This window comes from Nicotiana tabacum, chromosome 11, assembly GCF_000715075.1.
Source record: "Nicotiana tabacum cultivar K326 chromosome 11, ASM71507v2, whole genome shotgun sequence".
In the NCBI taxonomy this organism is placed as follows: Eukaryota; Viridiplantae; Streptophyta; class Magnoliopsida; order Solanales; family Solanaceae; genus Nicotiana; species Nicotiana tabacum.
In genome coordinates, this window is record NC_134090.1 from 175,060,325 (window position 1) to 175,132,413 (window position 72,089).

Consider the following 72,089-nt stretch of genomic DNA (forward strand, 5'->3'; position numbering starts at 1 on the left):
GGAAACAGGTTGAACAATTCCCTGAAGTTCAGCTCCCAAGCCTTTTCCTGGCATAAACCCATTACCCAGCATTTCTGAAACCATCATAACCGTTGCGGAAGCTATCCTAGGATGCTGAATGATTTCACCCTCGGGGATCTTGTTTGCCGACACTGCATCAAAAATCTGGTAGACCCAGGGACCTTTGTCATCATTGGTCTCTATGAAGGGTACAATGGCGCCTCCTACGGTGCACGCAGTGTCCTCGCCGTGCAACACGACCTCTTGTCTATCCCACTCGAACTTGACCATCTGATGCAAGGTGGATGGCACTGCTTTGGCTGCATGGATCCACGGTCGTCCCAACAGAAAGTTATAAGATACCGTAGCATCTAATACCTGGAATTTCATGGTAAACTGGACTGGACCGATGGTCAACTCAAGTATAATATCCCCCACGGTGGCTGTTCCATTTCCGTCAAATCCTCGGACGCAAATGCTATTCTTTTGGATTCTTCCGTGGTCGATCTTTAATTGGTTCAGGGTGGATAATGGACAAATATTGGCACTTGAGCCGTTATCCACTAATGCCCGAGTAACTGCCGAATCTTCACATTTGACAGTTAGGTAGAGAGCTTTATTATGCTCCGTGCCCTCCACTGGCAGATCATCATCTGAAAATGTTACCCTGTTCACCTCGAAAATTTTGTTGGCAATCGTTTCCAGGTGATTTACAGAAATCTCATTGGGCACATGAGCTTCATTCAGTATCTTCATCAGGGCCCGACGATGTTCATCCGAATGGATTAATAATGATAGCAGTGAGATCTGGGCCGGTGTTTTCTTCAACTGTTCGACCACGGAGTAATCCTGCACTTTCATCTTCTTTAAGAAATCCTCAGCTTCTTCTTTTGACACAGGTTTCTTTATTGCAGCTGGATTGGGTCTTCTCAACTCCGCCGGAGCAAAACACCGTCCTGATCGAGTCAGTCCCTGCGCCTTACAACTATTCTCCTCCACTTGTTGTCCCTTGTACATCACTACTGCCTTCTCATACTTCCAAGGCACAGCCTTGCTATCAATCACTGGTGTTTGGACTACTGGTTTTATGATGACCGGTTCTCTGCAGACCCCTTTCACAACAACCACGGGTGCAGATGATGCTCCCGTTATTACCAACTTGGCTGGTTCTGGTTTCCTTGTAGCGGCAGATGGATTCTTCCCCAATATCACCACTGGCTTGACATCTTCCCCCTTCAACTGTACCCCTGCTTCCTTATTGATCGATTTTTCTTTCGGAGTGGCACGGATCATCATCACTATCTGTGAGGGTTTCTTCGGCTCCCCTCCTTCGTGCACAAGTTCGATCATGTGGGCTTCAGGGTGCTTTGGCAATGGGTTCTGGTTAATGTTGGGTGCCTCCGGTGCCTGTACCTCGATCTTGTTGGTATCAATAAGATCTTGTATTGCATGTTTCAGCCTCCAACATTTCTCGGTATCATGTCCGGGAGCTCCCGAACAATATTCACATCTTACCGAGTGATCCATATTTTGGGGTAAGGGATTTGGTAATCTAGGCTCAACAGGATTTAATAAACCCAACTGCCTCAATTTGTGGAACAAGGCAATATAAGTTTTCCCCAACTCAGTAAAAGTTCTTTGCCTCTGCAATCTTTCATTTCTGGCGGCCGGATTTCCCCTGAAACCCATCCCTGGAGGGTTCCTGTAGGCTCTTGGTGGTGGATAGGTGTTTTGTGGTGGTGGGTATGTGTTATGTGGAGGTGGGTATGTATTGTGGGGAACCGGCGCGCGCCATTGTGGGCGAACCGGAGGTTGGGTGTATGTCTGGGCTTGATGGACGGTGAAATGTTGTTCTTGTGGTTGGTAGTAGGGTTGTGGAGGGTAATTTGGAATGTGTGGGTAGTTTAGACGATGGGGTCTGGGTTGGTAATGAGGGGAAGGACCTCTAGATCTGGACCAATTGTCGGCCTCTAATGTCGTGACCTCCTCTCTCCTTTTCTTCCCTAGCGCACCTCCCGTGCCGCTCTGAATGGCCTGAGTTGTTGCCTTAATTGCCGAATAACTCAGGATCTTATTGGACTTAAGTCCCTCTTCTATCATACCTCCCATTTTCTAACTTCATTAAATGATTTGCCAACTGACGTCACCAAGTGACCAAAGTAAGTTGGCTCGAGAGTTTGTAAGAAGTAATCCACCATTTCTCCTTCTCTCATTGGGGGATCAACTCTGGCTGCCTGTTCTCTCCATCGGAACCCAAATTCCCGGAAGCTCTCTCCGGGTTTCTTCTCGAGCTTTAGCAATGTGAGACGGTCTGGGACTATCTCAAGGTTGTATTGGAAATGTCCTGCGAAAGCCTGTGCCAAGTCATCCCAGGTGTACCACCTGCTCGGATCTTGTCTTGTATACCACTCTAACGCCGACCCGCTCAAACTCTGGCCAAAGTAAGCTATTAATAGCTCATCTTTGCCCCCTGCTCCCCTCATTTTGCTACAAAAACCTCGTAGATGTGCCATAGGATCACCATGCCCTTCATATAAATCGAACTTGGGCATTTTGAACCCTGCTGGTAATTGAACGTCAGGGAAAGGGCATAAATCCTTGTAAGCCACGCTGACTTGGTTACCTAACCCGTGTATGTTCCTGAAGGATTGCTCCAGGCTTTTAAATTTCCGCATCACCTCGTCCTGATCTGGGCTCTTAGCCGGCTTTTCAATCTCCGCAGGGACCTCAAAGTGGGGATTATAGGTATGTGGCTCGGGTGCTTTGAATGTGAGTTCAGGGGGGTAGTATTGTGTATCGTGAGCCTGAAACAGTGGCTCACTAGATGATCTGTGCAATGGGGCTGGGGGAGGTGCCACAAAGATGGGAACATTTGGTGGAGGAGGGTTTTGAGTGGGTGGTGGAGCTTGGGAATCATAAGCCTCTCTTCCCTGATAATAGTGATGGCTTGGGAAACTTGTTGAAGGACCGGGAGAGGGGTATTCCGGCGTGTGTGTTGGTTGGAGGGTAGGAGTAACGGGTAATTCTTGCCCCTTCTGGGCTCTAGCTAAGGCTATCTGCATTTCATTCATTTCTAGCCTCATTTTTTCCATTTTCTCCAGGGCTTCTTTCAGCATCTGATTGGCCGTTTTTTCTGACTCAACGCTGTTGTCTGACCCAGTCATGCTTTCTGGTATAGGACCTTTTGATCTTGTCTGATAATGGTACGGTGCCAGTACGCTCTAACAACTAACTGATATTGATTGGAAAAACAACAAACTTGTCAGTGTTAGAGTCTTAACAGATATTGTAATTGCACGTTAGGGGGATGCAATGCTCCTAGGCAGTTAATTATTTCTAACATGCTTTTGCTCTGACCGCATGCATCATCCCGGCTTATTTTTGCTCTGACAAATATATATTCTTCCTCTTTTTTTTTCTTTTTAATTACGGTCGAATCCTATAGAGATTGCCTACATATCGTGACCTCGCACGAATCAGACCAAGCGTAGTTCGTGCCATAAGACCAAATATTTTTTTTATTACTCAAAATAATGCTATTACAAGCCATCACAAAAAAAAAACAAAAAATACAGACTTTATATATATATATATATTTTTTTTTGAGAATGTTTGAAGAAAAAAAACATATGGGTAGAGAATGTTTGAAGAAAAAAAAACATATGGGTAGACAACATACTCGAAAAACAAACAAGTGCAAGATTGAACTAGGGATACATTAAAGCTTTGAATTTTGGTGCCCGCGAGGCATCATTCGGCCTTTCCGCGGGCTTGGGGGCCAGGCTTCTTTGCAAGCTTTTTAGTTCCTCCATGATCTGATGGACATAACCCATGATTGAGGCAAATAGGACATCACGAGGCATCTCTTCACATGTTAGGCACTTTGTGGTGATATAGCGCCCTATATCATTGATCCTACCCCTGATTCTATCCCTCTCTATGCACAGCTGTTCTATCCGTTGATTCTTTAGTCCCAATATTCGAGTATTGTCAATGAGCTGCTCTTGGAACCTCTCCATTTGTTCTTCCATCCGGGCTATCGACTCATGGCAGTGTTCTCTATATGTTCTAGCATCCTGGGCTTGTTTGAGGACCCGATTATTGAGAATGGAGTTTATCTCTCTCAATGTCGCAACACTCATTTCGTAGTCCCTTTTTACTTGCCATAGGTGCTCTCTCCGTGATGTTGTAACTGTAGCCCACCTGACCCGCATTCTTGTTATACAAGCCTGGGATCTCTCCAAGTCTTCTCGGCTTTGGCTGACTTGATTTCTCAATTCCGCTATCAACCTTTCATCAGATCGACGTTTCTGTCGGTCGCTATCACTCTTACTGACTTGGTGAATTCGGGCTTTCAGTGCCTGGTTTTCTTTGGCTAATTTGTTCTTCTCACCCTGCTCTGAGGCTACTTGAACGTTGTTTTCAAACATAAGCCTTTCAATTTGTCGCTTCAGCTTCCCGATTTCAACCCGGTAGCCTTCCTCTCTCACTAACCAGCCCCACTGTTCCTGCGAATCATCCGTAAATTGTTGGACTTGAGCTCTTTTGGCAGGCCTCTGACGAATCTGGAACCTTTTCCCGAACCAAACATCGTATTTTGGGTCTACCTCACCCTTAGCCAGCTCTCGAACCATAGTCTTGGGTTCAAGGAATCTACATTCGTGCCACAGCTTTCTAATTTTTCCTTCGGGGAACACGACTCCTGGACTCAACTCAATGGCGTGCTTGCTTAGATCCTCATCAGTGGGAATTACCTGAAATCTTCCTAGTTGGCGTAGTACCCGATGAGGAGCATATGGTTGGATGCTACGAAGTCCCATCAAAAGAACATGACATTCCTCGGCCGCCATGTATATTACCTCAGTATCATTCAACCACCCAAATGCCCATTCAACTTGGTCGGCTGTTGTTGACCTCAATTGTGCAAGCCATGCTTCGACGCCTTCGGGAAATATGACGCCTGTCATTCGTTTCTCAAAGCCGCTAATGCAGTTTCTCTCAGTCAACCCGTGGTTCATGTATCCCACTCGGTGATGGAGGTGTTCTTGCATCCACAGCTGGAGTAACAGATTGCATCCCTGAAAGAACTTGCCTCCTTCTCGGCATATAGTTAAAGCTCGGTAGATTTCAGACAAAATCAAAGGAACCACAGTACTGTCGGTTCTTTTGATTGCAACATCGGCCATCCCTACAAGGCCTATCTCTATTTTTTTATCTTTGCGGGGACAGACCACAACTCCCAGAAATGCTGTGATAAATGCCAAAGTACGTCTTGCTTCCCACTTGATTCTGTTCCCAGTGTGAATTAATCCGAGGTTTGGTTCTTCCAAACCCTGAGGAATTCCGTACCGTTGATACAAGAATTGGAGAGTACAACATCCCTTCGACAAATCATCATTCTGTACCTTCCGACTAATGCTTAGCAAATCCAAGAACGCGTGCGGAGATACTGGTCTTGGTGAAAGTAAATACTGCCCTCTTAGTTTCCCATTCAACCCTGCATATCCGGCGACTTCCTCTAATGTAGGTGAAAGTTCAAAGTCAGCAAAACGAAACACGTTGCGTGTTGGGTCCCAGAACGTTATTAGAGCCTCAATGATATCTGTCCTTGGCTTGATATTCAACAGATAGACAAAACCTCCCAAAACTCTTTCCATTATCTTTATACTATCCTTTCCCATATCATTCCACCACATGTGGAGTTGCGAAGGGACCTCGCTACACACTGAGAATGGTTCATTTTGACTTGTGCTCATCCTGCACATTTATTATAGTGATTAAAGAAGGAAAAACTTTTATTTGACTTAAAAACTATCTATATTCTAAAGAAATATTTTTTGGATTTTAATTTTTTTTTCTTGAAAAAAAAACTTTTAAGGAGAAAGGAAATATTTTTGAACCAATATTCTGAATTTATGAAAGAAATACTACAGAAAAATATTTTTGAATTTTATTTTGAATATCTTTTAAACAAATAATTGGGATTTTGAGATTAAAAGGAAATATATATATTTTTTTTAAAAAAAAAATTTTGAGGTCTAAAAGAAAAACTTTCTAAAGAAGTGAGTAATGTTAAATATTTTTGGATTTTTTTTTTGAATATGGTGAGCCGAAACCAAAGAGGTTTGCCTCTGATCTCACATCCGGTGAGAATCATACCGCGTAATTCAGGCTATAAACTAACTAATTTTTTTTTTTTTTGAAAACAAACAAATTTTCCTTTTTCTTTTATATCAAAAAACTATTTTCCTTTTTCATTTTTTTTTAATAAAGCAAATTAAAATAAAAGACTTATTCCTACACACTTTCTGCTTTCTAGGCAAACCAACAATTCTAAAAGTAAAAATATATATGTTTTTTTTTTTAAAAAAAAAAATTCGGCAGCATTTCGACAGTACTTGGACACTGATTTTTTCTAAATTAATCAAATAACTTTCCACTTGCTATTTTTATTTTATTTTATTTTTTACACTCCCGAGACTCAGAAGCCGGTCAACATGCAAGACCGAGCAAATAAATGCACATAAAACAAATAAGATGCATCAGGATGATCATTTTCATTTTTGGTGCACCTGTCCTAGACAGACCCAACCCCTGTGTTGAGCCTCCAAAGTCAGATGCACGTGATGCAAACAAACGTTCCTACTAGGGATCCGACATGTGGTTTTGTTATACTAGGTTCAGAACCTGGGTGTTTGTTCTAGACCTGGCTTACCCGAGCGGACAGCTCGAGCCGAGGGGGGTAGCGTACCGGGAATACAGAAGCTTCACCGGCTTAGCAACTTGTCCGAACCTCGTTCTAAATTGGGATTTTACACTATACAGAAAAGAAGTCGTACGAAGTACACCCTTCTTCATGATTTAGAAGACTCAGAGAGGAGATGGGTTTCGGCACAGTTTATACATAGTTCATGTAGTATCAAAGCGGTAAAAGCAGCATTTAGCACATTAGGCTCAAACATGTAAAAATCAGATAAAACCAAATATAACAATTTATATGAGCTCGGATTTCTAACCCTGAACCAGAGATTCTGGGCCATATCCCCAGCAGAGTCGCCAGAGCTGTCACACCTCCTTTTTCCGCACCGCGAGGTGCGTAGGGAGTTTTTTCCAATTAAAGGACAGTCGAAACGGGATTGGTTTAATTATTTCAGAGTCGCCACTTGGGAGATTTAGGGTGTCCCAAGTCACCAATTTTAATCCCGAATCGAGGAAAAGAATGACTCTATATTACAGTCTGCGTAGCAGAAATCCGGATAAGGAATTATGTTAACCCGGGAGAAGGTGTTAGGCATTCCCGAGTTCCGTGATTCTAGCACGGTCGCTCAACTGTTATATTCAGCTTATTTATCTGATTTTTAATACAATTATGAACCATGTGCAAATTTTATCTTTTACCGCTTTATTATTATAATTTTTTTTTAGGAATGTGAACATCACTTAAAACATATCTTTGGATTGTGTCACATGAAATGCACCCACAATACGAAACATATTTTATTTGATGTTTTAGGATTTAGATTTGGGTCGCATGAAATGCGCATCCGAGTTTAAGAAGGTAAAATTAATTAAATCGCGCCTAAAGAGTCTAACGCGTCATTATCTTTGGGGAAGGAAGTGAAATTCACTAAACAATCCATCCCAAATTCTAAGTAATTTTTTTTAAATAATAAATGAATAAATGAGATTGGAGAATCCTGTAAATTTGTATTATTTACATCTATTTATTTTTAGCGAAATCCTTTTAAGAATATCCTTTAATGACTACATTTTTATTATTACTAAGTTTTCTATAAATATAAAATCAATATCTACATTCTTGAAAATGACATATTAAATAGAAGAGAAAAACAAATATTAACAGAAAGTAATAAAATTATAATCATAAATACAACATGGAATTATCGAAAAGTAAAACAAAAAAAATAAATTAATTATTCCATAGTTGGATTAAAATTCAAATTGTTAGTAAGACTTAAGCTTATTGAAACTAATTATTTACAAATACTGAAAATTGAAAGAAATAAAAATAAAAACTTGAGTACTAAATCATATTTCTAAAAATTTAAACAATTTAACATTAACTAACTTTGTTTTAATTCATCATGTCCTAATACTTGTTCGCAGACTAATTCATGTTATAACTGAAATTGACTACATGATTCAGATTAACTTATCGTTGACGAAAAACCTTATGAATAAGGAACTTAGTTAATTTTTGCCAAACTGATTCAATAACGCCATTTTTACGTTATTTCTTCTATTTTTTTTTAAACAGTTTTAATTAATAATCAGGCTTAAATATATTTCCTAATAATCTGGTAAAGGCGTTATTTAATATGTCGCTATAATATGCCTAATTATGCCGATGACAGTGATTTACAGAATAATAATACATGAATAACCTAAATACAATACAAAAATTAAATTAAACTAAATTAAAAATTTAACACTCCATTCTTCATTTCAGCTTACAAAATGCCAAAATTACAGTTGTGTACCTGATATTGTCAATATAAGAAGAAGAAAGTCAGCAACGTAATACGTAACACAGCAACAACAACAATAACCAGCAATAACCAGTCAACGAAAATCCCAGTGACAGCTTTGAAAAATTCAAAATAAAATCCAGGAATGCCGAAAATAACGGACAGAAACCAAGGGAAATTTTCAGATTTTTGAAAGGCTAGTTAATCTTCAACCCTTAATTTTTACACCTGTATACCAGAATATTTATCAGGTGTGTACTACTTTCTCTTCTAATTTTCAATTTTTTTTTCTTTGTATGTTTTTCTTTTCTTGAAAGTTTCAATGTTTTTTTTCGGAATAAATGTTCAGCTTTTTTTTCAATCTCTTTTTTTTTCTGTCTCTCCCTTTCTTGTGTCCAGACTTCACATATATATATCCCATCCCTTTAATCAATTAAAATCAATCCCTTTCTCTACCAAACCCATTATCTTCCCACTCATCCCCATTACATTAAATAAATATATCACACCACCCCATTATATTTTGTCCCCCATGCTTTATTTAAAATAATGCAAGATTCCCCTTTAATTTAAATCTTGTCCCCCCTTTATATTAAATAATCATATCACAACCCACCCCATTTCATTTTGTCCCCCATGCTTCAAATAAACAATTACAAATGTACAATTCCTAAACTACCCCTTCCGACCTTACTGAAATTACCAAACTACCCCTGAACGTATTACAAATTTACCAAACTACCCATCAGCTATAACACATCAATTAATCAAACTTAACCAAAATATAGACAATATGATCAATTTCTAACAATGTTCAAACAACAATATGAACACGGATGAACATCATAACAACAATATCACATGAACATGATTTTAACAACATTTCAACAACAAATCACATGAACACAAATTGAACAACCAAGAACAACCAAAATTTGATTGAACAATATTTTTGGCAACAACAAACCTATTTTTCGGATTTAAACAACAACAACAATCAAACAAGTATATTTAGATTCTTAAATTCAATAATATTGAACTTAAAATCAACTCTAACAACATTATAACAAACAATTCTTATATTAAAATTTAAACAAGATTATGAGACTAATTCAAGAAATAATCACAAATGGTAAACAAGAAATCAAACTATACACATTTCGGATTCAAAATCAAACAAACATAATATGAACATGAATGAAAAGATTCAACCATAATAACAAACTTTATTCAAATTTCGAATTGAACTTAAACAAAACAAATAAACATATTCAAATCACTAATCTTCAAATAATCAATTAATCTTTCTTAATTAAATCCAACAAAAAAAATATAACAAAGATACATGATCATGAATGAAATCTATATTAAACAAACAACGGATTCAAGCGATTTAAACTAAATCTAACAATATTAAACCTAAACTAACAATTCCTTTTTTGCAAAAATTAAATTAACATAAAATAAACTGAAAATCAATTAATTAAATTTTCATTTGACTCTGAAAATTAAACCAACCAAACATATAAACAAACTAAAAAAAAATTATTTCAATGATGAACAAACAAAACAAGAATTGAATCATTTATCGATTTTGGATCCGAAAAATACCAAACAAAAATATGGACGATAAATGAGATCCAAAAAACCACTAACCGGAAATGAAACGACGAACAACGACCAACCAACGACGAACTCGGACAGTGATCGACGACATCGACCAAAACTACTTCATGTATGCGAACTCGACTGGACTGAATGATGAAGACGAAATGGAAGCAACTGATGATGAAGAAGCCATAGCCATCGAGGTTTGCGAGCTCGATATGGACTGAAGCAGTAGCATCCGCTACTGCTGGACATCGGAGCTTGAAATGTACGCAGCAGCAGCTCGGACGCGAGGAGGAACAGCGACGACGGTGTGGAGGAGCAGCGGCGAACGTGTGGAGAAGCAGCGGCGACGGTGTGGAGGACAACGAAGCAATGGCTATGGCTATTTGAACTGAAGAAGACGACGTGAGGCAGCAGCTATTGCAGACGCTGAAGCAGAAGCATCGGGTAGTCCATGGTCGAGCTTGAGCTCGTCAATGGAGAAACAACGCTGGGACGATGGACTGTTGTGCCGTTTGTTTGTGTATGTGTGTGTGAGTGTGACGACGTGAGGGGGTGTTCGTGGTGGAGGGTGGTCGACGTTGGTGAGGGCAGCCATGGTTGTGCTTTGGAGTTTTGAGGAAGAAGAAGGAGAAATGGGGGAGGGGCGGATGCTTAGGCAATTTTTTAGGGTTTACTATTTTTTTTTTGTTTTTCTTTGTTTTATTTTTTGAAATGCAAGATAATAGGGTGTTGGGTTATGGACCGGGTTGAACCAGTTCGAAATGGACTGGGTCGTAGGGAAGATTGGGCCATTTTTTGGGCCTGTGGCTTGAAATTGAAGAAAAGGCCCAATTCCGACTTTATTTATATTTTCGCTCTCTTTTCTTCTTTTATTTTTCTAAAACTAAATTATAAAAATACTTAAACTATTATTAAGAACTAAATTAAGTTATAAAAGCGCAAATTAACTCTCAATAACAATTAACGCACAATTAAGTATTAATTAAGCATAAAATTGTATATTTGGACATTAAATGCTAAAAATGCAAACGATGCCTATTTTTGTAATTTTTATTTTTTTGTAAAACAAATTTAATTACTAACAATTGTAGAATTAAATCCTACATGCGAAAGGCGACATATTTTTGTATTTTTTATTAATTTAGCAAATAAACATGCACAAACAAATACAAATAATTATTCAAAATGTCACAAAATATCACAAAAATGGCACACCAAGAAAAATTATTTTATTTTTGAATTTTTTGGGAGTAATTCTCATATAGGGCAAAAATCACGTGCTTACAGTAATGAAAGATGGTCCAAAGTGAATAGACTACAACATATGCAGTTAGTAGCAGAGGTGACTAAGGATGAAATATATCAAGCTTTGAAAGGTATAAGTGATTCAAAAGCTCCAGGTTGTGATGGCTTCAATGCATTGTTCTTTAAAAAAGCTTGGCCAGTGATAGGTGAAGAGGTCACAAATGCAGTGTTAGAGTTCTTTGCAGAATCCAAAATGTGCAAGCCAATTAATGTTACAACAGTTACACACATACCAAAGGTGAAAAGTCCTGCAAGAATCTCTGAGTACATGCCTATTTCGTGCTGCACAATTCTATACAAAATTATATCAAAGGTCTTGACTAGCAGATTAAAGGGTGTCATGGATGATCTAATGGATAAAAGCCAGGGCTTTTGTTCCTGGCAGATTAATTAATGATAACATAATCCTAAGTCATGAGCTAGTTAAAGGATATAATAGAAAAAGGGGTATATCCTAGATGTATGATGAAGATAGACATGAAGAAAGCTTATGATTATGTGGAATGGATCTACTTAGAACAAGTCCTAGTATACTTGCAACTGCCTGAGAAGTTCATACAGTGGATCATGCAATGTACTACCACAATATCCTACTCTATCCTGATTAATGGTGAACCTACAGAATCTTTTAAAGCTAAGAAGGGATTAAGGCAAGGGGACCCCTTGTCACCTTATCTCTTTGTGCTAGCTATAGAGTACCTAACAAGAATACTAAAGACTCTCAGAAAGAACCCAGATTTCAACTACCATCCAAAATGCAGCAAAATGAATATTATCCAATTGATGCAGATGATCTATTGTTGTTTAGTATGGGTGATATTATGTCAGTACAACTGGTATTTCAATGCTTTCAACAGTTTTCAAAAGCATCAGGTTTAATAGCTAACAAAGAGAAAAGCTCTATAATTTTTGGAGGAGTAAGAGAAGAGCAGCAGGAGCAGATACTAGATAGCCTGGGGTTTGTGAAGGGAGAGCTACCAGTGAGGTATATAGGAGTGCCTCTTAGCACTAAGAGGCTATCCTTAATACAATGCCAGCCCTTAATAGAGAAAATGCTAGGAAGGATACAATCTTGGACAACAAAATTTTTGTCCTATGCAGGAAGAATTCAGTTAATCAAAAGTGTCTTGTTCTCTATAGAGATATATTGGTCACAGATATTTCTCCTCTCAAAGAAACTGATCCACATGATTGAGAAAGTTTGCAGAACTTTCCTATGGGCTGGGGGGATTGAAGAGTCTAGGAAAACATTAGTGGCCTGGGAAACTTTGTGCAAGCCTAAGGCAGCTGGTGGATTAAACCTATTGAATGTTGAAGTCTGGAATAAAGCTGTCATTTGTAAGTTGATGTGGAACTTAAGCAAGAAGAAAGATAGGCTATGGGTACAATGGGTGCATGTGTACTACAAGAAGCAGATAGCAGGATGGAGTATTGAGGCAAAACAAGCTTCCTGGATAATTCAGAAGATTTTCAAAGCTAGACAATACTTTGAGGAAGCTGGATACAATGAAACTGAAGTGAAAAAGCTGGAAAGCTTTTCAGTGAAGAATTTCTACACAAAACTGCGAGGAAACTTTGAACGAGTAACGTGGAGGAAACTTATGCAATGTAATCTGGGAGTTCCAAAGTGGAAATTTATTGTATATCTAGCTGTTCAAAGAAAATTAATAACTAAAGATAGACTGAGAGAACTGGGATACGTGGAGGAGGTCACATGTGAACTATGCAACAAAGAAGAGGAGTCTATCGATCACTTGTTCTTTTCATGTTCTTACACTTCACAATTATGGACAGTGCTGTTGCAATGTCAGGGGATTTGCAGAAAGACAATGCGATAGAGTGATGAACTCAACTGGACAATCAAATGCTGCAAAGGAAGAAGCATTAAAACAGAACTATGTCGACTAATACTTGCAGGAGCAGTATATCATGTCTGGCAGGAAAGAAATAACAGAATTTTTAGAGGAATGAAGCAGTCCATACAGGAGCTTGTTCGAGAGATAGTTCAAGCAATACATGGACGAGGAAAATGTGTACAACGACTACAAGCTAGACTAGACGAGATGAATTACTATCCTACTTATAATTATGTGTAATAGGTAGGACGATAATGTAGAGTAAAGAAGGTAGAAGATAGAGCTGGGAGATGTAAACAATTATGATCTTTGTATTCTGTTTGTTTGAAATGAAATGAAATTAATTACCAAAAAAAAAATATAGTTCTTTACCTTTACATTCTAATTTGATTGGTAGTTTTCTTTTGTTTTGGGTAAGAATGAACTGAGTGTAACTGGCCCAACACCATTTATTCTCGTACTGTATTGAAATAAAAGGATTTTATGTTTTCCCATAAATTGTTTATTTCTCTTCGCTTTTCTCTCTTTTCAATTTTTTGATTAGGGTTCATTGTAGGGGTGTTTATCGGACGGATCAGACGGATAATTACGCTCAATAGTTCAGTTTATCGGTTATCGGATTATAAATGTAGTAATCTGCTAGTCATCCAATAAGACAACGTGCAGAGTGGTATCAGATTAATAATTTTCGGGCGCTTATCGGGCGGTTTATCGGCTAAACCGAATAGAAAAATTTTGAACAATCTATACCAAATGGTCAAATGCATAGTTCAAACTATCTCTGTTAGTTGTAGTAGCTTTTCCTGATTAGAAGCCAAAGACGACTGCCAATGACATAGCTACAAACAGACGACAGTTCTATTGAGAATTAAAATTAGGAATTTAGCCATTTAGGTTTTAATAGTACTTTATATATATAGGGGTAAAATTATAAACATAAAAATTCTTAACGGGTTAACGGTTTACTCGATAAGAAAATTGAGTAATCCGCCCCCAAATATAAGCGGTTAATTATAAAATCTCAATCTACTCACCATCCATTACTCCGATAATCCGATACCAATAAGTCAATAAGCTATCGGTTCGGTTCGTTAATGGTTTCAGTTCGATTTTGAACAACCCTAGTTCACTGATCTTTATGTATAACAACAACAATAATAATGATAATAGCAATAGTAATAATCTACTAGGAAGCTGAACACATTATAATTTATAGGAGGGATTGATTTTAATTACCGACTCTTATTTGATGATTATCCTTTTTTTATCTCATATTTGAGACTATAATTTGTAAATCACAAAAATAAAAAAAGAGAATTATCCTATACCATTATATTTCATTGTCTTGTCTACTTAAACACCAACAACAATAGTAAAAAAACATGTTCTTTTCCATTATTTTTTTCTTTTATATAAGCTTGTAAGAAGGTGGTGGAGGAGGGAAAGAACAACAAAATAAATAAAAGGAAAACCAAATAAAAATTTAAGAAAGTTGATGTTTTGATTCAATAATTGAAATTCAGGTTTTACTAGAAATTAATAAAAGCAACATATCATTTTCGGATCCTTGTCGTGGATCCCTTATGATGTTTGACTAGAATACACAATATAAAGGATGTCCATGTGCAATCCTCAAGCTAAGTCCACTCATTTTTCTTTTTTTTTTCTTTTTTTTTTTTGGTTTTCACCTGGTGTCAGGCTAAATTCGGATTTGTAACGGGAAATTCCACATTGGCAGTAAAGCGCTCCTTAATAAAGACGACTTCATATCCAGGGACTCGAACCCGAGACCTCTGATTAAAGATGAAGGAGTACTTATCATTCCACCACAACCTTTGCTGGTACTCATTTTTCATTTACTATACCTTAACTGACGAAGCAAAAAAAAATTAATAAGAAGATTCAAAAAATGTAAAATATGTTCACGGCAGGCTTAGGTTGATGCGAAATAAGCCATTTTCCCATGTTCCTATGATTGAAGGAATAGGCATATTTAGAGTTGTGGTACTTAGAAAGAATAGAATGAGCAGTTAGAAAGACTCAAAGAACTGGTCTAGTAATTAATAAAATGGGTTAGAGCGATATATGAAGTTTCAGGTTCACTTTCCAGCGAAGACAAAAAATACTAGGTGACTTATTCTGTTGCTGGTGGGAGCTGAGAGGTAGCAGATATCTCGTGAAATTAGTCGAGTTGCGTGCAAATTCGCCCAAACACCACAACTTTTAAAACAATGAGTTGTTAGAAAGAGCAGGAATAGTCGATCATTGGCTTATTTTTTTAAGTTTTGGGACTCTAATATCAAAAATTCTTAGTATTTCATCGTAAAAAATGTCAAATTGAAATTTAACTTATTAAAGGGAAAAAGGCGCATAAACAAAAAGTTTACACATCTTACTCAATGTCAGCTGAATATATTTAAATTTTGTAAAAATTATAAAAAAAATAAAAATAAAAAAACCAAAATTAAACTCTAAGTTAGGTGGTTAATGTATATGCTTTTATGCGTACAATGTACGAGAGATAACAATGGGTAGCAATAAATGAAAATGGTCCCATCCATATGTTCTTTTCCTAAACAAGAGCTACGTTTGTCGATGCTATTCACATGACCTGCTTTATATTTCCTTTTTTTTTATACACGACGCCATTTTTTTATCTTTTATATATAAGAAAATTACAGTTAATTTTGATTTATTGTAAAATAGGCGAAGAAATGAATTAATCATTCCACTACACTCGATTCAAGAACTCGAAAATGAACTAATGCCCTGTTCCGATATTTCGATTAAAATTCCCATAAATATTATTTCTGTGACAATAGTATTCCTGCTTATTTTAATGATCATGATACAGAAAAGTGGTTAGACCGACTAATTTGGAAGCTAGCAGTGTTATTCGCAAGCTTAGTACTAATTAATCCTCCACTAAGATAACCTGAAACATTTGCTGGAACGACCTCAACTTAAAGTGAATATATCATCTTACTCCCTCAGTCCTAATTTATTCGCCGTTTTTTTTTTTTTAAATTTCATATTCAATAAAAGTACGAGTAACAATTAACCATCTTGGAGTATTTCATATATTTAGGCAAGGTAGATGTAAGCAAAAGGGCAAGAAAAGAGAGTCCATTACTTAAATAGTCACTCAACTATCCCAAATTATCTCCTAAAATCACGTTTCTTTCGTTTGTAACAACAAAGTCACTGAACTATGCCTATTGTACTGAGAAGGTCACTTAACTAGATTTTCCAAATTTTGGATTGCCAAATACCTATTTACCCTCTAAATTATAAACATTTATCTTCTTTCTTTCTTTTTTTAAAAACTTTTTAATATTATGATTCTTTTCCTTTTTAATTTACATTATGGACTTACTTATAGAATAAATAAATATTATTTATAAATTAAAAAATTAAAAATATTTAAGCATATATAATGCTGGAATAACAAAATAATGAGCATAGTAAAAAAATTAATTTGAATAATTTGTTAGTAATAATAATTTTAGTATTAACAAAAAACATTCAAAAATTTATTTGCACAATTCAGAATGAAAGAAAATAAAGGTTGTAAAATATATATTCTATGCACGTAATATAAAAATAATTATCTAAATAAAAGTATTTTTATAATATACATTATATATTCTTGAAAATTATGCTCAATTATATTATATATATTTCGTGCACAACTTAACATAACATATTTTACCCTATACAGATAGTCCTCCTGCTTTTTGGTGACATAACTTTGTATCGTCGGAAAGTTGGTAGAAACATAATAATAATTAAGCATGATTTTCAAGAATATATAATGTATATTATAAAATACCTTTATTTAAATAATTATTTTTATATTACGTGCATGGAATATATATTTACAACCTTATTCTCTTTAATTCTGAATTATGTAAATAATTTTTTGAATTTTTGTTGTTAATACTAAAAAGTTTTAAAAAAATAAAAAGAAGATAAATATTTATAATTTAGAGGGTAAAATAGGTATTTGGCAATCCAAAATTTGAAAATTCTAGTTGAGTGACCTTTTGAGTGTACTATCAGTGACTTTGTTGTTACAAATGAAAAAAAAATGACTTTAGGATATAATTTGGGATAGTTGAGTGACTATTTGAATAATTGACTCCAAGAAAAGAGGGAGCACAAACTATTATTCTCCACTCATCCACTTGATATATAGTGTACTAGCTATAATTGATAGCAATTGGTACTAATTCCTCTTGTGTACTACTTCTATCATGGTTTACCACTAAGTCCAAAGATAAAAGGACCAACTCAAACTTTACTTCCTGGTCCTAATGTCTATGTCCTTGCCACTATATCATAATTGATGGCAATTGGTACTAATTCATGTGGTTGTAAATAACCAATTGTACCTTATAAAATGTGTAAAAAGATCACTTAACCAAGGTGTTCAACTCACTTTTTTTCAATAAATATTTTGCAAATATGGACTTATGGTCTAATTATTTTATATTCCAACTATATTATGAGTTGTAATGGACATGAGGGGAAAAATTCCCCCTTCCATTCCATTCTTGTTTGTTCACCATACCATTTTCGCACGAGCAGTGGCAGAGCTACCTTTAACCAAGGAGTGTTAATTGATTTACCTTTTTTTTTAGAGAAGTATAGTATATAGTTAGGCGGTTTTTTTTGTGTGTGTATATTGTTATGGATTTTAGAAAATATACAAACAACAAGAAGGTTGAAAAATAGGATTGAAAAAAATGTCTCTAAAATTTTATTAATCATAGGGCTTTAAATAGCCAAATAAATAAAGCACTAGACTCCTCTTACAACTAAATTATTAAACTCTTACTATAATTAAAATTCTAAATCTTCTAGCAGACTCCTACTAAAACTAAACAACTAATTATTCTAGAAAACAGTAGCAGTAACAGATGCAAAATCCAACACTCCTCCTTGCTTTTGTTGCTGCAGTCTAAAGAAGGTTATCCTCAATTCCTTCTTCTGCTATTAGTGCTTGTGCATGAGCATCTTTGAACTTGCACACTTTTGTAACATGACCTTTTTGCTTGCAATTTCCACATAATACATCAGGTCTCCACCAACAAAATTTTTTTAAGTGTGTTTTCTTTTTGCAATAAGGATAATCGACTTTTTCTTTTTGGCGTTTCGCATAAAAAATACCCTTAGTAACTTTATCTTGTCTGAAGGTCCTTCTTTGCTCTTGTGCTTGAAGAGCACTTATTAATTCTGCAACAGAGATGGTAGAGAGATCTTTAGACTCTTCCAGAGAGGAAATTTTGGATTAAAATCTCTCGGGAATTGTCACAAGAATTTTTTCAACTATTCTGTCGTCTTTGAAATCCTCGCCAAGCAACCTGATTTTATTGACAATTAAGGAAAATCGGTCAGAATACTTAGTGATAGTCTCATCATCTTGCATTCTAAGAGATTCAAAATTTCTTTTCAAATTTAAAATCTGATTTTATGTGCCTTGTTCACTTCCTTGATACTCCTGTTTGAGTGTTTCCCAAGCTTCTTTTGATGTTTCACATGCAATGATTTTAGAGAAGATTGAATCTGCAACTGAATTTTGAATTATAGTTTTGGCTTTGTATTTTTTGGTTTTTTCATCTGAATGAGCTTTGATTTGGGCAAGGGTAGGATTTGGAGGAAGTGGTTGTATAAGTGTGTCTTTCATTACAACTTCCCATAGATCATAAGCTTCAAGATAAGATTTCATCTTCACTGACCAAATCTGATAGTTTTCACCAGTGAAAGTTTGTGGGGTATTCAAAGAGAGACCGCTGCTTGCCATTGTTAAAATTTTGGTTAAAAATCGGTATGGGTAAAAATGCGTATGGTTTAAAAGTGGTTGAAATTGGTTGTTTTTCAACGAATTCAGAGATCCGTCAAGATCAATCAATGGAGGCTCTGATACCACTGCTATGGATTTTAGAAAATATACAAATAACAAGAAGGTTGAAAAATAGGATTGAAAAACTATCTCTAAAATTTTATTAATCATAGGGCTTTAAAAGCCAAATAAATAAAGTAGTAGACTCCTCCTACAACTAAATTATTAAACTCTTACTATAATTAAAATTCTAAATCTTCTAGCAGACTCCTCCTAAAACTAAACAACTAATTATTCTAGAAAATAGTAGCAGTAACAGATGCAAAATCCAACATATATTGTATAGTTGAATTCCTAGCTTCTTTAGGTATTTAACTTTGATATTTTGTCTCTCTTTAATAAAATTTTGACGGACTAAAAAATGACAGCCCAGTGCACTAAGCTCCCGGTATGTGAGGGGTCCGGAGAAGTGTCGGACAACAAAGGTCTATCGCACATAACCTTAACCTACATTTCTATAAGATGATGTTTCCACGGCTCAAACTCGTAACCTCCTAGTCATATGACAACAACTTTACCAATTACGCCAAGGCTCCCCTTCAAAATTCTGGCGGACTACAATAGAAAAAAGGATACAAGAAGGGCCTTGGTTCAATGCATTATCGTAAGGATGAACAACAACAACAATAACAAAAACACCACCACCACCAACATATACAGTATGATGCCACAAGTGAGATACAGGGAGGATAGAATGTACGCAGGTCTTACCTTGTGTGAGATAGAAATGCTATTTTCAATAGATCCCAGCTCAAAAAAATATATTTCAAAACAGGTTTGGAGAGTATAAAAGTGAAAATGCTATGATAAAAATACTGGAAAAAAAAGAAGAAAAATATTGGTAAAAAAATCGTAAAATAACCAAAGCAAAAGCAACTACAATGAAAGAAAGAAATGCAATAGAATTCCTTGCATGAGAGGTCCTTTTACATCTATAGGTCCCTGTCCAACTTTATTCATATGTCTCCATCTTTGTTTCCTAGAAAAACTTACTACTTGTTTCCTTAAACATGAAAAAGAATTTAGTCGTACTCAATATTTGTATTAATAAATTGATAAATACATAGCACTGGTCAGTTATGTAAATCTTAATCATTTAACCATTGTTCACTGACATATGTATTCTTACTCTAATTTGTGACTTTTTAAGAGTAATCTATTCGGTCTAATACCGTTATACATTTCTATAATATTCATCATCTATAATAATATTTCCTTATAACGGCTAAAATTTTCTTTGGAACCAATTTTTCATGTTATGTTATAGTATATGTTCTTTTAAATAAATATTTCACTACATCAGCCAAAAAATATCAAAACGAATGAAGCTATCATAGAAAAATTTGATTGTAACTCGTTAATGTTATTGTATTAATCAGTTAATTCAATATATTCTAAGTTTTTCCACGTATATCACTCGTCATAAAATAACTAGTAATACTTGCTAATTTCTTCTGATATGTAAATCATAACATTACGATGCTTACTAAATACATCAAATTTCCCTCATTTTAGGGCATTACGTTGAAGAACCTTATCTATTAAGGGAGTTGTTAGTGGCATAACAATTTGTTCCGTGTGGGGTCGAAGAACACTATAACAAATGCATATTATATATACCCTATGAAACACGTAATTTGACAACATGAACGTGCTTTGGCAGCACCACTATCTATAAATTAGTTATGCTATATGTTTTACTCCATGTACAAAGGTGTCAGGTGTGCGACCAAAATCTCATATTGGTTGTTGAAAAGATTAGAAACTTATAAATTTAGGGGTGTTTATAGTTCGGTTTGGGTCGGTTTTTTAAATATTGGAACCAAACCAAACCATCTAACTCGGTTTTTTATTGATTCGATTTTTGTTTTTTTTTTGTTTTTTCGGTTATTTATCGATTTTTTCTTAAATATGAGACATATACTATCAAATAAATATTCCGGCGACTACATTTTCAACATAACACTATCAAACCAATTGCCCTTTGAGAAATCTATCATTTACCAAGATATATTGATGATAATTGAATCAAATAGTGATGAATAATTGAAGTACTCAATTAAAATTTGATTATTTTTAACATGAAATAGATTTTTGTATTTAGCAAAAGAAAACTACCAATCAAACTAGAATGTGAAGGCAAAGAATTAGATGATGTTAATAGCAAAGATTTAGACTAAAGATACAAGTGACTAATATGTACTATATATATATATATATATATATATATATATATATATATATATATATATATATATATATATATATATATATATATATATGTGTGTGTGTGTGTGTGTGTGTGTGTGTGTGTGTGTGTGTGTGTGTGTGTGTGTGTGTGTGTGTGTGTGTGTGTGTGTGTGTGTGTGTGTGTGTGTTATTAAAACCAAAACCAAACCAAATTTGATCGGTTTTTAAAATTCAGAACCAAACCTAAAAAGTATCGTTTTTTTGGTCGGTTTGGTTCGGTTTACGGTTTGGTTCGATTTTTCGGGTTTTTATAAACACCCCTACCTATAATAAGGTATAAGAATCTCTTAATGATGTCTTTTGAGAAAAATTGTGCGGGCCTGATACAAAGTGGACAATATCACACTATGTTAACTTTGGACTGGTTTAGTCCAACAACTGATATCGAAGCTCAGGTTCGAGGGACGAGTATGGAGATATGGGCAGAGTGATGGTGTGAGGCTCGATTTTTTTACCCTTACGAGATTGGAGACGCGCATACAAGAAGAAGAAGCTAATTGCGGGTTTCGGTTGCCATAAATACTCTAACGATATGAGTGGCACACAGTGAATCTCGAAAATTAACCAGTGAATCGTGATAATGCGCCACATGGAATTTAATTTGAGGGGGAGACTTGTGGATCGTGGTAATGAGCCACATGAAACTTAGTTCGAGGGAGACATTATTAGGTGTGCGTACAAAATCCCATATTGGTAGCTGAAAAGATTGGAAGCCTACATATAAGGTATAAAGATCTCTTAATATTGTGAGATCTTTTGGAGAAAATCGTGCATGTTTGACCCAAAACAGATTATATCACACTATATTAAGAGTATAATGTAGACAGTCTACCTTGATGCAAGTATTAGTGACTAATTTTACAGTTCAGATACATAACCTATAAATCACATGGAAACAACTTAATCGTTACTCCGAGATTTCCCTTCACTTCAGGTTTAGATATTTGAAAGTGGAAAGCAATTTGGTGGCTGTCTATATGCTCAAGGCAAAATTAAATACCTTCATCTGATGACATGTAGTTTTATCTTCAATCAAGTACTATCTACAAAATGAAACAACTTTTTCTTTTATCATGTGAAAATACTATGCTTTCTTAGGATGCTATAGTACAACAATTATAGGAAAGAGCACTAGCATCGTGGATTGGACATACGTGAATAAAGTAATAATGGTGAAGTTAGTACAATGAAAATGACATAACTTTAGTAGAAAAATTAGTAAAAATCTTATTAAGGGTTATCTTTCGAGCTTTTCGTACACAAGTCATCTCACGTTCACGCAGGGTTCGAAAATAACTGTATTTTAAGGGGTGTGATGCAGTCCGCTTACTCTAATGCAAGTATTAATTATAGCTTTTACGGCTCTAACATGTGATATGTAGATCACACGAAAATAATTTTATTGTTGCTCCAAAATTATTTTACCGTTTTATTAATAATGCTAAGTTTTATGTGACAATTATTTCTCCCAACCAAATGTCACTTTAGCGATTGAAATAACAATCCATTGGAAGGTTAGTTAATCGCATCCGCTTTCGTTTGTGCAGTCCTATTTTTTCTCCCTTTTATTTAAAATTTTGTAAGGCTAATTCTCTCACAAATATATGGGTGCCATATATTTTTATTTAATTAAATTTGTTATAATTGTTTGTTAGAAAATTTGTTGCGTTCCCGAAACTTTTTTGAGAAAGGTGTTCCCAACAAACACTTTTCATAAAGTTGTGCATAAAATTTGTTACAAGTCCAATTACTTCGGGGAGACAGCAAAGGACGATAAGAACTTCATTTTTTTATTTTTTTTTGGTTTCTCACTTAGATGCTCCGTATTTATTGAGGTTTCGATTAATTCGAATATTCGCATCGTATGATTCATTAAAAAAGAAACCGCTCCCTAAAAAAATGAATTCGGAGTCTTTTTATTAGAATTTCTGGTTTTAGATGATGTAGAATAATAGATATTAACTCTGTGTAGTAACCTAATTGGTAACACGTTAATAACGTAAATAATTTACTACAACAAAGTTTAATGCACTAATAATGAAAAAGTGAAATTTACTATCAATATATAAGAATTAAATCTTTACCTAAGATAATTTCTTTACACATTAGTATTGTATTTTATAAACATTGAACTTTCTTACCCCTTTTGAACTTCAATTAAAATATTAAGATAGTTGTTGTGTATCATTTCATAATATATCATGTTGTATTGTATTGTATAATTTTAATGTATACAATATTTGGATATATTATATTATTTCTCGTCATTTCATGATGTCATGCACCAACAATATGAAGAATAAACTTGTAATATTATATTTTTTTTAAAAAGAGTAATGTACGGGGTAAAATTATTATATAAAATAATAGAATAAAGGATAAATAAAATTATTTATAATAAGGAAGGACAAGATGAGAAAAAAAATAAGGCAACGATGCGAACATACCAAAACGGTTATTACATAAAGTGACATTCTCATTGTTTCATGATGTCATGCACCAACAATATGAAGAATAAACTTGTAATATTATATTTTAAAAAAGAGTAAGGTACAAAGTACAATTATTATATAAAATAGTAGGATAAAGGATAAAATAAGATTATTTAATAATAAGGAAGGATAAGATAAGAGAAAAAAATAAGGTAACGATGCCACCATACCAAAACGGTTATTACATAAAGTGACATTCTCATTGTTTCATGATGTCATGCACCAACAATATGAAGAATAAACTTGTAATATTATATTTTAAAAAAGAGTAAGGTACAAAGTACAATTATTATATAAAATAGTAGGATAAAGGATAAAATAAGATTATTTAATAATAAGGAAGGATAAGATAAGAGAAAAAAATAAGGTAACGATGCGATCATACCAAAATGGTCGTTACATAAAATGACACTTTTTGTCGTTACGTAACAACAGATTTAACAATACAATACAATAAAATTTATGTAACAATCAAAATAAATATTATATTTAAAATATAATACAGCACAATACAATGGTTGTTTGGTATGAAGTATAAGGCGGGATAAGATGTGAGATTAAATTTATATCGTATTTGGTTGGTGACCTAAATTTATACCATCACCCAAACACGTTATAAATTTAATCTAATACTTAATCTATAATATCCTATTTTATCTCCCATGTGGTATAAATTAGTCTTGGAATTAATATCCCGGGATAATTTAGTTCGTTAAGCTAACGACCAGTAACTAAGTTACAACCATCTCCACACGTGAAATACTAGTTTTTACTTTCAAATTCTTAAATTACTTTTAAACACTCTTTTTCCATTTCAACTCAAAAGACACATGCTTCATTTATACATGACTTGTTCAATTATTTGTTACTATTCACGCGCTTTATTTACCCTACAGTGAAAAAAAAAGAAAAAAGATATAGTCCGTATTTATCACACTACAAAATACAGAGTATACAATCTCCGTTTTAAACGCAAGGAAAATGCCATCTCTTTCCTCTTTTTCTGTTTAATTATTTACTCTACTAAATATTCCTCTCTATATTGCCGGCGATCTTTTTTCCGGTGATTTACACGTTTTCCGATCATTTCTGTCTATTTACAGTTTTCAGTCCTGTCTATTTCCAGCTCTTTTTTTTTTGATTTTATACAGTATTAATGGTTTCTGATTGGGAGAAATGTAGTTGAACTAAAACGGTGTTTTTGGTATGAGCAGTTAGTTATTTTTGCGCTTTTTTTTTTCCATTTAATTGCTGCTAATTTAAGCTGAAACCATATCTTATTTTCACTATTTCTGAGAGGAATTTCGTATAAGGTTGTTTTCTGAATAGTTTAGTTCTTAAAAGAGTGTTTTTGGCGTGCAGTTAGTTATTTTTTGAGCTTTTTTTAAAAAAGAAAAATTATTTTCTGCTAGTTTAAGCTAAAACATAGATTAATTTTCATTATTTCAGAGAGGATTTTCGTATAAGGTTGTTTTGTGAATAGTTTAGTTCTTAAAAGAGTGTTTTTGGCGTCCAGTTAGTTAATTTTTCGGCTGTTTTTGTAATTTATTTGCTGCTATTAAAGCTAAAATATAGTTTAATTTTCACCATTTCAGAGAGGAATTTTGTCTTGGGTTGTTTATCTGATTAATTTTGTCAATGGATGCTCACAATTATCATGGTTCAGTTAGTGGAAAAAAGAGTATGGAGTGGGCTTCGAATGATTGGAAATGGGATGGTGATTTATTTACAGCGGCGCGGCGGAATAATAATTCACTGCCATCAGATTGTTGTAAGAGCAAACAGTTAATGTTTCCTATAGGATCAGAGATTCATCCAGAAGCTAGTAGAATCTCCAATTGTTTTTCATCTGGTTCAGATGAATTACTGACATTAGGAAGTAATGATAAAGGGAGGAAAGAATTGGAGAAAAGGAGGCGGGCGATCGTCATTGAAGATGATGAACTGGATCATGAAGAAGAAGCTGGATCACTTAATTTGAAGCTAGGTGGTCAATTGTATCCTGTGATGGAAGGGGATGAGGAAAAACTGGAAGGGAAGAGTGGTAAGAAGACGAAAATTGTTGGGGTTTCGTCGAATCGTGCAGTTTGTTGTCAAGTGCAGGATTGTCGAGCTGATTTGAGCAATGCTAAAGATTACCATCGGCGACATAAAGTGTGTGATGTGCATTCTAAAGCTGCTAAAGCTTTGGTGGGCAATGTTATGCAGCGATTTTGTCAGCAGTGCAGTAGGTTAGCTTTCTAGTAGAACATTTGCATATTCATGTATATTTAAAAAATAAAATTATTATCTCTAGTTCTGTGAACCATTTAAATATGATAAAATTAGATTCTGTGAAAAGTGAAAACTAGATACATTGGTTTCTATTATCTCTAGTTTTATGAACCAAGGGAGCCTTGGTGCAACGGTAAGAGTTATTGCCGTGTGACTAGGTGGTCACGGGTTCAAGCTGTGGAAACAGGTTCGTGCAGAAATGTAAGATAAGGTTGTGTACAATAGATCCAATGTGGTCCGACCCATCCCGGGACGTGCCCATAGCGGGAGTTTAGTGCACCTGGTTGTACTTTGATCTCTAGTCTTATGTACCAGTTAAAATATTATAAAAGTAGAAGTTTTGGAAACCTGATACATTGGTTTTTCTTATACGTAAGATTAAATAGATAACATTGTCCGTAATTTAGTCACTGTCTCTGTTTTGATGTAATGCCCTAATATAGCTCGTGGAATTGTGTGGTTACCTCATCTAAAAGGTTGAGGTGTTAGATAGGGAACACTTTTATTTAGTTAATTATATCTTCAAGACATCTACATTTTCATACTCTTGGAACATGTAGTCATGGAAAATGGTTATGGTTTGGTGTTATGATTACTTTTGGCAGGTTTCATGTTCTACAAGAGTTTGATGAGGGGAAGCGGAGCTGTCGTAGGCGGTTAGCAGGTCATAACAGGCGAAGAAGAAAAACACATCCAGAAAATGTAGCTAATGGAGCCTCCATGAATGATGAGGGGGGTATTAACTACTTATTAATTAGTCTGCTGAGGATACTGACCAACGTACAATGTAAGTTGTTATCTGTATTCCATGCTTTTCCTGCATGATATCTTTGTTTCTTATGACAGAAGATGTTCGGCCAGTTAATTAGGTAATAGCATTCTCATGACGTAATAGGGTGTGCTTGTAAGTACTTTCGCTGTTATGGTAACTGGTTAGATTGCTATTCTGTAATCAAGAAGTTTAGAAAGAGAAGAATGTGTAGTTATTCTTTGCCTGACATAGTATCAACTTGATGAATACAATGATGTCTATCCCATAAGCAGCATTTCGTCTCTATGAACCGGGAGTTGTAAGATATAACTGATAGTGGGAATTGCTTTTTGGAACAGGAGGGTTGTTTTCCTATACTGTATTTAGTTTGAATGGTTGAAACATCAGGACAGGTTTTTATTACCTAGTTTGGATATTCCGATTTATCCTAAAGGCTACACATGACATAGGGCATTGGGTCAGCGATTAGCAACTAATAACTGATGGACATTAAAATAGATCTCGGTGGTTATTATTGACTGATGCTTCTACTGGAACAGTAGCCATCAATACTTGTGTACTATCCATTGAGGCTGTATTGTTCAAGTAATCTATAGAACTAACCAGAGTAGTTAACTTTTAATCTGTACGGGATTGTACATCAGTTGGAATAATTTATGTAAACTGCAACAATCGGTGGACTCCAGAATTTCCATAAAGATTAAATACATCCGTAGAAGTAGTAGAAATCATGTGAAAGTCCACTAGTTCTATTGTTTTTTTGAGTGATCTTCGAAAGAGTAGCTGCTGAGAGACCGGTAAGTTTTACTTCAACATAACGAACTTTAGGGATATACAACAGAAGGATCTGATGAGTTGAAGCTATCTTGCCTATTAATTCCTTGAACTTGGAAGAAGTTCATATAGATCTTTGATTTTCTTTTGAAATCTTCAACTGCAAGTCGCATTAATTAATGTATATAAACCATCATTAGTCAAATTTGAGGGCGGGGATATCCTGCATCACATACTATTCGCCGTCACTAACGGTGAGGATCCAGCTCTTTAGGACCTAGACTCGAATTTTCGTATCTTTCAAAACATCAAAGGTGCAATCCTGTTACGGGTGGAATTGCGATTTTATTCAGTGGTCGAGTGCGCTGGACGACACAACATTCTCGTTTAATTGGTACCATCAAACAGAGACCAGATTGCTACTAGAGAGAGGAATTCGTCTGGGTAGATTGGTTGAACACAGACCTTCCACTGGCAGGCGATCATGTTTTCTCTCATTTGTATATTCTTAGGACACGTTTGGTTACAAGTATTAGGGAAATAATCCTTGTATAAAGAAAAACTATTATTGTTAGTACCACTATTATTTTGTACCAGAATCATTCTATTGCTTTAGTAATCCATGTATTTAATCCCTGTATTAAAATCTTTGTATTGAGTTATCTGCAAACCCAACTACCCCTTACAGTTTAGACTAGCCTATAAATTGTTATGTGACTCAATTACAAGTCTTCTTTTGTCATGCTTTGACGAAGTGGTAATGTAGCTGCTGAAGAAAAGGAGTACTAAAATTTAGGCTGCTTTGATCCATCTTTTCCATAGTGAAGAAAAGGAGTACTAAAATTATGTGACTCATTCCATGACTGCATCTGGTGAGAGTAATCCAAAACAGAACGAGTTCTAGTTGGATTATCTTCAGAGGACTCTTGCTTCTTTATTGGAAATTAGGCTTTTCAAATAACTGTCTTTTGAAGTACCAAGATTCTGGAGACTTGGAATTTACTCTGAGAGAGAGAGAGAGACACAATTGTATTGCAGGCATGGTTAATTCATTCTCAATTTCTCAATGGCTTCTGATTCAGTTATTTTTGTGGGGTGTTTGGAAATGCATAAATTTTGTTGAGCATTGTTAAAATGTTAAGTGTTAGTGGTAGCATGTTAGAGTTAGAGTATTAGGGTTAATTTTTAAGTTGGATTGCTCGACATTGGACAATATCATATTAATTTTAGATGTCTTGTATTCATTAAATCATCAAGTCATCAATGTGTCTCTTCTATCTCATGTCTCCTCACAAGGTATTCAGACCTTTTAAGTAGCTTCTGTCTTGTGGAATGCGATCTTCTTATATGAGTGGTTATAGTTTCAAATTTTCGACCTACTTTGGAAACTTTAATCATGGCTGAGACCTTCCTTCCTAGAAGAAAGAAAAGGAAAAGATGATTTTGTGCTGAGACTTGATCCAAGTTAACCTTTATTAGGCTTAGAACTGAGAACAAGGGAATTGTTTGATCACTTTCCTCATGGAAAAGTGTCGCATCCTGTGAAAAATTTCTCAGATCACGAGCTACTATGGAGAAATGCTGAATGCAGAGATAAATAATCAAAGAAATAAACAGCACTCATGATACTCCATCAAGAGTTTTGTTATCTTCGTCAAATCCCTTTAAACTCAATATTCGTTTTGGGTATGCTAAATATATTATTAATTTCTGCATAATATATCTCCAATTTAGAAAAACAGTGACGTTGACCTTCCCAACAAGGCTGTTCATTGACATATAGGCTAAAATTATTTGGAGGAGTGTATCTAATGAAACCACCTAAGTATTGAATACTCACCTTTTGATGACTGCGATTGCAAGATTTTGATGTTTTTTTGTTTGAGAACTCATTACCATGTAAATTAAATTAAATCCAGTTCTCTTGGGAGTATATAAACATATCCACGTTGACAGTGTGTTAGAGGGTAAATTAACATATTGTTTTTGATGGAATCTTTTCACTTGATTATGACTGATAATGTCTCTTGTAATATTGAGCTTAGTTTATGCAGTTGAGAGTCCTAATTAGCTCAGGGAGTACTTAGTACCGAGTCAGTTTGTCTCTAACAAACTTTTGAGTTCCACAAGAATCATGATAACATATAGGCACATAAATAGGTACTTATTTAGAGATTTTGGTGTATGTGAACTGGAGGAGTTACTTTCTGGCTTCTTCTCATTATGAAATGCAGCCAATAGCTCAGATCAAACTAAAGACCAGGATCTACTGTCCCATCTGATGAGAAACCTAGCTAGTTTGGCTGGTGCAACTAATGAGAGGAATACGCCGGGCTTGTTGTCTGCGCCTCCAGAGCAGTGGAATGCAGGGACATCTATGGGGGCTTCAAAAGAGGTCTGCACTAGATCCAAATATTGGTATTGAACCTTTCTCTCTTCAGCTTCTGATTGGATTGATTTGCAGGATTCTCTTAAGCCTACTGGGAATTGTTTGATACCTGCATCTGAAGTGACAGAGAAGAGAATGGGCAGGAGTGATGTTGAATATGGGATCTCACAAAATCCTTGTGCTTGGCAGCCTGATTCTCTTTGTTGCAGAAAAGAGAGCTCACCTATCAATGCAAATGCCTCAGCTAAGGTGAAGCTGAATAATATCGATTTGAATAACATCTATGATGATTCTCAAGATGGCAATCAAAAGCTGCAGAATTCTGATGCCTCTGCAAACCCAGGGGCTGCATCTTCTGGCTGTCCTCTATGGATATGTCATGACCCTCATAAGCCAAGCCCAGGGACAAGTGGGAATTCGGGATCTACCTCATCCCTTTCACTATCTAATTCCAGTGGAGAGGCTCAGGTATGAGTTTTGTTTTCTATTGCTGTTTACCATTGTACTCATATGCAATTTGTTTAGCTGACAGGCATGTTTTCTGCAGTGCTGGTCTTCAGCTTCTAATTTGTCCCTAAAATTTTGATGAAATATCTGGAAATTGAAATCCATATCTTTAGCAGGCTTGTGTACATTGTTGTTCTCATCTATGCTTTAAACTCGAGTAAGTAAGTAGCTTAATAATACTTTCAGCAATTAGCACTTCTACTTCCCAGCCTTGCTAGGCCTACAACGTTGGCTGACTGTAATCGTGACTATGATTCACTACTTCCACCAAATATGGTAGATTATGATGTAAACATGTCCAATCTGCCATGCTATGTTGGTTGTACAGTCCATAGATCCTCCAACGTATATGTGCAGACTACCACGATGTTCCATAAGTATGCTCTTCCAAACTATCAGCCAGACATTCTGTCATAGAGGCTGCTAAATTTACCTGTGCAGATATTCAATTGCCCCGTTTCTCTGTCATGTGAACTGCGGCTACGAGATATGTGGCTCCTATATCCTATATTTACCAAGGTGTTTTGCAGTAAAATTCTCTCTTTGAGAAAATTTGATTCAGTTGTATTTTGGTGATCAAAAATATATTGTTAATGTTTGGTAAATAGATCTTTGAGTTTGAGATCAATGTGTTTGTCTCATAAGGTTACTCTAGGCTGTTTGTCCCTATAGTGCTAGTCAGATACTTGATCTTAGCCAAAAGTCCGAGAAAGATATTGTAGTGCTAGTCAGATACAGAGAAGAAATTCCTAATGACTTTGATTATTAACACTTGATGCATCAATGGATAAAGATGATTTGTCCATTAACTACAAAATTTTGACTAATTTTCAGAGTCGAACAGATCGTATAGTCTTTAAACTCTTTGGGAAAGATCCTGGTGATTTTCCTACAGCCTTGCGGAAACAGGTATTCGGTACTCTTGCTATAATATTCTTCAATGACAGTGTTCTCATGTTTCTTTTATCTCAATTTGAAACCAAACCTTCTCTATTCCTGGGCAATTGCAGATTCTTGATTGGTTATCACACAGTCCTACAGATATTGAAAGCTACATTAAGCCTGGTTGTATTATACTAACAATATATCTTCGGATGGATAAATCCATATGGGAGGAGGTAAATTTTTTTATTCTCAGAAATGTAATACTTAATCTTATGAGAGGAAGAAGTGGAGCAATCAAGGTTTTAGGCTTTGTTATTTAACAAGAAAGGGAAAGGAAACAGAAAACATATGGCACAATGGATAATATTTGGATAAAATGAAGCCAAAAATGAGTGTGATATAAACTTGCCTGATTCTTGAAATCAGAGAATTGCTTTAGTTATCCCCTGTATTAGCTATTCACTGTACTTTTCAACAAAATGAAACTAGCAAATTAAATTCCCTCGGACCATACTTCTTCTCTTTCCTTTTCCTTTACCTTTTCCTGTTCCTGTTCTCTTAATGTTTTAGCCAAACAAATATTGCTCCTAATTACTTTCCCTTTGCAGCTTTATTGTGATCTTAATTCTAGTTTGAGGAAGCTTCTTAATGCATCCGCGGATTCCTTTTGGCAAACTGGATGGGTTTATGCTAGGGTGAATGATCGAGTGGCATTTTTGTTTAATGGTATATTCTCATCCTTCATTGTATCCTTTCTTGATCTCTCTTTTTCTCGACAATAACGCCACTGATATGAACATTGAGTCTTTGCTTCTGTACTACAGGGCAGGTTGTTCTGGACACTTCCTTACCAGTTAAAAGCCATAGGAGCTGTGGGATATCAATTGTCAAACCTATTGCAGTTTGTGCCTCCGAAAGAGTTCAGTTTTTGGTGAAAGGCGTTAACCTATCCCGGCCCACTACAAGGTGACTTAATTAGACATTTGTTTGATCCTAAAGACGATTGCCTTTCCTTTTCCTATTAGTTTCTGCTTAGCTGGTTAGAGTATTTTGAGCTGGTTAATTGATTCTTTGTTTGTCTCCACTTCCCTTTTAGGTTACTATGTGCCCTGGATGGGAATTACCTGGTCCAGGGTAACTGTATTGATATGATGGTAGGAGCTGATTCTTGTATGGGCCATGAAGACATCCAGTCCCTTAGCTTTCCTTGTATTCTGCCAAATGTTACTGGCAGAGGGTTCATTGAGGTGAAGTTATTTTCTTTTCTTTCCTTAATGCTTATTAACTGTTAATTTATCTTCTTGTTTTCCCTATCTTGGAGCAATCCTGTTTGGTTTATTATGAACGGAATTTGATGCTCGTTGGTTTACTAATGACTCTCAGTTTTATCTTGCAAGTAAATTTAGTGAATTACCTCAATGAAAAGGATTAACATTTGGTCTCTGTGTGCAGAGCAAACCTAGACTTGGATGTCAAAATATAAAATATAAATGCATTCACCAATCAGGAACAAAAAGAAGATATCTATTTATTTTTTAACTCATTGGTACATGCAAGCTATTATAGTATTATGTACTAACTTTTTGGTTGAACTCCTTGTTACTAGCCATGTGTTACTTTTCATTAGATCAACAGATTTTGGTTCATACTTCAGGTTTATACTTACCTGATAAAATAGAGTAAAATCTTATATCTCCTCTCCTCTTTCTGCATAAAAATGACTGTATTGGATACACTTTATTCTACTTCTGAAATGTAGTGTTTATTATCTTTGACTAGGTTGAAGACCATGGCCTTAGTAGCAACTTTTTCCCATTTATAGTTGCAGAGAAAGATGTTTGCTCTGAGATTCGTACATTGGAGAGCAATATTGAGGTTGCTGAAATGGCTGGTGGTTTTCTCCAAGGAACTGAAAACTTGCAAGCCAGGGACCAAGCTCTGGAATTTTTACATGAAATGGGTTGGCTGCTTCATAGAAGTCATTTGAAATTTAGAGTGGGTTCTGGTGTCAACTTGAATCTCTTCCCTTTTCAGCGATTCAAGTGGCTTATAGAATTCTCCATTGACCAAGATTGGTGTGCTGTCGTAAAGAAACTGTTGGATGTTTTCTTCAATGGCATTGTAGATGTAGGACAACAGTCATCACTTGACATTCCCTTGTGGGAGGTTGGCATCCTTCATCAAGCCGTGAGGAGAAAGTGCAGATCCATGGTAGAAGTCCTATTGAAATACCGTCCGCATGGAGCTTTTGACAAATCAGGACCACAAAAGCAACAAGATGATCGTGACTATTTATTTAGACCTGATGCAGTGGGTCCTGGGGGTTTGACTCCACTTCATCTTGTTGCTAGTCTTTCTGGCTTTGAGAATATTTTGGATGCATTAATTGATGATCCAGGACAGGTATATCTCCTTTTATTATGTGCATTTTGGTCTGTTGCATTGGAAACTGACAGTCCCCTCAATCCACAGAAAGGGGGTGTGCAGGTGGGGTTGGGAGCTTTGGGGGGGGGGGCTGTGAAGCATGATGAGATCAGCAATGACCTGCACTTTTTCCTCTTTATCAGTGTTGATATAGTTGCATTTTGTTCCCGGATGGCTCTAGAATACTTAGTAGTTTACTTTTTAGAACAGCTATTCTGTATTTTTCTCTGGTTCCCTTGTTTGGAGAGGAATGAGTTAGTCAGGTATTTCAAGGAGCTGATGATTGAAATTCTTCAGGTGGGAATTGAAGCCTGGAAAAGTGCCTGTGACAGTACCGGACTGACACCTAATGATTATGCATGCTTGCGAGGCCATTACTCGTATATTCATATTGTGCAAAAGAAAATCAGTCAGAAACGAGGTGATGGGCATGTTCTCGATATCCCTGGTTCGTTGTTGGATAGCAGTATCAAGCAGAAACTATCCGATGATCATAGGTCTGTTAAAGTTGCTAGCTTACAAACTGAGAAGTCTTTAAGGAAACCAATTCAAACACATTGCAGACAGTGCGACCAGAAACTCTATTATGGAAACTCGGGATCATCACTTGCAATATACAAACCGGCAATGCTTTCAATGGTTGCAATTGCTGCCATCTGCGTTTGTGTAGCTTTGCTGTTCAAAAGCTCACCAGAGGTTCTTTACTCGTTCAGACCGTTCAGGTGGGAGCTGCTGAAGTATGGCTCCATCTAAAGTAGGTATAGCCTAATATCATGGTTATAGAAGATAGTATAGAATACCATGACTTGTTTTTTCCTTCTGAATTTATTGACCGCAATATAACTGGAGACTTCCAACTCTTATGTATATTTTATTTTTTACTAATTCGTCATAAAATATATAAGGAGCTCCAAGTACAAGTAGGGAAGTTATTCTTTTTATATGTTGATGGTAGAACTAGAATAGAACTGGCCACTGGGATTGTAGTTGTTGAAGCTGCAGATCTGAGCCCGAATATGTAGTGGATTATAAGTAGATTGCATTTATATTTCAACTATATAGAGTACTAATTTCTTACATCTATGGTCTGAGCACATCATTTTCCTGCTAAATTGACTTCTTTGCTTCCATTTAGGTAAAATCTGGATAAGCTGTTACATTTTTCATCAACTTGGTTCTTTTTAGCTGTTCTTTGGTCGCCCAAGCCTCCCTTGCAATTTTTCATTTTTCTTTGTATAGTTTTAGTATAATTCATCATTGTCAAACTTGTCATTTCTGATTCAAGATAGCTAGCAGATCGACCAATGGGAATCGAGACAGCTAATAAAAAGCTAAGTTGCTCCAACATGGCAATTTAGGTGCCATACTCGTGTCGACCCGACACTAGTATGGGTGTGGGTATGGGATCCGTACCGGATCTGGTCAAATAATTTTGGGTACTTTGACCCCGTCAGACAGAAAAATTTGAGACGAGATACAATTTGATTCCCGAAATCAGAACCAAAACTAGGATAAATCAAAAGAAAATAGCATACTTTATCTAGGAAATCAATCATTTACTTATCTACAACTTGAGAATAAAGAAATTCACAATTTACAAGCTAAGTATTTCACGGAATTTCTCATAATTTAGAGATATTTTTATATTTTTATTTTTTTGAATTATTTTTAGCCGGATCCTCCCTCCCGTACCCGTACTAGGATCCCTATCCCCGAATCTTAAAATTTACATCTAGAAGGATTCGACCTCTAGATCCGCACCTGTGTCGGACACCCGCACCCGTGTCCGAGCAACTTAGATAAAAAGGGCAGCTCGGTGCGCTAAGCTTCCTCTATGCGCAGGGTCCTCGGAAAGGCCGGACCACAAGAATCTATTGTAATTTGTACGTAGCCTTACCCTGCATTTCTGCAAAATGCTGTTTTCATTACTCGAACACATGGCAACAACTTTATCAGTTACGCCAAGGCTCACTTCAATCGACTTGAAAGTCTTTATCTAACATATTGAAGGAATATTTATTCTGAATTTGGTTGATCTTAATTGCTGCTTCTAGAAATAAAAGGGATGTACTCTAAAATACCGATGGAGTACAAGCATAAATGCGCATTCCGTGGAGAAAAAAGATCAATACGTATCTCTCAAGTTTATAAGGTGAATCCATGAGGAATCAATAATATTCTTTTTTGAGTCTTTCTTAAATTCAAGTTTTCACTATTTATTATGAGTTTTAAGTAATATAAAGAGTCTTACACTATTGTTATAGCAGGTTTTATATGCCTACTGCCCCCAGCAACTTATAACAAAAGGCAAAAGAGCTTATAACCTCAACCAATAATACCAAGTATACTCCACTTAACCAAGAAAGTTAAGAACAATATTTCTTAAACCAAGAATAAAAGAAATTTAAGATATTGAATATAGAAAAACAACTGCATCAGAATCAAGATTGAGGCTTGTCCCATTTGAGAGGCTTAACAACTTCCCATGTAAAGTCAGGATCATCTCTACCAAAATGACCATAAGCAGCAGTTTTCAAGAATCTGTTGTTGCCACCTCTCTTTAAATCCAAGTCAATTGACATCATACCAGGCCTAAAATCAAAATTCTCCTTCACAATCTTGAGAATTTCCTTATCTGGTATTTTTCCAGTTCCATAAGTGTCAACAAACACAGACAAAGGTTCCGGCACGCCGATGGCGTATGAAACCTGCACAATGCACCTTCTAGCAAGACCATTGGCAACAATGCTTTTTGCAGCTTGTCTTACAATATATGCACCACTTCTATCAACCTTAGTTGGATCCTTTCCTGAGAATGCACCACCCCCGTGAGCACCCCACCCCCCATAAGTATCGATAATGATCTTTCGGCCTGTTAGACCAGCATCACCATGAGGTCCACCAATGACAAATCGGCCCGAAGGGTTAAGGTGGAATATGGTGTTCTCATCAAGATACTTCTCAGGTATCACAGGTTTGATCACATGTTCTTTGAGATCACGGGCGATTTCATCGTTTGTGACAGTCTCATCATGTTGAGTGGAGATGAGGACAGTATGGACACGAACCGGAACCATAGCACCATTGTCATTGTAATACTCAACAGTGACCTGAGTTTTACCATCAGGTCTGAGCCAAGCACAAGTTCCATTCTTGCGAACCTCAGTAAGGCGAGCGCCAAGTTTAGTAGCAAGAACATGGCTAAGGGGCATCAATTCAGGGGTTTCATCAGTGGCATAACCAAACATATGACCCTGATCACCAGCACCAATTTCCTCGGGTTTTTTGGTTAAGTGACCATGAACACCTTGCGCAATATCAGGGCTCTGTTGTTCAATGTTCACAAGAACCTTGCAGTCATCAGCATCCAACCCCACATCAGCGGATACGAATCCAATAGCACGACATGTATCACGAACAATTTTCTCATAATCTACAATGGCTTTGGTGGTGATCTCACCAAAGACCATGACCAAATTGGTCTTAGTACAAGTTTCACAAGCAACTTTGCTTTCAGGATCCTGAGCAAGACAAGCATCAAGTACAGCATCAGATACTTGGTCACAGAGTTTATCAGGATGTCCCTCATTGACAGATTCAGATGTGAACAAGAATGTCTCCATTTCTTTAAAGCTGTATATAAAAAATTGGATGATATCAGTAATTGAGAAGAATTCAAAAATCACAATTGAGTTGAAAAAAGAAATTTATCCAGCATGGTGTTTACCCCAATTCGATAAAAACATACGGTTATCACCAAACTATGTTGCATGGACTCATCAAAATGCTATCGCACCCCTGCCGGATCCTCCAAAAAACTTTTTGCAGGCTTGACAAAAAGCACTATTATTCTCGATGATAGTCTTGCTCATCAAGCACTACTATTGGAGGATCCAACACACACCTGGCGATACTTTCAGAGAGTCGGAGCAACATAGTCACTAAATCATACTTAATTGATACACACTGTCACATCAATTTGTCATTTGACAACGGTACATTCACACCAAACTACATTAATATACAATGGTAAGTGACAAACTTGAGGTAAGAATGTGTATTAATTAACTATGGTTAAGAGATAACCAACAGTTTATGTAAAGATACATATCATGTGTCTATTGGATTGGTGTAAGCACTAGGGATGAGTAAGTTATTCCATTGAACTATAGTATACTGCAAATGATCATAAAAACAGACCCCAAAAATCCATGAATGTAGTGACAGACGTAGTATCCTAAGTTTTTAACAAAGTATGAATACAACAAGTCCAGAGGCGGAGCCAGAATTTCAAGCTTATGGGTTCAGGATTTTAATCGCCTTAAGTTACTGGGTTCTAAATTAATAGTTTATACATATTCAATGAATTTTTTAAGAAAAATACAGGGTTCAAACCAAAGTTACTCGTTCTCGGCACTCTAGCTCCACCCCTGGAGTGTAATCCCACAAGTGGGGTCTAGGGAGGGCAATGTGTACGCAGTCCTTACCCTCCCTTGGTAAAGAGGCTATTTCCGATGGACTAACAAAGTATGAATCTTGATTGATATTACACATAAATAAGCTTCAGATCTATCTCAATTCTTGTGTTCTTAAGATTCCTCTTAAACATGAAGTTAAAAAAATAAAATAAACCCAAGAATAAGAATACATACACTAGACTAAGTTAAAAGCAGCATCTCACGACCTAAGTTTGGACCATTTCCGTAAATTCAAGAACATAAAATATGTGAATTAGATCTAAAGGATTAGCCCAGTACACAAAGACATTTATGCAGGATCACTAGAGTATAGGGCCACACCCCTAGGGTATAGTGTAGATAACCTATACTAATGCAAGTATTTACGTGAATCAAATCTATAAAGAGAAAAAAGAAAATACTACAAATAATTCAATAGCACTGCAAACACAAAGAACTAAATGTAGAAATAGAGAGGGATAGAGAAATGAGACCTTAAAGAGTTGGTGCAAAAAGGGATCTTGTAAAAATGAGAATATAGAGAGGCAAGGAAGTTGGTAATGAAAGATGGACATATATATATTAAGAAAATGGGAGTAATTTTGATCATAATATGAGGTAGATTCATTATGTATTTTTACTGGGGTAGTTGGGATTCTCATATTTATGACTTACCTTAATTTAGTCAAACTACCTTAAATAAACAGCTCAACTCCATAGTATTAAAGAATTTAATACAGAGTTAGTGTCGGTAGACACGGTTTTACTGCTGTCCAATAAATCCAGCTCTGTTCAGTCTGGTCCAATCATTGTGGTGTCAGTAATATGAATTTAAGTTTGATTTATTGTCGGTTAAGGAAGTATTTAAATGATAAAAAAATTGCTTAATATACATTCTGTATATATCTGTTTTCTAACAATTGGTTTGGATGGTTGTTACGTGTCATTTCATAATGTATCGTATTGTATTGTACAGTATTGTTTAATTAATAGAACGTTTGGATTGATTGTATCGTTTACCGTTGTCTCATGATGTCACGCACCGACAATATGAAGAATAAACTTGCAATATTATCAAGAAAAAATAGGATATAAAGTAGAATTATTCTCTAAAAAAGCAGGATAAAGAATAAAATATGATTATTTAATAATAAGGAAGGGCAAGATGAGAGAAAAAAGTAAGGTAACGATGTTGCCACACCAAATCCGTCGTTTCATTAAGCGACACTTTGTAACGACAAATTTAACAATACGATACAATAAAATTTAAGTGACAATCAAAACAAACATTATATTTAAAATAACAGTACGATACAATATAATAAGTAACAACCATCCAAACAAGCTGTAAGGGAATTGTACACTTCAAAACAAATATTTATTTAATAATCTTTATCACAACAGTATTTGTCTAAAATATGTTTTATCTTTATTAAAAGTCTCCTTTTATTAATTAATACTTCACTAATTGAGGTAATAAGTACGAATTTGAAATAAATAAATGTTTTTATGTTTTCTGAAAAGCTAAAAAGTTTAAAAGAAATTAAGTATATTTAGAGTGAAGAAGCATAATATAACGTGAAAGTAGAGTGAGCAATTTGTTGGGGCCAATGAAATTATATAAAACATATGTAATTAGTTTTTCAGATCATTTTTTTTATATAGAACAATTATATGTACTGAACTTGCAGTAACCATAAAACTAGTATTGTGGTATGTAAAATGTTAGAAGGAATATGCAATCATACACGATTAGACAAAATTAAAAATGGTCACATTAGACATAATATACAAATAATACAAGTAGAGGATAAAATGAGAGAGTGCTTATTAGGAATGAAATTAACAATCATAATTGAGTTGTTAAAACAGGATTAGTTAGATCGAAATTTGCATGGATAAAAATTGTGACAGATTTATAATCTCATGGAATTCATAAAATATTAATGAGAAATAAACCGTACGGGAAGAATAAAAGTTATATATAAGCGATTCAAACTAGTTGAAATTAATTCTACAAAGCAAAAAAATATATTAGTAACTCATATAACTAAAATCAATTAATTTAAATTGAAGTGTAATGCTTGTGTTTGACGTGTAATGGCTTGGTTGGTAGATGTCTGTGTTTTTTTAGGAAGAATAAGACTTGGATTTAGTGGGTAGAAACAAGCTTAGTTATCATATTAAGAGATGCTATTCTCGCATAGAGCTATAAAGTTGAAACATCCTTCTCATGTTGATGTTGTCTCGTAACAAACCCATCTTCCCTCCAACAAATTCAACCTCACCAAAATCCAACCTACCTATGTAATGTTTTATTGAGGGTTGCGCTGGAGCGATAAGTACTTTTTTATTTTTAATCAAAGGTTCACATTCAAGCTCTAGGTATAGAATTGCATTTCTTATTGAATGTTTATCTTTCCAACATGAATCCAAATTACTTGTGTTATGCACGACACTTGAAATCTGTCTGTGCTCTGCACGATCACTTGGAACCTATTTGTTCTGCAAGGTCACTTGGACCTACTTGTGCTCTTCAAGGCTACTTGAAACTTATCTGTACTTTGCACGATACTTGGAACCTACATGTGCTTTGCACAGTCACTTGGAACATACACGTACTTTATATGGTCACTTGGAACCTATGCATGCTTTCTACAACCTTTGGAACCTATTCGTGCTCTGGACGATCACTTGTAACCTGCCGCTGCTTTGTACAGTCACTTAGAACCTACCTGTACTATGCACGACAGCTGGAACCTACCCATAGTGCACAATACTTAGAACATACGCGTGTTCTATACGACACTTGGAACCTACTCATACTTTGCATGATCAGCTAGAACCTACCCGTACTCTATGTTGGTGTTATTTTATATTTTATAATGTAAAGTCAAAAATTCTTTGTAGTCCCTTTTTCTTCTTTACTTCTTTGTTTTTTGTGAAAGACAAAGTGTCCCTCATTGCTTGTGGAAAGTTTTTTCCTTCTCTTTATATTGAATTGCTCTTTGTTGGGCTTGTAAAGAGCTAGTAAAAGGGAGTGATCTCGCGCACATGAGAAATTGGTCCTGAAGGCAAAACGGGTCGATTTGCGCCCCCTGCGTGCGAGATATACGTGAGGCCTAATCTAAATCTGGTTTTTGCTAAAATTATTTCTTCAATTTTTGAGCTTATCATAAATGTGTCCAAATACATGTTTACCAGAATATGTCCAAATTCTTTCTCTTTGAATTGGATTTTGTAACGTCCAATTTATCATTTTGTAACAGCCATGATTTAATTCTTGTAACAGATGTAGTTAATTGGTAATGACTCAATTTTGATTTCTGTAACAATGGTGGGCTCTCAATGTCTTTATCTTATGTTTCTTATGTTTTGATGATCTAACAAACTTAGTGTTAAAGAACCAGATAGAGAACCTGACTCACTTGGTACACATCTCAAATGAACAAAGTTCAGTCTGATATTCAGCAAATGAACTACTACAAATAGGAACACAACAGGGACCTGATCCCTTGGAGTTCTCTTATAGAAGTACAAGTCAACAACAGCTGGAACGCAAATGCAAAAAGTGACTGTCTGCATACTGTACACGCGACAGTGTAGCAGATAGTGCGGTAGTCATTTCTTATTGGGAAGAAGCGTGTATCAAGAATTGACATCACCATTATGATGTCTTTGGTAGTATAACAACCTGGTACAAGGCACAATACATTTACTTGAGCATTTTAGTGATATTCTCTCAAGCAGAAAAGTGTTCATCCAGTATTGAAGTCACAAGTGAATCAAGAACAAGAAGGCAACTCTACTAAAGAAATCAGTTTCACAATGAGTCTATGTGTATCCGTAGTTGAGTTGTAATCTTGCTATTTGTTCTTCATTGTAACTCCTATCTGGCTTTCTTAGAAGCTGTGTTTTAGGAAACCCTCTTGTAAAATCACTAAACTCTCTGAGTTTATGTTGTGACTAGGTCTAGTCATAAGTTAAAGTCTTTGTAGCTAGAGAGTGACAAAGTGGCTTGTGGTAAGAGTATCACAAGTTAGTTAAGTTGAATTCTTTGTAATAGAGTCATTACAAAGTGACTTGTAATAGGTGTTTACAGGTTAGTAAAGTTGAAAGCCTACAAGTGTAAGTCGTGGTTTTTGTCCCCTTGAGTGGGATTTTTCCACGTAAAAATCTGTGTCTCCTTTATTTACTGCTTCATAAGTATTCTCAATAGAAACTCATAGAGGATCAGGTGCTCTATAGTTTGGTGGACTCATATAAGCTAACAAACAACTATAGATTAATTTCTTCATCTGTAACTATTCAACAGCTTTGCCTACAAAAAACAATCTTCTTTGTGAATAATCTTACATAGAAAACACACCTTCATCTCTCTTTTTCAAACGATTTCTGGGCAATTATTTTGTGTAAATTCCAAACTTCCAGTCACGAGTGCACGTGTTTGGAGGTGTTGTGGAACATTGGAGAGCGACCGGTCTTAACGATTTGTAATCGCTTTCAAGGCAGTGGCTTGCCATGACACAATATTTTTGATAAATTGTTCTTCTTTCCTTCTTGTTCTTAGTCAATATTATCTACTCATTTTTCTTATAATATGAAAGCGATTTAATATACAATATTGACAAATGGCTACCAGTTTGAATAAAACACTTCCTGATCTATCAAAACTTGGGCCTTTAGATGGAAACAATTATAAGTGTTGGTCTTAGAAATTTTTAATTTACTTTGAACAATTAGAAGTTGATTATGTTTTGTTTAATGAACCATCTGCTGATGTTGTTGCTGTTAGTTCTAACACTGCTGCTACTGTTGTTCCTGATGATGTTGTTAAAAAGAAATTTGAAAAGGATAATAAAATTGTTCGAGGGCATCTGCTTAACCATATGACTAACCCTCTCTTTGATTTGTTTATAAATTATAAATCTGCTAAAGTCATATGGAAGAGTTTGGAGAAGAAATATGGTGCATATGACACCGAAAAAAAGTATGTCGTTGGTAAGTGGATCAAGTTTAAGATGGTTGACGATAAGCCAATCATGGAGCAGGTTCACGAGTATGAAAACTTGACTGCTGATGTTTTGAACAAAGTCATGGAGATGTGTGAGATTCTTCGGGCTAATGTTCTGCTTGAAAATTTTCCACCTTCCTAGAGTGATTACAGGAATCAACTGAAACACAAGAAGAAAACTTTAACTCTTCAAGAACTGATCAATCACATGAGGACTGAGGAAGCAAACCGTCTCAAAGATAAGGAGTCTGAATGGCTTAAGGATAAGATGAATTCTCTCTCTCTTAATTCTTCTAAAGCTAACCTTGTAGAATCTTCTCATACTTTTGTGAAAGACAGGTTTAAAGGAAAACAAAAGAAAGGTCAGAAGAAAGTATATGTGAAGAAGCAGAGTTACTTCAATAAACTGGAGGGCCATATTTAAAAGTCGAAAAGACCATGCTATGTCTGCGGCAAAATTGGCCACAAGGCTTTTCAGTGCAACCAAACACAAGGACTAAGCTCAAAGAATGGAGGAAAAGCTCCAGTCCAAGCTAACCTTAATGAGGGTGGTGATGTCATTGCTGCTGTGGTTGTTGAGGCAAACATGATGGCTAACAAGACTGACTGGATACTGGACACATGCGCTTCAAGGCACCTTTGCGCCAACAAGGAGCTGTTTCACAATTTTGAAGAATCTGCTGATGGCGAGTGTGTCTACATGGGTAACTCCACTACAACTGGAGTAATGAGTAAAGGAAAAATTCTCCTTAAGTTAACTTTTGGAAAAACCTTAGCCTTGAACAATGTTCTGTATGTATCCTCCTTTTGTAGAAACTTAATTTCTGGTGCGCTTCTCAATAAAGCAGGTCTTAAACTTGTTTTTGAATCTGATAAAATTGTTATTTCTCGTGGGGAGACTTTGTTGGGAAGGGTTACCTTAGTGGGAGTTTATTTGTACTGAATATCACTCAAGAGATTACTAATAATGCTAGTATTTTCAATTCTGCTTATATTGTTGAGTCTATTAATTTGTGGCATAGTAGACTAGATCATGTTAATATTGCTTCTATTAAGAGACTTGGAAAAATAGAATTAATTCCTACAGTTAATGTTATAACTTTTCTAAGTGTCTTGTTTGTGTAGAAGCAAAACATACCAAAAAGCCTTTTAAGAATGTAACTAGTAGAAAAATAGAATTTCTTGAACTAGTGCATTCAGACTTGGCAGATTTCAAAAACACTGTTAGTAAAAGTGGAAAGAAATACTACACCACCTTTGTAAATGACTTTTCTATATACACTAAGGTATATCTTCTTAAGTCAAAAGATGAGACTGAAAATATGTTTCTGAAATACAAGGCAGAAGTCAAAAATCAATTAGATAGAAAAATCAAGAGACTTATGTCTGACAGGGGTGGTGAATATAGTACTAATATTCTAAAAGCCTTTTGTAAGAAAAATGATATTATACATGAGGTTAGTGCTCCCTATACTCCCCAACAAAATGGTGTAGCCGAACGGAAAAATAGAACCCTTAAGGAAATGATAAGTTCTATGCTTTTGAGTTCGGGTTTATCTGATAATATGTGGGGGGAAGCTGTTTTATTTGCATGCTATGTTCTTAATAAAGTCCCTCATACAAAATTGGATAAAATTCCGTATGAGTTATGGAAAGGGTTTTCCCCTAACTTGAAAATTCTGAAAGTGTGGGAGTGTTTGGCTAAGGTTGGTCTACCTGATTTTAAACAAGTAATTGTTTGACCCAAGACTTTTGATGCTATTCTGATTGGTTATGCTTAAAATAGTGCTGCATATAGATTTATGTCTTTGAATGATAGTTCTATTTGTGAATTTAGAGATGCAGAATTTTTTGAGCATGTTTTTCCATTGAAAACTGATATGCCTAGTGATGTGCCTAATAATGCTTCTACATCTATGTCTGTTATTTCTCATATTGTGTCTTCTTCTAGTGTTACTGCTAATGAGCATAAAAATGAACTTAGAAGGAGTAAGAGGCGTAGAATTGAAGCTAACTTTGGTCCTGATTTTATTACTACTTTCTTGACTGAAAATATTGATCTTGATGTTTTGAGTGATGAATTAGTGTTAATCTATTTAATAGAAGAAGACCCTAAGACATATAGTGAAGCAATGGGGTCAATAGATGCTAGTTTTTAGAAATAGACCATTAAAAGTGAATTAGACTCTATAGTTTCTAATCACACTTGAGACTTGTCTGATTTGCCTAAAGGTTGTAAACCCATAAGTAGCAAGTGGATATTTAAGAAGAAATTGAGACCTGATGGTACAATTGAGAAATATAAGGCTAGACTTGTTATTAGGGGTTTTAACCAAAAGAAAAACATTGATTACTTTGACACTTATTCTCTTGTGACTAAGATGGCGACTACTAGAACTCTTGTTGTTTTAGCCACTATTCATAATTTAGTGATACATCAAATGGATGTTAAAACGGCTTTCCTAAATTATGATTTAGAGGAAGAGATCTATATGTCTTAACCTGAGGGATTTGTGATCCAAGGATAGGAGAATAAAGTATGCAAATTGAGAAAATCTTTGTATGGTCTAAAGTAGGCACCTAAGCAATGGTATGAAAAGTTTAATAGCACATTGGTGGGTAATAGTTTTGTTGTTAATGCATCTGATACTTATGTTTATTCCAAGATGATAAGATCAGATTGTGTTATTATATGTCTGTATGTGGATGACATGTTAATCTTGGCCCTAATGTGAATGTTGTTAATGAGACTAAGAATTCTGTGTCTTCTAAATTTGAAACAAAAGATCTTGGAGCAGCAGATGTGATTTTAGGGATTAAAATTAAAAGAATTTCTAATGGTTTTTCGTTATCCCAGTCTCATTATATTGAAAAGGTTTAATTGTTTTGATGTAGCACCTGTGAGAACTCCTTATGATCCTAGCACACACTTGAGAAAGAATAAGGAATCTAGTATTTCTCAAACTGAATATGCTAAGATAATTAGTAGTGTAATGTTTCTCATGAATTATACACGACCAGATATTGCTTATGTTGTTAGTAGATTGAGTAGATATACTCACAATCCCAGTAGTGAACTTTGGAATGTTGTTCATCGTTTGTTAAGGTATTTGAGAGGTATTATAGATTGGTGTTTGCATTTTAATAATTTTTTTTTGTTTTAGAAGGATTTTATGATGCAAATTGGGTTACTGACAATGATGAAGTTAGCTCCACTAGTGGCTATGTATTTACTTTGGGTGCAGGTGCTATTTCGTGGAAGTCTTCAAAACTGACTTGTATAGCACGATCTACTATGGAGTCTGAATTCATTGCTCTTAGATTGGCAGGCAAGAAGTTGAGTGGTTGAGAAACTTATTGGCAAACATGACTTAGTGGGGAAGACAAGCTTCACTAGTTTCTCTACACCGTGACTCACATGCGGTAATTGAGATTGCCAAAAATAGTGTGTACAACGAAGAAAAAGACATATCCGCATAAGACATGGTGCGGTAAAACAATTGTTGAAACATGGTGTTATTTCCTTGGAATATGTAAGATCCAAAAAAATTTGGCGGATTCTTTAACCAAAAGTTTGGCAAGGAAAGTTATCCTTGAAACGTCGAGGGGGATTGGGTTAAAGCCCATGGATTGAGAAAGTATGGTGGATACCCATCTGTAGTCAAACGAAGCCATATGAGACCTCAATATGCACTACATTTTCCATTCTTATGGCGTGCGGTAGTGCTTTATAAGGTTGAGCTTATTTTGTTCTTAATGATTCTATAGCCTTAAGGTGGTCTATGTGTAGATAAACTTGATGGAATCACCTATGTAAGTGTAAAGGTGCAGTCGCCTTTTATGAAAGACTTGGGATGTCTTTCTAGAACACTCATGAGACCCAAGGTACGTGCATGACCATAAAAGCACTTTGTTAGTATCGCGGAGTTTAAATAGAATTAAGGATATAGTATCTGTTGTGGGGTCTCTACTAATGTCCATTCAGTTCAATAGTATTTCACTTTTTGGATATTAGTTGTTGTCTCACTTCACTACGTGTCAATTCAAATCGAAAGATATTGACACTTAAGTATATGTTCCTTCTTTTGCCCAGAATTACTCTTATTCTATTTTGTTTTTGCATTAGTGGGGGATTGTTGGCATTATTTTATATTTTATAATGCAACGTCAAATATTTCTTTATACATAACATATGAAAAGACAAAGTGTCCCTTATTGGTTGTGGAAAGTCTTTTTTTTTCACTTTATAATGAATTACTCTTTGTTGGGCTTGTAAAGAACTAGTAAAAGGGAGCGGTCTTGCGTACATGAGAAGTTGATCCTGAAGGCAAAATGGGTCGATTTGCACCCCCCCCTCTTTCTTTCGCGCGAGATATACGTGAGGCCTAATCCAAGTCTGATTTTTGCTAAAATTATTTCTTTAATTTTTGAGCTTATCAGAAAAGTGTCCAAATATATGCTTATCAGAATATGTCCAAATTCTTTCTCTTTGAATTGGATTTTGTAACGTCCAATTTATTATTTTGTAACAACCATGATTTAATTCTCGTAACAGCTGTAGTTAATTGGGTAACGACTCAATTTTATTTTCTATAATAACTACAGATTAATTTTATCATCTGTAACTGTTCAACAACTTTACCTACAAAAGGCAGTCTTCTTTGTGAATAATCTGACATAGAAAACACATTTTCATCTCTCTTTTTCAAAGAATTTTCCGGCAATTGTTTTGCGCAAATTCCAAACTTCCAGCCATAAGTGCACGTGTTTGGAGGTGTTGTGGAACTTTGGGGAGCGACCGATCTTTATAATTTGCAATCGCTTTCAAGGTAGTGACTTGCCACGACACAGTATTTTTGATAAATTGTAACACAGTATTTTTGATAAATTATTCTTCTTTCTTTCTTGTTTTCTTAGTCAATATTATCTACTCATTTTTCTTACACTCTACACAACCAATTAGAACCTATCAGTGCTCTGCATGACCACTTGGAATCTACCTCGTGCTATCTATGGTTTGTAAAGCCATTTGGAATCTATCTATGCTCACTGTGATACTTAAAACTTACATGTGCTTTGCACGATTAATTAGAACCTAACCGTGCTCTGCAGGACCACTTGAAATCTATTTGTGCTATGCACGACATTTGAAATCTACCTGTGCTATGCACGACACTTGGAATCTATCTGTTCTATACGATACTTGAAATCTACACGTGTTTTGCACGATCATTTGGAACCGAACCGTCTTAATTTTTTTTATATGCATTACACATGTTTTTCATATGTTTTGTATCTTAAAAATTAGGTAATGGCCATTAACATGAGATATCGGGTAAAGGTCCTAATTCATGCGATATTTTGCTCAAACTTAGCTTTACACTCTTTTGTCACAAGATAGTTATTTGCGTTATTTTGGTTTGGGACTCAAAATGAACCATCTTTTATTGTCTTTTTCTTTCCTTCTATCTGCTGCCAAACTTTTATTTGGAATTTAAAATACAGGGTATGAATTTAATAATTGATACAAAATTAAATATCGTTTAAATAATAATGTGAAAATTGAATAGTGAAGGTACATCTTACAACTATTAACTATCAAGGACCATTTAAAGATGTTTCTCCGAAGATAAATGAACACGAAAAATATACATTAAAAGGAAGCCAATGGATAATAAGCCTTTGAAAAAAATAAATAGAGAAAATAACAAAAAAAATTCCTTATGTTTGTGGGTTGATTCGAATAATACCTTGAATATACTCATGAGCATTTTTTTTTATCCTTTTAAGTTATTAAAAATGGTATTTTTTATTTTAATCAAATGTTTTAAAAACTAGTGTTGTTAGATTTAACATGAAAATAAAAAAAATATTTAACTAGAGAATCATGAAAAGTCTACTCAAATCAAGAAAATGCAACCCTAAAAATTACGCTACACGTCAATAATCAATCAAAGATGACAAAAATTACACTCGACACTAGACGAAAGTAATAAAAACTGCAAAGCTTTACCTCCAATGTGAGTTTTTATTAAATCTTTCTTTTGTCTAACACAATCTCTGCTAGTTCTAATAGTTAAGTAAGATAAAAAAGAAATGCTCATTTTTTTTAATAAATTTGAAGGACCAAAATTACTTAGGAGTTATTTAACAGATTACTTTAATCTTATCTAGAACATAAGAGATTATTGTCTTTTTTTTTCCTCAAATAAATACTCATTTAGGGGGTGTTTGAAGAAAAATATTTTTCGGAAAATATTTTCTCATTTTTCACTGTTTGGTTGCACAAAATTGTTTGAAAAATATTTTCCTAGATATCATATTTTCCTAAAATTGGAGGAAAATGACTTCCCTAGAAAAAAATTAGGAAAACAATTTCCAAAAACTCTCCCTCACATCTAACCCAACCCCCTCCCCCTTCTCTTCCCTACCTTACCTCTCCCGTCCCCCTCTCCCAAATGGCTTTCTTTTTTTTTTCTTTTCAGATTTTACATTTTCTTTCTTTTTCGTCACCACCCATCCTGCAAAACTCCCTAGAAAAAAATTTATTTATTACCCTTTTTTTGTATTTTTCAATTTCCTGTTTTTTTTTTATTTTTCTGCACCACTCACCTACTCTAACCCCGTCAATTTATAGAATAAGTTATATAGAATATGGTTTTTTTTTTCAGTTTACAAGTTTGATATTTTATGAGTTCCAAGGTTATGAGTTCAGAGGATTATGTGTTTGGAAGTTTGCGACTTTAGAAATTATAGAGTTTACGGGTTCGAAAGTTTAGCGGTCCAGAAGTTTATGAAATTTGTGAGTTCGAAAGGTTGTTGATTCGAAAGTTTATGGCTTTATGTTTATTGTATCTAAATTATTTATCAATACTCCTGAGAAATTATTTTTCTTAAATTTGCGTATCAAACACCGGAAAATAATGATGAAAACCAAGCACAACCCTTAATATGTAAGGAATAGTAAAAAGGAAAAAAAAAATGCAATTGGATACTGTATACGGTAAAATTTGGACAATATCGGTAACATATGGCATCTAGTCATCTACCTGTACATGTTGGTCACAAGATAATCTCAGCCGTTTATCTCTTGTCTCGCGGTTCGCTCCGTCTCTTGACCCGCCTCGTAAATGGGTAACAATGCTGTAACCGATGTTACACGAACTCCAATATTTTATTTTCACCTACTGCTGAGTTAAGCTCCCAGTCTGAATTTCACCCTCCGGCAAATTCTCCGATCAGTTTCGCCGCAGCTAAAGGTCAGCATCCATTCCTCTCCCGCCGGTAAAATATGTGCATGCACAATTAATTTTCTAAACCTTCATGCATTTGAATATGAAAAAATATATATCAATTTGGAGCTGTTGGTTAATGCCTATGTAAATATTAAAATTGAAATGGTTTTATTAGACTTTTACGGAGGCGGAGGTGGTGTAAAATTTAGGCGTTTGTTATTTGATGGATTATGTGCATTTGTTGTTGAATATTGGCGAATTAAGTACTTAATTACTGCTTATTTCCAGTTAAATTGTACACTGGCTCCCATTTTTCTTGAACTGTTCTTTTTTTTTTGTGTGTGTGTGGGTGGGTGGGGGGGGGGGGGGTTGAAATGTAATGTACTGCTTGATTTGGACTAGAATAATTAGTCCACCTAATACTTATAGTAATTGAGATATTAATATAAACAAACAACACTAGGTGGTTTCTTTCTATCTTCCTAAGCCTTGGTCGATAGAGTTATCCGGTACCTCTACTGGTGGGAGATAGCACATACCTGGTGGAATAGTGGAGGTGCGCATAAGCTGGTTCCCATGACTGTCATAAAAAAGAAAAAGAATATACGAGTGGAGAAGAAAAAGGTTTTTTGGAGTATTAAATAATGATGAAGACGATTGCACCGACTTGATATTTTGGTATTACAACAACAACAAACCTAGTAGTTTCCCACAAGTGGGGTCTGGGGAGGGTAAGTTGTACGCAGCCTTACCCCTACTCCTGGAAGGGCAAAGAGACTGTTTCCCGTGGACCGTCGGCTAGAGAACGACTGAAAAAGAAAAAGTAATTACAACAAGCATGAATAACAGCAAGATGAAATAAGATCGAATCCAAGAATGCAGTCAAACTCTAGGTAGTAATAGCATTTATGAATAAAAGATATCATACTAACACTAATGCTAGCGAATTGAGTAAGACAAAGAGAAATACTCGACTACCTACGGACTTTCTATCCTAATCTTTGACCTCCACACCCTCCTGTCTAGGGCCATGTCCTCAGTCAGCTTCAGTTGCGCCATGTCCCGCCTAATAACCACTCCTCATGACTTCTTAGGCCTACCTCTACCCCTCCTGCTGCCAGCTGAGGCTAGCCGCTCGCACCTTCTAACTGGGTCTTCTATAATTCTCCTCTTAACATGCCCGAACCATCTCAACCTCGCCTCCCGCATCTTATCCTCCACAGGAGCCACTCCCACCTTTTCCCTAATAACTTCATTCCTAATCTTATCCAACCGGGTATGCCCACACATCCACCTCAACATCCTCATCTCAGCTACTTTTAGCTTCTGGGTATGAAAGTTCTTGACCGACCAACACTCTGCTCCATACAACATAGTCGGTCTAACTACAACCTTGTAGAACTTACCTTTAAGTTTCAACGGCACATTCTTGTCACACAAGACACCAGACTATTATTATAAATAATAATAATAATAATAATATTTTGGTATTATTATTATTGTTGTTGTTTTGTTTTTATGACGGTGGTGTCTGGGCCAGCTTGCGTGCATCTGGTATTATGCCACGTAGAAAAGCTTTAGGATTTTCAAGAGAATGTAACCAAAACTTAAAAAGGTTAAAACTTTCTTTGTAACTAGTATTTGGGTTTTTATTACTTGACCCATACAAGAGGAAAGTCTCAGCAAATGGTTTTCAGACGGGAGTCCGCCTATCAAGTGTTTGGTCTGCTACTTCATTGCATGTTACTACCTTTCAAACTCTCAGCCCATTTGATACTTAGTAAAAAGAAAAACACTGCCGAAAGCTTTTCATTTTGCTTTATGAATCTGGGCTGCACGTTTACTATGCCTCAATCCTATGTAAGTTGAGCTCCGCTATATGAATACTCAGCGTTTGATTCGAATGACTCATTTGTTTTTGGCTGCAGGATTATTCACTCTTTCTTTACCCTTGAGTATCATTTATTCATTTTTACCTGCAAAAGGCCAAGGAAAGCACAGTTTTATGCTTTTGTTGCGGCACATAAGAGACATTGTCTAACTTTGCTCCCTCCAGTTTCACGTTAAAATGGTATACATATGAACATTTAATGTGTATGGTGCTATTCCATTGCTTGTGTTCTTAATCATTCTTTGTTTATTCTAGTGTGAGTTACCAGAATATTCAGATAGTGAAAATTCTTCGAAGCCCGAAGGTGTGAGTGGAATCATGCCTAAAGTTGAAGATCCATATTGTGAATTTCCATCTCTATACACATATACAAGGCCTACAGGGGTAAGGAAAGAAATAATGCATTTAGCTGATTTTTCCTCCTTGGTAATATTTTTGTTGCCATGTTTTATTCGAAGTCGACGCATATGCTGCCTTGGTAATATTGTTTAGCATCAGGTGGTAGCATTAATATTCATCACCTCTGTAATCATCTTATTTTTGATGCTAATGCATCTGTAGGACAACATTGCAAGCTCATCAGGCAGCAGTGTGAGATCATCTCTTCTGGCTATGGGTTTCAATGCATCACTTGTTGACAAAGCAATTGAGGAAAATGGTATGTAGTGGAAAACTAACTTCTGTTTTAATCTATTGTGAAATTGTGTTGGCAAGTTGTTTTGCTACTGAATTTTGGAGAAAGAATACCAAGGCTACCACCACCTTAAAAAAAAAAGAAAAAAGTAAAGAATACCAAGGGTTCCAACTCATAAATTTTCTTAAAAGTTTTGGTTGTTATTACAGTTGAGTAACGTAAGAAGGGATATTTTCTTTTCAATCTAGGTGAAGGCAACATTGACTTGTTACTGGAGACTCTTGTTGCAAATTCTGTAAGTAAATATTTCTGATGTGTGGTACTTTTGTTTTTTCTTTGATGCTGCTCATTTCTTGCGTTAAATAATGCGTCAACATGTTACTCCTCTTTGTCTAACTGTCAACCACCCTCGAGACCTTTTTACTTCTTTCAACGTAAAACTTCTTATCATACAAGTTTTCTAATCGATGTTTATTTCCAGAGAAAAGAATGAGTGAGTACTTCGTCTATCAAAGAAGTTGGACATGTAAAACTTCTATTTCTAGGGTCCTCCGTGCCTGGTTAGGTAGCTATTAAGTGCCCCTCTACAGATGTTTACTTGTGGTATAATAAAGTGAGTAGTACTTTCGCAAAATGTCAGTAATACTTTCTGTGTCTTAAATATTTGCTAAGCTATTCATTTTTTCCTTTTTCAAATCACTAGCAGAAATATAGAATATGCTGGTCTATCTCCTTAATCGAATGTCTATCTTTCCCTTTTAGTTTTCCCCAAAATGTTGTGCATTCATTAAAAGGTCAGACATGTATACACTATAAAAGTTACAAGGAGGCCACTTTTGGTCTTCTCATTTTGTTCTTTAAAAACAAAAGAAGTATTTATAGCAATAAAAAAACAAAAAACAGATAGGTATTTCACTGTTCCCACATGTTCACCAAGCAAATAAATGATTCGCTTCATTTTTCTCTTAGAAACACCAATGAAGTCAAATATAGTTTTGCTCCTGCTATTTTCTATAATATTTATGCTTTCAAGTTCTTTGCTTTTTGGTATTATTTTGTGATACATTTGAAATGTATGAAAATGAATAAGAGGACTTATAAGTAAAATCATCTGTGGTTACAGATTTTTTGCTTCCAGTCAAGGCACATTTGGGTCCTTCCCGGAGGACCTTTATACCATTTCTTCTCACGTTTTCATAGGACAGCCTATGCTTCAAATAGTTGGTTAATTTTCTCGAGTTTCTTTGATTTTCCTCTATTCAAGTTTATTTCCTGTTAGGTTTGATATTAGAAACAAAGTAGATTTGTTGATTTCAATGAAAATATAGTTCACTTGCAAATTGTGCTAATGATGGATGCAAAACATTGTGCCGCTCAGTTGTAGATTATTCCTTATGCCATCATTTGTATAATGATCATCAGAATAACCAGAACTGATGTTGTTGATGTGTTTAAATAGGATCCTCCTAGAGCAGATTCGTCAGATTCTCTCGATAGCTTGTTTGGTGATGATGAGGACACAAACAGTTCTGCCAAGTATGACGGAGATGTACATATAAAAGAGGTGAAGTAATATGGTTCTACGTGATGTGAGTTACGTGCTTCTATAAATGTTGGTTACTACTTACTAGGTTATAAGAATTAACAAGTAAACTTTCTAATACAATTGTGGAGTTTGGTTCGGATAAATGGATAGTCCTCTTGACATGGATGCTTTTATTCCAAGAGATTCACAGCTTAAAAGTAATCAGGTTGGAAAAATTGTTGAAGGTATAAAGGCAAACAGATGCAATTTTTGCTACTGTATAGGTCATTTTAATCATTTTTGTAGACTGGGGAGGAAGTTTCATGTACAATCTAAGATGGATAGAAGAGAGAATCCACTATCCAGCCAGGAAAAGAACTACATTATTATAAGAGTGGTTCATGCCAGTGAAAGAAGCAATGAAAGAAAAGTCTGTTTCTTTATTCAAAATCATTTCTTTGAATGAAGTTATATTGCTCCACTAAAAAAGAAGTGGTTGGCCTTTCTCAACATGGTGTATAGAACAGAAAGCCTTTTGGTACAACAGTGGGCTGTTCATTTAAATGATAAATTGGTCATTGCTAATGAATATCGTTGTTTCAATAGCAATGTGTACCCCAACTTTTCACACTGATGCATATTAGATGTAGAATAATCTATGTACTTCATGCCCATGCATATTGCTTCAGTCTGTACGCCATTTTAGGAATAAAATCCTATGCAATGAAAACTGTGGGTAATATGCTTTCAAGCTCTTAGCCTATGCGTTTTTACATAATATTAAAATTAAGAAAGATAAAGAGGATATGCGACTTGGGTTGTCTCCTTTTTCTGTTGCAGGAGCCTGATCCTTGTGGTGGAGTTCATGATGACAAGAGAGCATCTTTATTAGCAATGAGTTTCTCTTTGGACGAAGTCGAATTTGCAATCGGTAAACTTGGTATGTGAAATAGCTGTAGCTTTTTGTGTTTTTCAAAAATGCTCTAGGATTTTTCTTGTGGTATTATGGTTCTTCTCATCTCTTAAGCAGAATCCTCCCAATCATGCTGTATAGCTGATAGCCAATTTTGAGCTTGTGTCCGTTAAGCAGAATCCTCCTAATCATGCTATCTTTGTTGTCTGTTTCTTTTTGCTTTAAATAGGCAATCACTTAAACTAAAGTACTCCTCATCCTGCATGCAGGTGAAGCTGCTCCTGTCAACGAACTAGTTAATCTAATCTTTGCTGCTCGAATCGCTCAAAATTGTAAAAAAGATGACGGTGATGATTCTGTTGTTGAGATTAAAGAATGGATCAAGGTTAGTGATTTATGTTCAACTCTTTTTTGAGCATTTGGTAGGAGAAAAAACTATGGAGCATAAGAAGAGTACAAGAAAGGTGGACAAGCTAATATGCTGAAGTTACATTAACTGAACAGATCACTCAATCTAGCTGTAGATCTACCAAAGAGATGTATTTGAATAATCATATAGCTCACCTTATGGAAAAATGATCCTTTGAATCATCTGTCTTTAAAAATTATTATAGGAGGCTTTTTGTCATGTACCTGGAGCAAAGATTGCACTTGCAAATATTTAATTGCTTCATATAACTGTTTTATACCCCTTTCCTTCTTTCTGACTTGAATGTGATTTAAGAATGGATTATTTGCTATAACTAACCTGCTCCATACTATATGAGCCCAAATGTCTTATTTCCTACCATTGATCAAGTGGCATGTGCTATTAATATCAACTTTGTTGTCTAGGAATGCAGCACCGAGGCTATGTTTAAGATCATGGAGAAGACGTTAAAATTGCTTGACATGGGTTTCTCTGAGAATGAAGTTTCTGCAGTTATTGAGAAGTATGGTGAGCAAATTATCTCTTTGCTAGTGTCTATTCCACCAGTAACTATTTGCCTCTTGAAATTGTAGTGTTTCTACTGCAGCCTTTCTTATTTGGTAAATTATTTCCTTACTGTCTTTAAGCTCTCTTTTTCAGCCAGGGTTTTAAACAGATGCTTCATTTAGCTTTCATATTCTGCCTTTTAGGTTCTGAAGTTCCTCTTGAAGAGCTTGCAAATTCAATAATAGATCCTAGTAGTGGAAGAATGGACAAGGTAATGTCTCCTTTTCTCTTTTCGTAGTGCCATAAAACTTGCAATTATGGTAATTTCTTATTTGTTGATCCAATAGCTTGTTTCAATTGTTTTGGGACCAAAAATAGGACAACGGTGGAGCAAAGAGGTTTCAAGCAATTGCGACAACCATCTTATAGCCTTTCCTAAGTGAAACTCCCTGATGGTGTGGTTGCAGCTGTAGTTCACCATTAGCTATTACGGAATTCTTGGGGATGATTATTCTTCATTATTTGCACGAAGCATTATGTTAGAATTGATACCTGGGCTACCATTTTGCTCATCAAAGATGTCAACTATTAACATGCTCTGGTCCTTTTTCTCTAGTGTGATCTCTGATGCTTAAAGTTGTGAAGACACTAGTACAACTAGATTAATTTAGATAAACTACTGTATTTTTTCAAATGACATATAGATGTTCTCCTATTTTTGTTATGATACTTTTTGTTTATCTGAGATCTTATTTCCTTATAAGTGTGCTTCTGTTTGAGAATACTGTAACTTTATTTTGTTTTTTACTTGTTTGCAGCATCTCTTAAACTCTCTCAGCAGGAATGGTTCGATTGGATTTCATCCACTAGCTGTTAAGAAAGAGGAATGTGATGTGGATACCTCTGAATCTAGAGAACTTAACATACTGGAAAAGCTTAAAGGGAAACGGCCAAAGGAGAACTATATTGATGAGATAAACACTTTAAAAAGGCCGAAACCAGAATATGATGAAGCCTTTGGCAGTTCTCTTGGCCCTGCATGGCAAGAAATGACCAGTAGAAACTTAGGGCCATTCAATGCCACGAGGACTCCAGTTTCTCGAAGAGCAATTCACCAAAGATCAAGAGTGCTGGATTGCCAAGAGACACCGAAATTGTCTATGCCCAAATCATGCAGGACCCTTGATAAGGAGGCGGCTAAAGCTCCCTATTTCTTTTATGGGAATGTAATGAACTTATCTCATGACTCTTGGGTAAGAATCTCTCAGTTTTTGCATGCCATTGAACCAGAATTTGTTAATACTCAACTTTTCTCAGCTTTGAGTCGTAAAGAAGGTTATGTACATAATCTTCCTACTGAAAAGCGATTTCACATTGTTCCAAAACCACCAATGACGATTCAAGAAATAGTTCCTAATAGCAAAAAATGGTGGCCATCATGGGATACCAGGCAACACTTGAGCTGCATCAATTCTGAGACATCTTGTGTACCTCAGCTATGTGATAGGCTTGAAAGAACAGTTAGTGATTCCCAGGGGTTTCCTGCGGTTGACAGACAAAGAGATATCCTCCACCATTGCCAGATATTGAATCTAGTGTGGGTTGGCCGCTACAAAATGGCACCTGTAGCACCAGAACAAATAGAACGCATTCTTGGCTACCCAGAAAATCACACCCGAAATGCTGGGTTTAGCCTGATGGAAAGACTTCTGTCACTGAAACATTGCTTCCAGATAGATACATTGGCTTATCATCTCTCTGTATTGAAGTCTCTGTACCCTGGAGGATTGACGGTTTTGTCCATCTTTACTGGAACTGGTGGAGCTGAAATTGCATTGCATCGCCTTGGAATTCGCTTAAAAGTTGTTGTCTCCGTAGAGGCTTCTGATAAAAACCGGAGAATTCTCAAGCAATGGTGGAGTAGTTCGGGACAAACAGGAGAACTTGTGCAGATTGAAGACATTCAGAAGTTGACCAGTAACAAGGTAGAGGTCTTGATAAAGAAGTTTGGTGGTTTTGATTTCATCGTATGCCAGAGTCCTTGCACATACTCTTCTAAAGGTAATTTATTTGCAGATACTGATAGTCATGCAAGTTTAGATTTCATGTTGTTTCACGAGTTTGTGCGTGTCCTACAACGTGTAAGAAATGCAATGGGACGGAACTAGTGAGTTCCTTAGCTTTATTTTGTAGGAACATATGGACTGAGCTTAATAGTATGTTGTCCTAGTTTATGACTTCGAAGTTCTAATATATGAAAGCTTAAATGGAGAACGGTGACTATTACATTACTTAGTTTTCAGATTATCTATTTTAGTAGTTGGACGTGCACGTTATTATATTTCGAATATATGTGTGCTATCTCCGGATAAGGTATGCGTACACTCTACCCTCCCTAGTCTCACCTGTAGGACTACACTGGGTATGTTGTTGTTGTTGTTGTTGGATGTGTGCTATTACAGTCATTCATGGATTTCGTCAACTGACTTGATCAAGGGCGATTTTTAAGAAGAGGCATTTGTATTCAGACATCTTTATAATGCTCTTGTTTGGGCCATGCACCAAAGCAATGAGTGTCACATGTATTCTTTATCTAAGGTTTATTAATTGTGGTTACGTGATAACAATGGCGGAGCCAGGAATTTCTTAAAGGGTGTTCAAATTTGAAAGAAGTGAAAAAAAAATTCCGATAAAGGGTGTTCAATATAATATTATATACCACTAAAATCTAATATTTTACCTATATATGCAGTGTAATTTTTCGACGAAGTGTGTTCAATGTAGCTTTGCCCCTATCAAAATTATTGTGCATAGACAAATATTTGCGTTCCTTCTTCGAACTAGTTTTGGCATCGTTCTCAACACATTACAATCTCGCATCTTCACACTGTCCTTGTCTTGAAGGTCTGTCAATGAAGTTACCAATGATCCTATAAGGTCCGTCACAATTGGAGCTAAATTTCAACCTTCTCGTGAGTGCTACTGAGATTTGCACTATGAGTTGCAATTTTAAGTTCCCGTCACACACCTTTGGTGGCCCTTTCCCGGCCTTGCGTAAATACAGGCTGCTTTTATACGTAAATACGGGCTGCTTTATGTAGATGCGGGACGTTTTGTACACCCAAATTGTTTTTTTTTTAATGTCTCCCACATGATGCTATATTGAGCTACAAAAGGGGTGCACTTGAGCTCCTACCATTAAGGGGCAAGTGCACAGATAACCATTCTTCGGGATGCTATTTAGAGATTAGTCAGTACTTATTTTGTCCTGAAATTTTAAACTAAAAATCTTAATTTCAGGACAATTCAGGACATTTTTATCCCAAAAAAATTTGAAAAACTGAAATTCAAGACGTACTGACTAATTCCTAAATAACAACCCTTTAGAGCGGCTATCTTGTGCCAGTTCTACACCATTAAGCTAGGCTTAGCCACTATTTCTTTTATGTAGGTCAGTTGAAAAAGCTTCTCCTTGGACAAATAGGAAATTGTGAATCAAAATAATTATAACTGTGAACTTAAATGTGAATTCAGAAAATTTCACGGGCTTTTTTCTTCCATATCTTTAATTATAACAAGAAGCATACATCAATATTATTGTGATATTGTCATAAAAGAAAGCGGTTGAGAGATCACGACACTAAAATGACTTTTGATTCCTAAATTTTATAGATTATTATTGAAATTTGTTACCTTCTTTTGAAAAATTCATAGCTCATAAGTGGTATACTAGTATAGTTGACTTCCCTTCAACAAAACCTGCTCTTTAAAGTAATGAAATATATACTAAAGTACAATCCCATAAATGTGAAATTTAACATATCGCTTGAAAATTGCTGTTTTAGTTTTGCTAATCACCAAAGACAAATTGTTTACTTAACACCAAATATAGCATAACCAAAAATAAACAAATTAAAAAGAGATAAAGTAGTTGGAAGATCTAAGTCGGCAATTGATATACCATCCAATAAGAGGTAGAAATATGCCACCCAAAATTGCAAAAAAGACAAGTGTTACCAACTTCTTTTATTTTCTTGTTTTCTTTTGAATTCATAATTTCTTAGTATGAACTCCAAAGATTTTGCTTTGATCATAATAATTGTTCCGTAACTAAAATAGTATTGAGACACCTACATGGGAATCACCTCTATTTCTTAGAGCTAAATCGACTTCTTGTCAAATCATTACAAGTCAGTAGTTAATTAAGCTGCATTTACTTACACATGTTATTAATTTAATAATAGAGCTTTATTTTGTTCATAATTTAGACCAATCTATTGTTATTAACAACTTGTTTGGATGGTTGTTACATGTCATTTTATAAGGTATCGTATTATATTATACTGCACTGTATTGAACTGTTTGATGAATATAATATTTGGATAGATTGTATTGTTTGCTGTCGTCAGATGATGTCACACACCAATAATATGAAAAATAAACTTACAACATTACTTTTAAAAAAAGGATACGACATAGAATTATTATATTAAAATGTAGGGTAAAGGTGTAGAAGTTAGTGGTGATACATCTATCACTTAACAATGTACATCTGCTAGTTATGTGTTAAGTTAAGTAGAGAAGAGTTAGTTGAATTAGTTATATGTCATTGTCAGTCGGTTAGTATATAAAAGAGTAAAGAGTCTGTAAATACAAAGAGATTTATTTTCATTTTGTCTCTGTACATCAAAGCTTATCAATGGAGCTGTTTCTCTCTCAATCTTCTCAAAAACTCTCTCTCTCATTCACCATGGCTGAGCTAATCAACATGGTATTAGAGCTTTGGTAATTCGGTCAGCTCAGCTACTACGGAGGAGTATTAGAGAAGTGTATCTGCTCTTAGATCGAGCTATTTCTTCATCTGAAAAGTTCCTCTGCAACCTAGGGTTTCTGGAACTTGTTAATTTCAGTTGAATCTCGATAAATTACTGTGAAATTCATCTCTAATTGCTTGTTGTGGTTCCAAATCAGTAACACAACTAAGTTTTCTGAAGAAGATGATTCCGTCTCTACTACTTAAGGTGCTACAGCTCCAGCCCCAAATCTTCATGACATTATCTAGTTCATCACAATCATCCTCTATACATTCATCCATCAAACATGCCATGTTCGGTACTGATCTCTATTCAACTTTAAAGATCTGAAAATTATTCAATTTGGAGTAGATCTATGAAAATTGTATTGCATGGCAAAAAAAAAAGCTACACTTTATTCTCGATACCTGTAGAAGGGAAATGTATGAGCATAGTCTACACGAACTGTGGGAGAGATGTAATGCAATTGTTCTAGATTGGATTATAAATGTTGTTTCACCAAATCTCATTAGTACTGTGATTTATGCATCTAATGCACACAAGGTGTGGGAAGATCTTAAGGAAATGTTTGATAAAGTAAACATCTCTAAAGGCTACTATCTTCACAAGGAAATTACTACTTTGACTCAAGATGTGTCATCCGTGTCCGTGTACTTCTCCAGACTTAGAGAATTGTGGGATGAGTACGAGGCCCTAGAACCTCCTCCCTCTTATGGTTGTCCCGAGTCTAGAAGACATGCTGAACATTACCAGACACAAAAATTGTACCAATTTTTGACGGGTTTAAATGAATAATTTGAACATGCTAAAGATCAAGTTCTTATGACTCGTCCATTACCTAACATCAATTAGGCATATATAATTTTGAGAGTCAAAGAAAAAATGGTGCTGGAATCACTGTTGGTATTGGTGTTGAAGTTACTGACCCTACAACCTTGCTGAGCAACAAAACTTCAACAGGAGGTTACATACAAAAGAACAATTCTGGCAAGGCCTTGGTTCCATGTGACTATTGTAACTACAAGGGACACACCAGGGCAAATTGCGTCAAATTGCATAGTTATCCAGCAGATTTTAAATTTAAGAAAAATGAGGACTCCAACTACTTATAGCAACACATATGCCAACAATGTAACTAGTGTAGGTGATCAATATTCAGGGGGTCAACATTGCTCTCAACCTGGAGTTCCTTCACCAACTCAGTTCTTCACTCCTGAGCAATACTCTCAGATTCTGCAGCTTCTCAACAAAGGAAATGAAGTTGCACTTATGGCTAATGTAGCCAAAACTGACACTGCAGGTACCTATTCTGCCCTGTTGTCTACTCTGGTTGATACTAACTGGATAATAGACACAGGTGCCACTAATCATATGGTACAAAATATGGCTTTGCTTAATAAGTGTTCAGATATGCCTAAAGAGTCCAGAAGTAAGGTACTCTTACCTACTGGTGGTCAAATCTCTATTAGTAAATCAGGAGAGTCCTCAATCTTCCAAGATAGAACAGTTCACAATGTCTTATATGTTCCAGAGTTTAAGTACAATCTGTTGTCTGTTTCCAAAATCACTAAGGAGCTAAGTTGCTTGGTTGCATTCTTCCCTGACTTCTGTTTATTTTAGGAGCTCTTCAGCGGGAAGGTATTATGGATTGATAGAGAATGGCATGGTCTCTACATTCTGCAAGCAAATGGTCTAGCATCTTCCTCACACCAGCCAGTGAATAAAGGGGATAAGTCGATAAATCTCTCACGATAGCTCTGATACCATGTGAGAAGGCACGGGAGAAAATATGATATATATTGATATTGTGTGTGATGCAATACAAGAGGTGCTATTTATAGCTACTCTATACAAAGGGGATACTATTCCTATTCCAATGTGGGACAATTACATAGCTATCTCTAACATTTACATAGCTATCTCTAACACTCCCCTCAAGCCGGAACATATAAATCATATGTACCGAACTTGTTACATATATAATCAATGCGAGGACTAGTGAGGGACTTGGTGAAAATATCTGCAAGTTGATCATTCGATCTCACAAACTTCGTAGTAATATCTCCTGAGAGTATCTTTTCTCTGACGAAGTGATAATCAATCTCAATGTGTTTAGTTCTCTCATGAAACACCGGATTTGATACAATATGAAGTGCAGCTTGATTATCGTACACAAGTTCCATCCGACTGATTTCACCAAATTTCAACTCCTTGAGCAATTGTTTGGTCCAGAGTAGTTCACATGTTGCCATAGCCATTGCTCGGTATTCTGCTTCTGCACTAGACCGAGCAACTACATTCTGTTTCTTACTTTTCTAGGACACCAAATTTCCTCCTACTAAAACACAATATCCAGACGTAGAACGTCTATGAGAAGGTGATCCTGCCCAATCAGCATCCTAGTACCCAACGATCTGCTCATGACCTCGATCCTCAAAAACAGTAATCCTTTACCTGGAGCCGATTTTATATACCGGATAATGCGAACAACTGCATCCCAATGACTATCACAGGGAGAATTCATAAACTGACTTACAACATTCACATGATAAGAAATGTCGGGCCTAGTCACTGTGAGATAATTTAATTTACCAACCAGTCACCTATAGCTTGCAGGATCGCTAAGCGGCTCCCCCTGTCCAGGCAGAAGTTTAGAATTCGGATCTATCGGCGTGTCAAGAGGTCTGCAACCTGTCATCCATGTTTCCTCAAGAATGTCTAACACATATTTCCTTTGAGAAATAACAATATCTGAGCTAGATTGAGCAACCTCAATACCTAAAAAGTACTTCAATCTGCCTAGATCCTTAGTTTGAAAGCGCTGGAAGAGATGTTGCTTCAGATTAGTAATACCATCCTGATCATTGCCCGTAATAACAATATCATCAACATAGACTACCAGATAAATACATAGACTTGAAGCAGAGTTGCAATAAACACAGAGTGATCAGCTTCACTACGAGTCATGCCAAACTCCTGGATAATCGTGCTGAACTTACCAAACCAGGCTTGAGGAGACTGCTTTAGACCATAAAGTGACCGACGCAAGCGACATACAAGGCCACGAGACTCCCCCTGAGCAATAAAACCAGGTGGTTGCTCCATATAAACCTCATCCTCAAGATCACCATGAAGAAAGGCATTCTTAATGTCCAACTGATAGAGGGGCCAATGACGAACTGCAACCATGGATAGAAAAAGGCGAACTGATGCCACTTTAGCCACTGGAGAGAATGTATCACTGTAATCTAGCCCAAATATTTGAGTGTATCCTTTGGCAACAAGATGTGCCTTTAGTCGATCAATCTGGCCATCGGGACCAACTTTGACTGCATAAACCCAACGACAACCAACGGTAGATTTACCTGAAGGAAGAGGAACAAGCTCCCATGTACCACTTGTATGTAAAGCAGACATCTCGTCACTCATAGCCTGTCGCCATCCTGGATGAGACAATGCTTCACCTGTAGACTTAGGGATGGAAACCAAGGACAATGAAGATATAAAAGCATAATGGGGAGATGACAGACGATGATAACTCAAACCAACATAATGAGGATTAGGGTTTAGTGAGGTCCGTATACCTTTTCGAAGTGCAATCGGTGTACTAGGAGCAGGATCCGCAGTAGGAGCCATGTCAGGTGCAGGACGAGAATCAGATGGGCCTGATGTAGGGCGCAAACGACGATGATAAGTCAAGAGTGGTGTTCCTGTGGCTGGGGAACTAGGAGGGATAACACTGGACTCCTCAAAAGTTGGTATGGGTGAAACCTCTGTGGTTGAAGGTGGAGGAGGATTACTAAACTCCTCAAAAGTCGATATAGGTAAGACCTCAGATATGTCATGGTGGTCAGCAGAAGTGACATCAGTTGTGAAGAAAGGTTTAGACTCGAAAAATGTGACATCAGCTGACATAAGGTACCTATGAAGATCATGTGAATAACAACGATATCCCTTCTAAATACGAGAATAACCAAGGAAGACACACTTGAGAGCACGGGGAGTTAACTTATCTTTCCCCGGGGCTAAGTTATGAACAAAACATGTGCTCCCAAAAACCCGAGGTGGAAGAGGGTATAAGGCTGACTGGGGAAACAATATTGAATGTGGAATCTGACCCTTGATGGGAGATGAAGGCATCCTATTAATCAAATAACAAGCTGTGAGAACTGTATCGCCCCAAAAACGCAGCGGAACACGAGACTCAATTAGAAGTGTGCGAGCAGTCTCAATAAGGTGCCTATTCTTTCTTTCTGCAACCCCATTTTGCTGAGGGGTATAAGGACAAGATGTCTGATGAATAATTCCATGAGAAGACATAAACTGCTAAAACTGAGAAGATACATATTCTAAGGCATTATCACTGCGAAAAATGCAGATAGAGACACCAAATTGGTTTTTGATTTCAGCACAAAAACTCTGGAATATAGAGAATAACTCAGAACGATCTTTCATTAAGAAAATCCAAGTACATCTTGAGTAATCATCAATAAAGCTAACAAAATAACGAAATCCCAAGGTTGAACTGACTCTACTAGGACCCCATATATCAGAATGAACCAAGGAGAAAACAGACTCTGCATGACTCTCAACACTACGCGTAAAGGAATCTTGGGTATGTTTCCCAAGCTGACACGACTCACAATCTAATCTAGACAAACTGGATAAACTAGGCACCATATTTTGAAGTTTGGATAAACTCGGATGTCCTAAACGTCTGTAGATTAGATCTGGAGGATCTGTAACTAGACATGTTGTGGAAGGACTGATCGAGTTAAGGTAGTAAAGACCTTCTGATTCACGACCTGTACCAATTGTCCGTCCCATACTGTGGTCCTGCATAATAAAAGAATCATCAATAAAATATATACCACAATTGAGGGCACGAGTCAAACGACTAACAGATGTAAGACTAAAAGGACAACCAGGAACATAAAGAACGGAATCTAGGGTGATAGAAGACAATGGGTTGGCTTGTCTAACTCCTTGTGCCTTAGTTTGACATCTATTGGCTAAAGTAACAGTAGGAAGAGACTGTGAATATACAATATTTGACAAAAGTAATTTATTACCAGAGATATGATCAGAAGCGCCTGAGTCCATGACCCATGGTCCAAGAGTACTAGACTGAGAAACACAAGCAAATGAATTACCAGCAATAGGAGTGTCAGTCTGGGCAACTGAGGATACTTGTGGAGATGTTTGCTTACTTGCTCAATACTGAAGGAGCTCATTATATTCTTCTTTAGATACAGAAAAGCCCTGGTTACCTATAGTCTCGCTCTGAGCAACGTAGGCATTTTTGGGTGGACGACCATTTAAGGAATAACACATTTCGCGAGTTTGTCCAAGTTTGTGACAATAAGAACACTTGGGTCTAGATCTCCCAAAACGACCGCCTCCTCGTCTATTCTCCATAGCTTGAGATGCCCGAACATCCACTGTCTGGGATGCAAGAACAGAGGAATCAAGTATCTGTGATGAAATCACTGGGTGACTTGGTGCTGCAGCAAGGCGAAGTAATCGAGAGAATAATTCATCAACTGTAGGGACAGTCGGACTCGCCAAAATCTGGTCTCGTACTGAATCAAGATCATGAGGAAGTCCAGCGAGTGTAAGAACTAGAAACATTTTCTATCGCTGCTCTTGTTGTTTTGACACACTAGCAGAAACTGGCATCAATGTCTCAAATTCCTCCATGACTGCTTGTACCTGACCCAAGTAAGTAGACATATCTAATTCTTGCTTCTTTAAGTTTGTCATCCGTGATATCACATCATAGAAGCGAGATATATCATTAGTGTATAACGTACGAGCCTTTGCCCAAACCAAATGACATGTCTGGAATAGTCGAAACAAAGGCATCAACTTAGAATCAATAGAACGCCACAAGATGCTACATAATTGAGCATCAATTTTTTTGCCCAAAGCGCTATCGCCTTTTCATCTCCTTCGCTAGACTGTTTAATCAGATGATCTTGCACACCTTGACCTTTACACCACAACTCAACAGATGAAGCCCAAGCTAAGTAGTTTGAACCTCCCATTAAAGGTTCCGAGGTAATCATAACATTAGAGTTTCCAGAACTCATGCTTTTAGACCCAAAAACATCAATTTCCAAAGACATCTTGTAAATTATTATCAAATAAGAGAAATAATCAACTGTAATCCACTGAAAATAGAGTAAGGAACACTGAACCAGAATAGTAAACTATTGTAGCAGTTGGAAAGTTACTGTTGCAGCCAGAAAATAATCAAAGTGGTCGGAATGAAATAAAAACATTAGGGGTAGGATCGGAATTACTAGATGACCCAACTGTTCTGAAGGAACTTTTTCAAAAAATGGCTGGAAGTCAACTTTTTGAAATCACTATTCACGCCGGAAAAATAAAAAAGTGGTCGGAATTTGGTGTAACCTGGATGGGTAGGCTCGGAATTGCAAGGGAAACAATCTGTCCTGAAGAGTCGTCGCCAAAAAATGGCCGGAAGGTGGCCCACGCAACGTTGGAACTTCGCCGGAAAATTTTCTTTGGACAGCTACAGTACCGCCGGAGATTTTCACTGGGATTTGGTCGCCGGACAGTGACTACTCTTGTGGTAGTGTTGGATTTTGTGCACAACACTGACCGAGACAAAGCAGACGCAAAATAACTTTGAAAGTCGCCGGAAAAAAAGGTTTCCGGTGACTGATTTTACTTCCCGGAATCGCTGGAATTTATGCACAACGATAAATCTCTCACGATAGCTCTGATACCATGTGAGAAGGCACGGGAGAAAATATGATATATTGATATTGTGTGTGATACAATACACGAGGTGCTATTTATAGCTACTCTATACAAAGGGGATACTACTCCTATTCCAATGTGGGATAATTACATAGCTATCTCTAACATTTATATAGCTATCTCTAACAACTAGTTCAAGTAAGAAACCTAGTGGTGATATAATGAATAAGACTTGTGACAATACTTCTTTGTGGCATAGAAGATTAGCCCATTCTCCTTTGAGAGTATTGAAAAATATTGATAGTTTAAAAGTTGTACAATTGAAAGATCATCTATGTACGGTGTGTCCACTTGCCAAACAGTCAAAGTTACCTTTTACTCTCAATAATACTTGTTATGTTCATCCTTTTGATCTCGTACATGTTGATGTTTGGGGTCCCTATAGAGTACCTACGCATGATGGTAAGAGGTATTTCCTGACCCTAGCAGATGATTTCTTTAGATATACCTGGATTTTCTTATTGAGTACTAAGGCAGACTCAATTGTTGTTCTGATAGATTTATTGGTATTGGTTAGAAATCAGTTCTGTTGTAATGTAAAATGTTTGAGAACTGATAATGGATTTGAGTTTGTCAACATTCAGATTAATTCTCTGTTAAAGGACTTTGGGATAGTTCGTCAAAGCTCATGTATCTACACTCCTCAACAAAATGGTATAGTAAAACGAAAGCATATGTATATTCTAAACATGGCTCGAGCCTTAAGGTTTCAAGCCTTAATCCATTTGAAGTTTTAGGGTGAGTGTGTTTCTACTGCAGTTTACTTGCTGAATAGCTGCCTAATGCTCTGTTGAAAGGCAAATCTCCCTTTGAGAATTTGTTTCTTCGACCACCCTCCTTGCATCATTTGAGAGTGTTTGGTGGCCTATGTTATGCTACTAATATGAGAAAGACAGATAAATTCAGTCCTAGAGCATTTTTTGCAGTTCACCTTGGGTATTCATCTTCCTAGAAAGTCTATCTTCTCTATGATCTCTCTACTCATCACTTCTTTGTTAGCATGGATACTGTGCTTAAGAAAGATATCTTTCCTTTTCAACATCTACAATCTGGTCATTCTCCAATCTTCCCAGTTCTTCAGCTTTCAGCACTGGATGCTCCTATCTCATGTCCTGAAGTTGTGAAGCCCATAGTAGAGATTGAAGCTCCTATGTACGAGATGCCTTCTCCTACTCAGTCTACTGATGTACCTAGCACTGCTGCTTCTCATGCCTCTCTTCCACCTCTCAAAAAGTCTTCCATATTGTCCAAACCTCCTATTTGGATGAAAGACTATGTAGTGCACACTAAGCAGTCCACATGTGCCTATCCAATAGTTCAGTATGTGAACTATGATCAATTGTCTTCTGCTTACATGATTTCTGTTGCTACATATTTTACTATTTTTGAGCCCAAGGTCATTTGATTAAGCAAACAAGGATCCACATTGGGTGAATGTTATGAAGGCTGAGATCTTATCCTTGGAGGACAATAAGACTTGGTATATTGTTGATCTACCACTTGATAAGGTTCCCATAGGATGCAAATGGATGTTTAAAGTAAAGTACAAGTCTACTGGGAGGTGGAAAGATACAAAGCAAGACTGGATGCTAAAGATTATAGTCAACAAGAGGGTCTTGACTACAAGGAAACCTTCTCTCTTGTAGCCAAAATGGTGACTGTCAGAACAGTGGTGGCTCTAGCTGCAGCCTCCAGTTGGTACATCTTTCAAATGGATGTTCACAATGCCTTTCTACAGGGAGATCTTGTTAAGGATGTCTACATGCAGATTCCAAATGGCTTTTCAAGCCAAGGGGAGTCCAAGAAGGTATGTAAGCTTCACAAGTCTTTGTATGGCCTCAAGCAAGCAGCTAGGCAATGGAACTTAAAACTGACAGAGGCCTTGACTGATATGGGGTTTGTGCAGTCATACTATGATTATTCTTTATTTCCAAAAAGGAAAGAAAGAGAGCTGGTCATTGTTCTTGTTTATGTTGATGACCTCTTGGTCACAGGTATTCACTTAACACTAATTCAGCAAGTCAGAAAGGACCTTCAGAACAAGTTCAAGATGAAGGACTTGGGAGAACTGGAGTATTTTTTAGGGATTGAATTCTCGAGGTTAGCAAACGAAATTCACATGTGCTAGAGAAAATATGCCCTTGAACTTGTTTCAGAAACAGGGCTAGCAGGGGCTAAACCTGCTGGAACTCATTTGGAGTTCAATCACAAACTCACTTCTATAGAATTTGACACAGTTGTAAACAATAAGGCAGATGCTGATGATCAACAACTTAAGGATAAAGGTGGTTATTAGAGGATTATTGGCAAGCTACTATACTTAACTATGAACAGGCCAGACATAGCATTTATAGTTCAAGTACTCAGTCAACATATGCATACACCAAAGCAATCTCATTTGAAAGTCGCCATGAAAGTGGTCAGATACATCAAGAATGTACCTGGACTTGGACTCTTCATGCCAACCGACAACACTTTGAAGCTAGCAGCCTACTGTGATTCAAACTAGGGAGCTTGTGTCGAGACACGAAAATCAGTTACTGGCTATGTAGTAAAATTTGGTGATGCCTTAATCTCGTAGAAATCTAAGAAACAAGAAACTGTGTCTAGAAGTTCTGCTGAAATTGAGTTTAGAAGTATGGCTACTACTGTAGCAGAAATTACATGGTTGATAGGTCTATTCAAGGAATTGGGAAGAGAGGTACCTGTACCAGTTAGGTTGTGTGATAGTAAAGATGCCATTCATATTACAGCTAATCCTATCTTTTATAAAAGAACAAAACACATAGATATTGATTGTCATTTTGTAAGAAAAAAGATTCAAGAAGGAAGATTCAGACTCAACACGTTGGGACTAAAGAACAAATTGCTGATCTACTTACAAAGAGCATGTGCAGACCACAACATGACTATAAGATGGACAAGCTGGAAATGAAGAGATTGTATTCATCCCTCAGCTTGAGGGGGAGTGTGGAAGTTAGTGGTGATACAACTGTCACTTAGCAATGTATAGTTGTCAGTTAGGTGTTAAGTTAAGTAGAGAAGAGTTAGTTGAATTAGTTATATGTCATTGTCAGTTAGTCAGTATATAAAAGAGTAAAAAGTCTGTAAATACAAAGAGATTTATTATCATTTTGTCTCTGTACAGAGCTTATCAATAGAGCTATTTCTCTCTCAATCTTCTCTGAAATTCTCTCTTATTCGCCATGGCTGACCTAATCAACAAAAGAATAAAATATAATTATTTAATAGTAAAGAAGGACAAAACGAGAGAAAAAGCAAGGTAACGCGCCACCACACCAAATTCGTCATTACATAAAGTGACACTTTTTATCGTTATGTAACGACGAAATTAATGATACGGTACAATAAAATTTAAGTAACAATAAAAATAAATATTGTATTTGAAGTAACAATACGATACAATACCATAGGTAATAACAAAGACTTGTAATGAGATGGATAGGATCCGTCAATCCTCAATCAGAGGGAAACACTTCCACTTTTAATGGGTCTGACATGATATGAGTCCAGGTAACTTGAGGCTCCAATACGGATACCGAGATGGAGACCAATTTTTTTTTTCCAAATTCCAACATTAAGCTTTCTATTATAAATAGAGTTTTATTTAAGGTAAATGTCTATATTTTAGAGAGATTTTAGGGATTATTACTTGGTGGCTAAGTCACTTTTTTCCTATAAATAGAGGGGTTCTATTTTATTGTAATTCATCCCAAATCAATAAGAATTCTCTCTCTTTCTTTGCAATATTCTCCTTTACTGTTTTATTTTACGTTATCAGCACGAGACTCTATCGTCTCAAGAAGCTTTTTGAGAAGATTAAGGTATAACTTTTTTCCTCTTTTAATTATGACCGATATTATGAAAAGAAAGTCTGTTGCCCTTGAAATTTCGGTCAAGAACTATATGACATGGATGTTGGATGCTGAAATCCTTTTAGATGC

General features: G+C 36.0%; 5 protein-coding genes across 9 annotated transcripts; 4 read left to right on the plus strand and 1 right to left on the minus strand.

Annotated features, from left to right (window-relative positions):
* Window positions 1-24,753: 24,753 nt before the first annotated feature.
* On the plus strand, window positions 24,754-35,017 carry LOC107765218 (squamosa promoter-binding-like protein 1). 3 transcript variants are annotated; one of them, XM_075225740.1, is made up of 12 exons: window positions 24,851-24,974; window positions 25,507-26,142; window positions 26,791-26,972; window positions 29,966-30,126; window positions 30,196-30,588; window positions 31,462-31,536; window positions 31,638-31,745; window positions 32,121-32,238; window positions 32,337-32,478; window positions 32,609-32,759; window positions 33,292-33,915; window positions 34,234-35,017. In XM_075225740.1, exons 2-12 carry the CDS (start codon window positions 25,550-25,552, stop codon window positions 34,687-34,689), a joined length of 3,003 nt encoding a protein of 1,000 aa, XP_075081841.1. In that variant the 5' UTR covers window positions 24,851-24,974; window positions 25,507-25,549; the 3' UTR covers window positions 34,690-35,017. The 3 variants fall into 3 exon arrangements, with proteins under 3 accessions (XP_016439329.2, XP_075081841.1, XP_075081840.1); XM_075225739.1 differs by having other exon boundaries at window positions 24,859-25,115; XM_016583843.2 differs by having other exon boundaries at window positions 24,754-26,142.
* Window positions 35,018-36,256: 1,239 nt separating this feature from the next.
* On the minus strand, window positions 36,257-39,046 carry LOC107765217 (S-adenosylmethionine synthase 1-like). 2 transcript variants are annotated; one of them, XM_016583842.2, is made up of 2 exons: window positions 38,888-39,046; window positions 36,257-37,569 (listed from the first exon to the last, which is right to left on the minus strand). In XM_016583842.2, the coding sequence occupies exons 1-2, from the start codon at window positions 39,019-39,021 to the stop codon at window positions 36,378-36,380; spliced, it is 1,326 nt and encodes a 441-aa protein (XP_016439328.2). In that variant the 5' UTR covers window positions 39,022-39,046; the 3' UTR covers window positions 36,257-36,377. The 2 variants fall into 2 exon arrangements, with proteins under 2 accessions (XP_016439328.2, XP_075081842.1); XM_075225741.1 differs by lacking the exon at window positions 38,888-39,046 and adding an exon at window positions 37,664-37,784.
* Window positions 39,047-46,244: 7,198 nt separating this feature from the next.
* Window positions 46,245-46,756, plus strand: LOC142166139 (secreted RxLR effector protein 161-like). The gene is made up of 2 exons (XM_075224565.1): window positions 46,245-46,524; window positions 46,575-46,756. The coding sequence occupies exons 1-2, from the start codon at window positions 46,245-46,247 to the stop codon at window positions 46,754-46,756; spliced, it is 462 nt and encodes a 153-aa protein (XP_075080666.1).
* Window positions 46,757-50,528: 3,772 nt separating this feature from the next.
* Window positions 50,529-58,802, plus strand: LOC107765216 (putative inactive DNA (cytosine-5)-methyltransferase DRM3). Of its 2 annotated transcripts, XM_016583839.2 has the most exons (11): window positions 50,529-50,666; window positions 52,571-52,713; window positions 52,789-52,917; window positions 53,095-53,191; window positions 53,416-53,462; window positions 54,627-54,731; window positions 55,533-55,632; window positions 55,875-55,990; window positions 56,440-56,542; window positions 56,725-56,792; window positions 57,340-58,802. In XM_016583839.2, the coding sequence occupies exons 2-11, from the start codon at window positions 52,711-52,713 to the stop codon at window positions 58,687-58,689; spliced, it is 2,118 nt and encodes a 705-aa protein (XP_016439325.1). In that variant the 5' UTR covers window positions 50,529-50,666; window positions 52,571-52,710; the 3' UTR covers window positions 58,690-58,802. The 2 variants fall into 2 exon arrangements, with proteins under 2 accessions (XP_016439325.1, XP_075081839.1); XM_075225738.1 differs by lacking the exons at window positions 50,529-50,666; window positions 52,571-52,713; window positions 52,789-52,917; window positions 53,095-53,191; window positions 53,416-53,462 and having other exon boundaries at window positions 54,627-54,756.
* A 2,953-nt stretch (window positions 58,803-61,755) lies between these two features.
* On the plus strand, window positions 61,756-62,130 carry LOC142166140 (uncharacterized). The gene has a single exon (XM_075224566.1). The coding sequence runs from the start codon at window positions 61,756-61,758 to the stop codon at window positions 62,128-62,130; it is 375 nt and encodes a 124-aa protein (XP_075080667.1).
* The last annotated feature ends 9,959 nt before the right edge of the window (window positions 62,131-72,089 follow it).

Excerpts from the sequence above, each read along its gene's own strand:
- LOC142166139 (XM_075224565.1), top strand. The coding sequence starts at position 46,245 with ATGGTTTTTCGTTATCCCAGTCTCATTATATTGAAAAGGTTTAATTGT. Across the intron at positions 46,525-46,574 it reads TTTGTTAAGGTATTTGAGAG|GATTTTATGATGCAAATTGG; the intron begins GTATTATAGATT and ends TTGTTTTAGAAG.
- LOC142166140 (XM_075224566.1), top strand. The coding sequence starts at position 61,756 with ATGTATGAGCATAGTCTACACGAACTGTGGGAGAGATGTAATGCAATT.
- LOC107765218 (XM_016583843.2), top strand. The coding sequence starts at position 25,550 with ATGGATGCTCACAATTATCATGGTTCAGTTAGTGGAAAAAAGAGTATG. Across the intron at positions 26,143-26,790 it reads TTTTGTCAGCAGTGCAGTAG|GTTTCATGTTCTACAAGAGT; the intron begins GTTAGCTTTCTA and ends TACTTTTGGCAG. Across the intron at positions 30,127-30,195 it reads CTATGGGGGCTTCAAAAGAG|GATTCTCTTAAGCCTACTGG; the intron begins GTCTGCACTAGA and ends ATTGATTTGCAG.
- LOC107765217 (XM_016583842.2), bottom strand. The coding sequence starts at position 39,021 with ATGAATCTACCTCATATTATGATCAAAATTACTCCCATTTTCTTAATA. Across the intron at positions 37,570-38,887 it reads TTTTGCACCAACTCTTTAAG|CTTTAAAGAAATGGAGACAT; the intron begins GTCTCATTTCTC and ends TTTTATATACAG.
- LOC107765216 (XM_016583839.2), top strand. Across the intron at positions 56,543-56,724 it reads TGCAGTTATTGAGAAGTATG|GTTCTGAAGTTCCTCTTGAA; the intron begins GTGAGCAAATTA and ends TCTGCCTTTTAG. Across the intron at positions 56,793-57,339 it reads GTAGTGGAAGAATGGACAAG|CATCTCTTAAACTCTCTCAG; the intron begins GTAATGTCTCCT and ends ACTTGTTTGCAG.